The sequence below is a fragment of the Labeo rohita genome, chromosome 7, assembly GCF_022985175.1.
Source record: "Labeo rohita strain BAU-BD-2019 chromosome 7, IGBB_LRoh.1.0, whole genome shotgun sequence".
NCBI classification, from domain to species: Eukaryota; Metazoa; Chordata; class Actinopteri; order Cypriniformes; family Cyprinidae; genus Labeo; species Labeo rohita.
The window spans coordinates 30,333,729-30,390,684 of record NC_066875.1 but is presented as its reverse complement, the minus strand read 5'-3'; the positions used below and the strand labels follow the sequence as shown (position 1 = coordinate 30,390,684).

Genomic DNA, 56,956 nt, shown 5'->3' with positions numbered 1-56,956 from the left:
CACTGCCAACACACATTAATGTTCAAACAACATGTAAAAGTGAAGTTTGGATCCGATGACCCCTTTAAAGGGACTTTGATTCTGGTTCAGTTTGGCCAACACCAAACCCTATTTGTTCCTCAGTTTTTTGCACTCTTCACCTTGATTTGTTATAACTTTTGGCAGTCTATAGTACTCCAAATGTTTTTCCTGGTCCGACCCATTAGTACAGCCCAAAACATGACAATAAGTGACCATTTTCAGCAGCAATAATCAGCACAATTTGCTACTTTCGTTCGGTCAGAGACTATAGAAATGCAGCCTTTATAACGACTTTATTCAATGATTTCTTCTTTTACGTTAGTCCGCCGCCATTCACGAGGACACTACGATTTTATTTTATTTTTTTTTAACAATGTGCTTACTACGTTTCTATGCCTTGACTGTGGTTGTCCCCTTGCTGTCTGCTAAGAGTCAGAAAGCTCTAGCATTTGATCAAAATATCTAAATTTGTGTTTCGAAAATGAACGAAAGTTTTACGGATTTGGAACGACACGAAGGTGAGTAAGTAATGACAGAATTGTCATTTTTGGTTAAACTGTTTCTGCAAGAAGTATACACTCTGATGCATAAATAGATTGATTCAACAGTGATACAGAAAGAGGGAGAGTCTGCAGAAAAGTACATTATAGCACAAAACTAAAAAGTAATTTAGCTGTGTTATAACTGTGGGAAGTGTTTTTTTTTTTTTCAAAAAAAGTTGTATCAGAGTTATTGGTGGTTATTTATTTAATCTTTGCAAGTGACACACAACAAGACAGGAAATTATTTTGTTACACATTTGTCTGGAAATGACTTGTACAAATGTCCAAATATGCATTTCTGTTTATTTCCATTTCATATTTGTGCTTTCAGAGTTAGGCTTTAACAAGGTCCTTAACTTCAAAGGTTTATTTCAGATATATTGTCATTTATGACCTCTTCTGCACTCAAAATCCAAGGCTATTAAAACTGTAACAAACACAAAAGCCTGCAGCAGTGTTACATGGAAAGCAAAAATGGCATACATTTATTGCAAAACCAGTTTCTTTAGTTGTAAACAACTACAACATTTTAGTTCACAGTTCACTCCAGTTTCTCTTTCCAAACTTCATGATTATAGCCTATAAACTGTGAATTGTGTGCAAAATTAAAAAAATATATATATTTAGGTTAAGACAGACAAGCTGGACAGGGCTAAATTTTAAATCTATGTAAAGCAGGAGTGAGGAAAATGAATTAGTCTTTGAATTCTTCATAGTAACATGTTGCTAATGAAACTAATGGCTGTTAATGTTTCATGTCTATATGCTGCCTTCTCTCAAATAGGCCTCAGGTTCATATCAGTAATTCAACCATTCAAACACACACAAGTGCACGTCTCGGCCCATCTTTTAGACTTAGTGCTCTGCAAGCAGAATAAACTCTATATCTCTGGCATGTTGTAATACTTAAGGGTGCCGCTGACTAAAATTGATACTCTCATAAAGCTTTAGAGTTCACTCACTCCACTACAGGTCACAATATGTGTATGTGTTTGTTTGAGAGAAACAGGCTGTTCGCATTTTCTTTGTCACTTTGGTGGTAAAGACATGTAGAATCCCATCGACCTCTAATGTCATCTTGTCTACTAAATCATAGACGGAGATTAGATGGTCGTATCCGTAAAATCTCGTCTTGTGAACCCTTTCTGTAAGATTAAAAAACAGAAACAGAGAAATTACTAGCAATTCTAAATTAGTAGTATATAACAGTTAAAAGTCATATAATGCTGAAATATATTGTATCGAGATAATAGAAAGGAAAGTTGTCCAAACTTTGATCAGAAAGAAACATCCTGCACTCCACTTTCACATTTCACACTGACCAATTATCTAACCAAGCCATTTCGAAAACCACAGACACACAACAGACTTTAAGTAGTCTCAGTCTCAAACAACAAACACAAGAAATTTTCACTGCAATATAAAAGCTGCTGTCTGTTAACGATGAGTTGATAGATGAACTCGCTGCTCGACTGGACTGTTGTCGTGTCAGAAAGTGGTAATACTTTCAGTTTTACAGATGTCGCCATCTTAGATATTGCTTTGGTCTCTGTTGCTGTGGTTCCTCGTAAGGAATATGGGCTTGACTCTGGACATTTCGAGACTCACACCTGTAAGTAAATGTGGTTGTCAATCCCAAAAACTGACAGTGTGAACATGGCCTAACTGGACTGTAGCACTGCAATGATTCCTCGATTCTATGTGGCCACGTTCACACTGTCAGTTTTTGGAATTGAACCGCTGATAAAACTTTTAGATAAGACGCAGCTCATTTCTTCGTCACTGTAAGTTACCGAAACCACAAATGAAAGCACGCAGCACATGGTAGACACGTTTGTGCGGCAGAGCAGCTCTCTCACACTGAATGACGTGACCCATAAATAACCATACTGTGTGTGAACGTAACCATATTAAGGACTCAGATACGGTATTGACAACCGTATTCTGCTACTATGTGAAAGTGGCCTTTGAGTATTCGATTTTAAGTCCTCAACAGCATTTTGCCCCTGTTGAGTAATTGGCAAAATAAAGGGTGCATTCCACATATTAAACGCATTTAAACACATTTAAGAATTCACAGACGCTATGATTCAATTAAATAAATATATGCGATGCAGGTTCAGTGTAGGCTTTTTAATTATTTACATGCGTGTAGGATTAAAATATTTAAGAAATTACAGTCGCTGTAGCTTTTCTATTATAAAAAGAAATGGACAGTTGAATTAAATGTTTGTTGAGTCAACATTAAACAAGGATTAGATCCCACAGTAAAGTGTAAAAACAATCGTCAGGCTATTGACGCCCTCTGCGAGCATTTGTTATAATGCGTAACGTACATTAAAGGGTTACTCAATGCCAAAATTAAATTATATTTTGAAACGAATCACTTACATTTTTATTTTGGGGTGGAGTAACACTTTAACTCTACTGTTTAGAATACATTATGTATTTGAATTTTTTTTTCAAGTTTGAGTTTTGTTCAATAAAACCATGTGATTACTTGTTTTTGATACTTTATTTGCACTAACTATTATTGCCTCATTGGTATTATATAAGTCATTTTAAAGGCTATTGTTCACTGTTTTTTCATAATCATTAGTGACAGCCCTACTGGATATCTATTAGTAGAAATGTGCATCTCACTTTGTTTACTGGGTTATATATCTGAAATAATCTGTACCTCCGATCACACTGATTACAAAATCTAGTTTTTTCTGTACATTCATTATATTACAGCATTGTGGTATTTTTGGTATTGTGGTATTATTGATTTGAATATCAATATCATACTTTACATTTACAAGGACTTACGGTTGGTCACATATGAGTCAAACAGTCTAATGTGCTCCAATTTAAATATGCTCCAATATAATTTCGGACATGAGAGAAGAAAAATCATTTTAACAGTAAAAATAGAAAAGACACAGAATAGTCATGTCTGGTAATCAGTAATGGGTTGTAGGTAAATATTTTTCCAGCTCAGTTATATAACTGACTAAGAGAGCATCTGAACTGCTTTACAGTATCATGAGCTATTCACACACTGTAACCACCCATTTTTATTGACTTGCTGTAATAAAATAGCTGACCGTTGGCCAAGCAGGCTGACACTTCATAAGCAAATACACACAATACCCGTCAGTGCAAAGTCTGTAGACAGTAAGGTATCCATTTTCATATCAAATTACAGAGAAGAGGCCTTTGTTACACGCCTACTACTTGCAACTCTGAACAGTAGCACATTCATTTGTGCTTTTAACTGGGTTAAGACTCACCTGTTTGTAATCTTTGTGAAGTTTGGTGTACTGAAACATGTTGGACAGAACAGTGGAAGCGGCCCTGGCGGCTTTCAGCTTCCCAGGACTAAGACAGAATAAGAAGGGAGAAACATGAGAAGCAATGCTGGGACATTGTGCTCTTGATTAAACAGCTAAATTATGCAACAGCACGTAGTCTATATTACAACAGTAGTGCTATGAGAGATGGTAGGTTAGGTGCAATATAAATAGATCATTTGTAGTGCTTGAAAATTTCAAAGAAACCTTGCTGATTACTTATCATATCAGCTGGGTCACAGGTGAACTCCAAAGAAAGTATACTTTCTCACTTCAGGTTTAAAGTAACAAGGCTGTAAGCACCATAAACATTGGGGGACAACCATAAAAGAACCAATATTCAGAATATTGCACAACAAATATAGCCAGTTCTTACAATAGCACCTCCATTCCTAAATATTTGATTAGAAAGTTTACACTTTACTCAAAGTCTTTATGTGTAAAGCATTATAAAAGTATTTTTTATGCTGTAATTATGCCTTGTAATGCACCTGGATTACATGGTCTCATGAATAATTGTAACCACAGTTATAATACATGATAATTGAACACACTTTTAGAAACTACAATGCTTTAAAAAATGACAAACAACCAATATTATAATGCATTTTTTGGTCACAATTACTTATGTATAGATATAATGCATTATAACATATAATAACTTCATAATGCAGGATACATAAGGGTCTTAAAAAAGCATTACCTTAAAGTTTCAATGGTTATTTATCATTAAGCCTCATTCTTTGCATTCATACATAGTTTTGTTGCACCTTGTATTATATCACACATTACACCTGGATGATTATCAGATGAAAAACATTACACAAAGGTTACATAACAGTAACCTGATAAGATAAGAGAATAACCTAAATAAACCCAAATGTAGCATCCCCTTTTTTGGCCTGATTTGGCCAAATGTAGCATCTTTGACTCACAAATTAAAACTTTATTTTATTTTATTTTATTTAAATCTCCTTGTGCATATGTAATCAATTACTATCAGAGGTAACAATTCAAGCCAATCAGCTTTTAAGTACTTTTTGTTCTTTGTAGTTTTTTTTCCAGGACTCTTTGAGGAATAGAAAGTTCCTAGGAACATCATTTATTAATCTGTAACATTTAATATCTGTAACATTCTAAATGTATTTACTGTCATGTTTGATCAATTCAATACTACCTTGCTGATCAAACCTATTCATTTCTTCAAAAAAAAAAAAAAAAAAAAAAAGTGGTAGTAGTAGTGGTGGATCTCTTGGTTCTGGGAAGAAAAGGAAAAAAACCTTTGTAATCTTTAAGAGTCATTTCCTGGTCATGGTTTAATGAGAGCCACCATTTAAATGATTATATCATTATAAAGCAGGGAATTTCCTATTTCAGTTGAGTGCCAAAAGCAGTCTTGAGAATTTGTAATGCTTTTGCTTTCATCTCTGAACTGAAGCACTGGTGATATCAAGGAATTAAGTAAAGCTTTAGTAAACAGCATCACAACCGTTTTACCTGTTGTCATGAGATGTCTTAATGCTGACCAGCTTGGGCAGGCCATCAAAGTAAGTGATGTCTCTTGCAGCTAGAGAGCTTCCTGTAACCAGGTTGTTGAGAACCCCACAGATGTTGACCACCACGTCACTAGAAGGTTCTTTCTGATGCCCATCACTGGGGAGTTTGTTCACCATAATATTCACCACTTTGGTAGCTACGGATAGAAAGCAATAACAAATTTAGCTGGAATTACACAAACCAAAAAGAAAAGGGAGTGATATATGTGTAGTGTGATGAAGGAGGCGCCCTGTGGCCCAGCGGGGTTGGATTATAGTGAAACAGAGAACTGAGGTCAGGGTGGGGATAAACAGGCGGCAGCGGATACTGGGAATGATACAAATATGAGTCTGATGGGAGCCGAAAAGAATGTGTGGGAGAAAAAACAATGTAAGAAATCATCCAGTGGAATACTACGAGGGGGAACGGTGCACAAAATATAGACCGAGTGTTTTTCACAGTTATCGCCTTGCGCAATAACTTCATGTAGGCTTTTAGGGATCTAGACATTTTCTTTGCCAGGATGTTGAAATCTTGGCTGGTGTGTTTTACACATTAAGATGTAATTAAAGACAGAGAGCTGAAAGTCTTTCGCTAACCCATATCAGCTTTGTTTTTGCAGTGTCGGGAGAGGTTCCTCAGCAGACCCGTGAGAGAACGGAGCTCGGCATCCGTGGGGCTTCGCAACAGGTCAAGAATCACCGGCAACATCCGCTCCTGCTCCAGTGCCACACGGCTCAACACAGAGGCCCACTAAGAGAGAACAAAAGAAAATTTGAGTGAAGGAAAACAAGAGAGACAGAGAGCAATTAGTTATACAGTCACAGCCAGATAAAACATAAAGACACATGCACTCTTAAAAATAAATGTTCCGGACAGGGGATTTCACAGAGAAGCCACCGAATAACCTTTATTTTAAGAGTGTAGGAAAACAGTGGGAAATGGAATGCAAAAATTCGATGGGAGAAACACGCAGACTGAATAAGTTAGAGACTTTAAAGGCATAGTTCACCGAAGAATGATTAATTATCATTCATTAATTACTCACCCTCATAAGACTCCCCGTAAGACCTTCGTTCATCTTTGGAACACAAATTAAGATATTTATGATGAAATCCAAGAGCTTTCTGACCCTGCATAGACAGCAATGCAACTGACACGTTCAAGGCCCAGAAAGGTAGTAAGGACATAGATAAAGTCCATGTGACATCAGTAATTTGTCATTTGATAAAGCTACGAGAATACTTTTTGTGCGCAAAGAAAACAAAAATAACAACTTTATTTAAAAGGGTCATATAATGCGATTTCATGTTTTCCTTTGTCTTTGAAATGTTACAAGCTTTTCGTGCATATATAAGATCTGTAAAATTGCGAAGATTAAAGTCTCAAACCAAAAGAGATATTCTTTATAAAAGTTAAGACTCAGCCACGCCTTCCTAAAACGGCTCATTCAAACACACCCCCACATGTGTACGTCACGGCGTGGGAAGATTAGCTTAACATCGCCCAAATGTATACGCAAAGAAAGGAGGTGTAACTTTTATTCTCGCTGTCTGTAGCATTGTTGACACCGTGTGTTTTGTTGTGAAAGCAAAAGTTTGGTTTATTTGGTTTTCCAAAGGAGTACACAACTAGAAATCAGTGGTTAAGTTATATTTACAACACTTTTCCAGAACAGTACAATGCAAATATTCGAAATATTCCTGAACCTGAGAGTAGCCAACAATGCCGCCTGTGCACACTATAATATGTGACAATTCCAACTTTGCAAGGACAGTCTGGCACTTCTGACTCACAGTCTGTAAGTACGTTTTCATATTTAAAGAATTTGCTACTGGCTATTCAAACACAAGTTTTAGCAGTGTACAGTAGTGCTTGTTTGTCATTTTTACGATCACAAATGCAGACATGGTGTTATGTTTACACAACAACGCAATGCGTAAGAAGACAGTATGAGTCATTATAATCAATAATTATGTCCTCACTGGATGCAACAAATGCCACATTTATAATGGGTTTTATTGTTTTTGTCTCGTCTTCAGTCTTCCCAGCATGTTCACAAGAGTACCACAAAGCATGCAGGGTCAGAAAGCTCTCGGATTTCATTAAATCATCTTAATTTTTATGTTCCAAAGATGAACAAAGGTTTTGCGGGTTTGGAACGACATGAGGGCGAGTAATAATGACAGAATTGTCATTTTCGGGTGAACTGTCCTTTAAGAACACAGTGAACCTTACAATCAGTGCCAAACATAATAAATAATTCAACTACTACTAGGATTACATCACATATAATTACATCTCACAAGTTAGATTAAATATGAGTAATGGAGGGAATACAGCTCTGAAAAGTTCAATGTCAGATCTGGTATCTCACCCTGCTATCACCCGCTGTGATGTTCTGCATGGCTCCCGCCGCTGCCTCACGTGTAGCTGTGGTCGTTTCGGAGCTCTGCAGGACACGGTTGTACAGAGCCACTATCTTAGGGTGCCACAGCCACTCCGCTCCTTTAGGAACTCGTGCCACTTCAGAGAACGTGGTAAGGTCTTGATTCCTCTAATGGGACACATTATAAACTCATTAATGACGGATTGCAGATATGAGGTATAATACCTCAGTCTATTGCACTGGAGAGATAACTACACTACTGTTCAAAGATTTGAGGTCAGTACTTTTTTTTTTAAGAAATTGATAGTTTTATCCAGCAAAGATGCAAAGATTATCTCAAATAAATGCTGATATATATATATATATATATATATATATATATTGTTTTTAATGTATTTATCAATGAAATTCTGAAAAATTGTTTCACAATTGTTTTCAACATTTATAATAATAGGAAATATTAGAATGATGCTGAAAATTCATCTTTGCCAACATAGAAATAAAAAATCCCAAAAAATATATGAATAGAAATCAGTTATTTTAAATAATAATGTTTTACAGTATTACTGTTCTTACTATATTTTTTTTATCAAATAAATGCAACCTTGAGCATCAGTGCATCAGTGACTTCTTTCATATCAGATTAGGTTTGGGAAAATCAAATTTCCCATGTAAGATTTCCAGTAAGGTTAATAATATTGCTAATGCATTCAATTTGTAGAAGATTGTGGATGAATGACTGACATCTTTTGCTTTCTTGCTCTGTGGTGTGAAGCAGCCGATGGGGTCATTGTGCCGCCTGTCCTGTGCTCGACTGGGTCCTTCCAAACGCATCTGAACTGAAGCAGGGATCTCAGAGTACAGTTGGTACGACAGATTGCGCAGGACACATACACAGTTTTCTAAACCCTAGAGGCACAGAATAACAAGGGATTTCAAATTATTGTTTTTTTAATGATGTTGTAGATTACAGCAACTGATGCTCTTGATTTAATATAGCACTGTTTTTATCTGAGAACTAGATCTAGAATGGTTTTCAAGTGGCTACATAGAAAAAAGATACACTTGCTGAAGGCTGGCATGTTAGCAAGCCCAACATATGAGTGCTGATTGTCAGGTCTGACCTTGTCCTCTCCTTTTCCCTCCTGTAGGGAGTTTTCGATGTATCCCACCAAGGAGTCTACCAGCCCTCGAGTTTCCCGCATCTGCTGCCTGGTTCTTTCATTCACTGAGCTCAGGTTCCTTTCAATGTATAAAAAAGGGTGTTGTTATCTTGTTTTTTTTTCATCCACTTGCGCTGAAATATTTATAGCAGGTTAATCTTTATTGTGTCTATATATCTTTCCAGTGGGAAATCTGACACGTCTGACACCACATACAGTGGCAAACAGTCATAAACTTTCATATTTGAGCTTGTTAACCATTAAAAGCTTGTGGGTGATTGTGTGTACAATGTATATGTGCATCAGTGTCAGAAATGAACTCATTTCAGGTTCTTCTTTACCAAATATCCACCTTATTTGTGCTGTAAGACCGGGCGTAGCCATTTGTAAATTTTATGGGTCTAGCTTCTGTTCTCATCCGCGTTTTATGAGCACAATTTTTTGTAGCGCAAACAGTTTTACGGTTTACCGCACATGGTTATTCTTCTCATCATTTTTATATAGCGGCTAATGAACCAGAAGTCTCACCCATAGGCTTACTTCCACACTGAAGAATAAGGTGGATACAAGAACTTGACATAATGCCCAATATCAGGCCTAGGCCTATAATATGATATTACAAAATATACAACTTGTAATTTCATGTAATGTTATTTTTTATTCTTAAAAACATGCATTCATTATGGGTACAATTCATTGAAATATCTGGGGCTTTTTACTTCTGTTGACATTTTTGCCCCATGCTCTAGTTCATTTTTGACCATGCTGTGCATGCATGTGCATGCAGTTATTAGATCTTAAATGCATAAATACAAGAATGTATATGTGAGATCTGTACCTAAGGCAGCCTGTGGTGTTGTAGAAAATATCAGCCTCAGATGCGCTCTGTTGAATAACACCAGCATCTCCTCCTCCAGACAGAGGGAGCAGCACTCTCTCCGTTAGCTCAGACAAACTCTCTCTGGCCAGCCTCTCCTTCAGACTGTCTTTAGAAGACAGATTCCACAAAATGCCTACAGACACAAAGAGAGAGATTTGTCAAAGACACTTATAATTTATTTTAGTCCTCTTTAGTTTAGCTCTTTGCTTACTTACATATGTTACATCACAAAAAATGACTTTAATAAAATTTCACCACCTAAACCATGTGATTTGTTCAAAAAAAATCATGCAGATTTCTGCTATTCAGACTAAATAGAAAAAATTAATGGATTTATGGATTTTATATGAGCAGATATTTCTTTAAAGGTATAATATTGTAAAAAAAATTTGATACTCTATATTATTAATAAAATAAAAACTGTCACATTCAAAATTTAAAACGTTTATTCATTTCATCATTAAAAATAACTGAACTTAAATATACTGACATTGCAGGGATGAATATCACAACTGGCCAGTGATGGTATAGTAATAAAATGCATAACTGAGAACTATTACACATATTTTAATAGCAATTTAGTAGAAATACAGTTGAGGTCAAAAGTTTACATACATCTTGCGGAATCTGCAAAATGTTAATTATTTTACCAAAATAGGAGGGATCATACAAAAATGTATGTTAATTTTTTATTTAGTACTGACCAGAATAAGATATTTCACATAACATATTTATATATATTCACTTAAAGGGGTCATCGGATGCCCATTTTCCACAAGCTGATATGATTCTTCAGGGTCTTAATGAGAAGTTTACATACTTTGGTTAAAATTTCTCAGTGGTAGTGTAAAAAAAACACCCTTTTTACCTTGTCAAAATCAGCCCTGTTCATAGCAAGCCATTCTATTGCATGGTCCTTTAAATGCTAATGAGCTCTGCTCGCCCCGCCTGTCTCTTGCTAACTAGCACAAAACTTGCTAACTAGCACATTATTAAGAAAGGCGATTTGCAAAGATCCATAAAAAAACCATTATACTCACTTCTGCTGTAGGTGAAGCTGTATCACTAATGATTCGAGCAAACATAGAAGCATTTATGTAGATCGGGGATCAGCGCATTTCCTTCCAAAATGAAAGTGGCTCAGATGTCGGGAGTAATTAACGACTGCTATGTTCATTATTAGGGTTAGGGTTAGGGTTCCAACAACAAAACACCTCAAATCGCTCAGTTGGAGACATTCTTGTCTTCCCCGTACTGGAGTAATGGCGGTTGGACTGTCACAGCTCACTCAGAGCGGTCTAAGGTAAGACAGTCATGTTAATCAACTATAGTGGGAGCGGCCTTTGTCGGTGTGACGTTACACTGACAACAAGCTGAGAATGGCTTAATTTGAAAAAAGGGGATATTTCTTATAAAGATTACAAAAATAACACTGGGTGGATTTTAACATAAGAGGGTGGTTGTGTACACACACTGCCAACACACATATATGTTCATACAACATGTAAAAGTGAGTTTTGCATCCGATGACCCCTTTAATACTGTGTTGTTACCTAAATGATCCACAGCTGTTTTTTTAAGTGATAGTTGTTCATGAGTGCCTGGTTTGTCTTTTGTTTTTTTTTTTGAACATTTTTGTGTATTTTAACCCTTTCCAACAATGACTGTATGATTTTGAGATGCATCTTTTCACAATGAGGACAACTGAGGGACTCATATGCAGCTATTACAGAAGGTTCAAATGCTCACTGAAGGAAAAACTAAGAGCCAGGGGCGTAAACTTTTGAACGGAATGAGGATGTGTACATTTTTCTTATTTTGCCTAATTATCATAGATTTTGAATTTTAAGATCAGGGTAAATTGAACTTATTTTGTCATCTGGGAAACATGTAAGTATCTTCTGCAGCTTCTGAAGGGCAGAACTAAAAAAAAATGCTATTTAGGCAAAATAAGAAAAATGTATATACTTTAGTGAACAGTGGTTAAGATGGTAAAACCCCTTTCCATACGACATATGGAAAGTTATATTCTGATGCTATCAGGCTCTGTGGACAACAAAAGATAACCACACTACCTCTTGTAGAGTAAGAGGTACTTAATGAGTGCTGTATGTGATACAACAATGTATGAAACATTACCTATCAAGGTATATACTGTATATATGAATGTATCAGTCAACGCTCAGCATTGCCCATTGATGTTTGAGCTTCATATTTGCAGCACAATGTGTAGGTTAATGTGGAGTTGGATTGGAAGTGAATCATGCATAGGAAAAAATTTAAAGACATTGTTCTAAACATACCATGGCCACCTCTGACGTCATCAGCCAGTCAAAACGCTGGATCTGAAAGGTTCCAACTTGCAATTCCCACCTTCTCAAGGAAGGGTTAAAAGGTTTTTTTTAAGACAAAGAAGTGTGCCAAGTTTCGTGTTAAGTTTCGTTGTGCTAAGTGCTAAGCACCGTCTACTAAGTGGCATGGTCTACTGCTAAATCCAGAGCTAAGTTGCTCTGCTGGAAAAATGAGGAAGTTCTGCAAGAAGCGAGCTTGGGGAGTTTGGAAACTGCCAGGATCTTCTGCAACGACTTCAGAACATCAGTGTCAGTGATCCTCCCTCCTGCATGTTCCAGGTAGACCAGATCTTTTGAACAGACTTCAGAACTTTCACCTTCAAGGCTCCGGTCTGTGTGTTCCAGACCAAAGGACCTTCTCGATGCTCAGGAGTTCATCATTTGCCAGTGCTTCGGACCGGAAGACTGAAAACGGATCTAACTCCTCTCTTCCCAATGCAACGTGGCCCAGGTCAAAATTGGAAGACGTCGCCGCCCAGATGTGGAACGTAAATATATCACTCTTTCCAAACCTCTTTCCAGAGACCATTGACATTAGTGTATTGTCAGTTAATGATTATCTAATTTGCATTAGATTCTATATAACTGATATCAGTTAGTAACAATAATCTTCTGATTTATTTGTTGAAGATAGAATAAGGTTTACCTTGTTACTTCCAGGGAACTTCAGTTTATCTTTCCATAAGATAACATTCATAGTAACATCCAACTCAGTCACTTGCATTTATCAATCTTTGCACTTTAGTCATTCACTTTGTAAATAAAATCCCTTTTATTACACTTGTGTCTTCCTTGTGTTGATAATACTGTGAAAAGGCTCTACAAGTTAACAATATCTTTTTTTTGTATTGTTGTATGTTGGAACTGCTCTCTTGATTGCCTAAGACTCTAAGGGAGACAATAAAACAGAAACTTCAACTTAAATATCTCACAAATCCTTCAGATTGGTCAGACTACAACTTCCTAGAATTTAAATGCAATTCTTATATATGCAACAATCTTCCATGCATTTAAACATTTTGTACTAGTTGTGTATTAGTCCCTCAGTTGGCCTCAGATCTCAAAATCATAGTCATTGTTGGAAAGGGATCAAATACACAAAAAATGCTGAAAAAACAGAATTTGTTGGACCTGAAGGATTTTTCTGAAGAACAGTGGGCAGCTGTTCAGAACAAACTGTCCAACTGTTCAAGACAAACAGGGGACGGATGAACAACTATCACAAAACAAAACACAGCTGTGGATCATTCAGGTAACAACACAGTGTTAAGAATTAAGAGTATGTAAACTTTTGAACAGGGTCATTTTCTCTTGTGAAAATATATGTAAATATCTTTTATGTGAAATATCTTATTCAGGTCAGTACTAAATACAAAATAACATGCATTTTGTATGATCCCTCTTATTTTGGTAAAATAATTAAGATTTTGCAAGGTGTATGTAAACCTTTTACCTCAACTGTATCTATGTTAATCTAGAATAATATGTTAATGTGTGATTAATATGTCTAAGTTCTCAAATGTTGTTTAGTATGGGGATGTTTACTACACTACTACACGGCATGCTAAGCTGCTAGTGTCTTGTGAGGTATAAAAGCCAACGCAGATAAAAGTACAAGTCATAAAATGTCACTAAGAGACCTGGCAACCCTGAGTCCAGCAGGAAAGAATGTCAAGGATTGTTTACTAAGTGAGTGTGGGCGTGTGAGGGGGTGGGTGTGATAGCAGAGCTCACAAAGCACAAAGGCCTCTGGGAGTCTACTTCCCACTGCATCTGAGACTTGGAGGGAATCCAGAAAACAGCCAGACCACTTTTTTTCTGCTCTCTCTTTGGTTCTCCAAATGCGCTCACTGCTCTACTTAACTCTCCACCTGTCTGTGCTGACAATTCTGCTCCAAGTTGGCTGATGCAGGTGGACTTTTGTACTAAATCAATACTAATGTACTACTAATTATACTTGACTTCCAGCTAATAGGAGTGTCACTTTGTATTTCCAAAATAAAGTTAACAGTCCAAAAATTGTCCTCGCACTGAAAACTCACATAAACATACCTGTGATATTTTTGCGTAGCTCATCATCTGGTTCTCTTAAAGCACCAATTAGTTTGCTAATGCCGCCGGCTTCGATAAGTGCTGCCTTGTTGTCCATATTCTCATAAATAAGGTTGCGTGTAGCACCTGTGGCATAGCGCTGAACCTCTTGGTTCTCACTGCTGAACAGCTGTACTAATGCTGAGATGCCCTTCAAACTGCGGACCTGCGCAACAAGAAAAACATCCATTTTAGTTTAGCGAGGAATAATAACTCTGAATCCCATTTTTGTGCTTCATGTCTTGAACACTTTTTCAGCTCAACATGGCAACCTGCTGAGACATCTGTCTTTGTTTTGCAATGATGTGCTCTCAGGCGGAATGTTCTGCCCCCTGAGGTCCAGGATAAAGATTAAGGACAGGGTGAAGGTATTCTCTGCCTCTGGCTTGAGTATAACACTTAACAATAGCGAAGGAAAAGCAGCTTAGCCTTGAGCTTTACCATAGTCCATTAATTATCCAAATATATATTTTGGCTAAAAAAATATAGTTGTCAGCAAACATGATTTACCTTTTGTTATAGAGTTGTCGACATAATTTCTTCCCTTGAAGATGGCTTATTTTTATAGACTTTAAAATGAATTTTGGTCATGCATCTAATGGTTATGAATTTTGGTCAGTCTTTGCATCAATCTTTGCATCTCATGCATCAGTCTTTGGTTGCTACTGCCTGTTCCTTCAGTGTTTCGCGTCATGAGCTTTGAGATTTTAAGACGTGTAAGAGTGTGAAGTTCACAGGAGTTCAACTTTAAAACACGTCACTAGACCCAGCATTCTGTTCCTGTCGGATGCACTTCATCTAGCTGTTTTTGTGGGGAAGAACACATCCTGTGTGTACGCCCTCTAATCCTGTCCAAACAGAGCTCTGTTGCTGTCCTGCACTGAAAGTCTCTGTATACAATGTAAGCAAATTGCTGTCTGCCCAGGATGGACCCCAAGGTAATGGAAAAAATGACACCGTAACCAATCACAAAATTAAAAAATATGATCTTGTTTTGTTGTTGATTTCAACTGAAAGGTGAAATGTTTTGAAGTTAAAAAAAATCTAATATTAGCGATTATTTGGAATTATTATTCTGTTCTCATTTCCTTAGTTCTTGAATAGTACAGTATGTGTTATTTCTACAGTGTCCTTTGCTTCAACTGTATATTGCTGTATATATAATTATATATTTTTACCATAGTCTTGGCTTCATTGCTGTGGTAACACTGATGCTGTATGTAGGCTGCTCCCAACATCTGCATGGCAACATCAGTGGAAGAGAGGTAACTGACTGCTGTAGTCATGTCCAAGTTATGGATTCTGTTCATTCACACACACACAAAAGAAAAGTGTTAAAAAATATAATACAAAAATATACTACACTACACATAGATTTCAATATTAATACTTTTATCCAGCAATGATGTATTAAATTGACCGACAGTGTCTTTACTGTCAGTTTTTCTTTTGGACTGTTGCATATTTCTACTTCAAATGAACTCAGTTCTTTTGAACTTTCTATTCATCAAGGAATTCTGAAAAAAAATGTTTGACAGGTTCCACAAAAAATGTTAAGCTGTTTCAAAACCTTGATAATAATCAGCATGTCGGAAGGATTTCTAAAGGATCGTGTAATACTGAAGACTGGAGTAATGGCTGCTGAAGTTTCAGCTTTGCCATCAAAGAAATTAACTACATTTTAAAATGTACTACAACAGAAACTAAGGAAGCCCGTTTCCACCACTGAATAAAAAATAAAAATATATAATTGTGTATATATTCTAACTTTTGTTCTCACAATTACGAGTTTACATTTTGCAATTCAGATTTTTTTTTTTGAATTGCGTAATACAATCTTGCAGTTTTGAATTGTGAGATATAAACTCGCAATTGCAAGAAATAAAGTCCAATTCTGAGAGGAAAAAGGCTGATATGTTCTCAGAATTGTGAGTTTCAATTCTGATGTAATAACTCACAATCACGTGTTATAAAGTCAGAACTGCAAGGTTTTTTATTGTGAGAAAAAAAATAAGATTTAATCACAATAACGAGATTTAAACTTATGAGAAAAACAGTCAAAATTGTGAGATATAAACTCGCAATTCTGAGAAAAGTAGTCAGAATTGTGTTTATATCTCGAAATTCTGCCTTTCTCAGTTTATATCATGCAGTTCTGAGAATTCAGTCAGAATTGCAAGTTTGTATCCCGCAATTCTAAGAAAACAGTCATAATTGTGAGATAAAAGTCGCAGTTACCTTTTTTTCTATTCAGTGGCGGAAATGGCCTTAAAACAGTCATTTTAAAATGTAATAATATTTTACAAAATTACTGTGTGCTTTTTAAAATCACTTAAAAGCAGCCTTGTTGAGCAAAACAGATTTATTTCAAAAACATACTAAAGTCTTGAAGGTAGTGTATGCGTTTAAGATTTGCTAATAATTAATGATGTATCATCAAGCATTTAAAGCAAATGTTCTCATCAAGCACACTGTCTCAATGCTTCTGTGTTGTATACCTATATGTGACCATGGACCGCAAAACCAGTCATAAGTAGCACAGGTTTATTTGTAGCAATAGCCAACAATACTGTATGGTCAAAATGATCAATTTTTCTTTTATTCCAAAAATCATTAGGATAAAGATCACGTTCCATGAAGATATTTTGTACATTTCCTACTGTAATTATAATAAAACTTAAATTTTGATTAGTAATATGCTTTGCTAGAAACAACTTGCATAACTTTAAAAGTGCTTTTCTCAATATTTAGATTTTTTTGCACCCTCAGATTCCAAATAGTTGTATCATGGCCAAATATCCTAATCCTGTCCTATCCTAACAAACCATACATCAATGGAAAGCTTATTGATTCCAGTCTGAAACCAGTCTTAAGTCGCTGGGGTATATTTGTTGCAATAGCCAAAAACACATTGTGTGGGTCAAAATTACTGATTTTACTTTTATGCCAAAAATCATTAGGAAATTAAGTAAAAATCATGTTCCATGAAGATATTTTGTAAATTTCCAACTGTAAATATATAAAAACTTAATTTTTGATTAGTAATATGCATTGTTAAGAACTTAATTTAGACAACTTTAAAGGTGATTTTCTCAATATTTAGATTTTTTTGCACCCTCAGATTCCATATATTCAAATAGTTGTATGTCAGCCAAATATTGTCTTATCCTAACAAACCATACATCAATGAAAAGCTTATTTATTCAGCTTTCAGATGTTGTATTAATCTCAGTTTTGAAAAATTGACCCTTATGACTGTTTTTGTGGTCCATGTAGACATGACATGAGAACATGACTAAATAGTGTCAACTGACATCTTTTCAAATGATTGTGCCAAAGAACTGATCAGTTACAACATAATTTCACGTTACCCGCCAAGTCCGTCTGCGGCTCCATCAGCCAATCCGTCATAAACGTCCGCACCACGGCCGACACTCTTCATACTATGCACAGACCCCGCTCTCTTCATGGTGCCCTGGTAATGCCCAGCACCCATCATGTTGGTTCCCCCAGTGGACATCTGCTGCCACTGCACTGAGCTGCTGCTCAGCCTTTGCTGCTGTTGCTGCTGCTGCTGCTGCACCTGACGATTATTTATGCGGCTGATGGTTCGGTGGGAAGGACCTTTAAATGCATATTGATTAACCAACTCTGCCTCCCTCCATCCTGTGTTGAAACCCTCTCGTGCCAGGGTCCCACTGAGGGTGCGCTGTCTTTGCAACGCGTTGGGTGAAGAGCTGTGGCCATAGGACGCCATCCAGTTCCCCACAGGAGATGGTTGCCGTTGTAACGAGAGCCCGGCCATTGCAGCCGCGTCCTGCTCAGTCCGACTCAGTGTCATTGATTCAGATGTTTGCATCTGGTTGTAAGAGCCACTCACATGTGCATCATCATGGTACATGTATGGGCGGCCCACTACAGCGGGCATAGGCACGCCATGGCTGATTCTGTGGCGAGTGCCCATTTCTACTGCAGAGCGAGAGGAAAAATCTCCCGCGTACTGAGGAAGTCGAGGCGCCTGTGTAAAAGGGAGACATATGAATATCAAAATTATATAAAAGCAACTTTTTGTGCCTGATATGACTGATTAAGTACTGTACATGCTAACTGCTCTTGCAGGCTCACTGCTATCACACAAAAGGGGTAACGTGGAATCCAGTCAACCATTTGGCTCATGAGGTCTTGTGTTAGGAATGCTTCAGATGCACATTGGGCTCTGAGCTCAATTCCGCAGCTTGCTAGTACTGCATTTCACTTTCTAAACACGGCTCCCACAGGAGAACGCAAAATACCGCATCATTGTGTTTGCAGGGTGCAGCCACACAGAGCGTCATTGTCAAGGGATTGTGGACTTTGCAATCAATCCAACAAATAACTATTCATGGATGGCTATTCTGACTTGATTTTAACAGTGCTATCAGTGCAAAATAATATGATTTTTTTTTTTTTTTTAAAGGAATAGTTCACCCAAAAATGAAAATTCTGTCATTAAATACTCACCCTCATGTCGTTCCAAACCAGTAAGACCTTCGTTTATCTTCGGAATACAAATTAAGATATTTTTGATGAAATTCGAGAGCTTTCTGACCCTCCATAGACTACTTGAACAGTACTAACATGTTCAAGGCCCAGAAAGGTAGTAAGGACATGTTTTCTTTGCGCACAAAAAGTATTCTCGTAGTTTCGTAAAATTATGGTTAAACCACTGATGTCACATGGAATATTTTAACAATGTCCTTATTGCATTTCTGTGCCTTGACCTTGGTAGTACCCTCACTGTCTATGCAGGGTCAGAAAGCTCTTGGACTTCTTTAAAAATATCTTGATGAACGAGGTTTTACGGTTTTACCGACATGAGGGTGAATAATTAATGACAGAATTTTCATTTTTGGGTGAACTATCCTTTTAACTCAGTAGATAACATTAAAGGGGTCATCGGATGCTAAGTTCACTTTTACATGCTGTTTGAACATTAATGTGTGTTGGCAGTGTATGTACAAATCTACCCTGTAATGATAAAAATCCATGCAGTGGTTTTTAATTAATCTTTAAAAATAATATCCCCTTTTTCAAACCGAGCCGTTCTCAGATACCTGTCGGTGTGGCATCACACCCACAGAGGCCGCTCCCACGATAGTTGATTGACATGAGCGTCTTACCTCAGATCAGCTGTAACAGTCCAGCCTTCATTTTTTGATGCCAGAGCAGGGATGTAAGTTAGACAAGAATTGAGCGATTGAGGTGTTGTGTTGCTGGATGTAATAATGAACATAGTGGTCATCATTTACTCCCGACATCTGAGCTGCTGAAGATGCAGTGGATTACGTTTGTTTGTGAAGGGAATGCGCCTCCCGATCTACATAAATGCGTCTATGTTTGCGCAAATCATTCGTGATCCAGCTTCACTTATAGCAGAAGTGAGTATAAGGGTTTTTTATGAATCTTTGCAATCACCTTTCCTAATAACGTGCTAGTTAGCAAGTTTAGTGTTGTACAAGTTGTAGTGAATGTGATCATACTTACCGCCATTGTTCTATTGCCATTGTAGATAACAGACTTGGAACTGAACCCAGGAGTTTTGGTTTGGTATCTTACAGTGGACGAGTGGCCATCAAATTCTGGAAAAGAAGACAATTAATTAAAATGTTAAAAAAACAATCTGTTTATGAGCATTCGTGTGTCTAATTTCTTTGAATATTGTGTATATTCTTTGCCTTTTACCAAAAAATTAAAATTTTGTCACGGTTTGACTTTCAAAAATTAGTTAATGAGTTAATGAAAGTCTCAACTGTTTTAGTCCATACAATGAAAATTGGTGGTGTTCAAAACAACATTGGAATTCGGAGTAGACATCACAGTTACATCTCCTGCAGTTGTGTGCATGATGTGGTGGCAGAAAAACACTGATAACAAGTGGAGTGAAACGGGAAAAATCCACAGAATAAGAGATCAAATGTATTGTTGTGCCTTTGGATGTCAGAATCAGAATGCAAATCATTTTTATAGAATACTGTTGTTAAAAACACCATTTGAAGCTAAACGCAGACATATAAATGGACAGACTAATGGATGAAACCTGCTAAGATTACTTTTTTTAAAACATAAATTTGATTTAAACAAAAGGTCTACATAATATTCACATATGCAGTTCATAGGGAACATATTATATTAGCCCTACAGTTATAGCATGAAATGCTATTTAAACCTATAACATTAACCTATTTCATCTCACAATTCAAAATTTTTCCCTCGTATTTGGGACTATAGAACTTGATTTAACTCAACAATAGCGAGTTTGTCCATTCTGAGGGGAAAAAAGTCAGAAGTGTGGGATATAAACTCAAAAGAGAGAATTATGATTTGATTTTTCTTATCAGAATTGTGAGACAGATGTCAGAATTTTGAAATATAAACTCAAATTGATCTTTTTTATTCTTTTATTCCATGGTTTCCATAGACTGCCAGTTGAAAACTGTCATTTTCTGCCACCAGACAGGCTCCACCCACAAAAAAAACAAAAACATAATCACTGTGTGCGAACACCGAACTGGTCTATAAACTAAGACATTTGTTCCACAGAAAAGAGAAGTGATTTACGTACGAGCGAGTACATGACCAATTTTACATTTAACTTTTGCTATTTCACTATTTATTTAACTGATTACTTTCAGAGACACAAGAACAATCCTGGAAAACATCTCTCCCAGGTGGCTTTCATTTTGATGGGATTTCTTCCAAAGTATTACATTGGTCAGCAGTGACATAAGACCCAGTGTGTCACCTGATCTTTGTTTGGCATACAGCTCTCTGACTTTGTGCTTCAGTGAGTTTTAGAAGATCGGGATCAGTGCTTGGCTTCTCAACCCATTCTGCTGCAAACAGTGCTGATTAGTTGTTCACATCTATTAGATATTTGAAAATACATGAGGTTTAAGTCTCCAAAACATGCTCAAAGGAAGTTATTTCACGGGTGAGAGGGGAAGTCTGCTATAACAATCACACGGTAACAGAATGAATAAAAAGGAAAACAGGATGACATCATTGGGTGGCCCTTTGTCTTATTTTCAATGTTTTTGGAGGTACTTCACTGCTCTATTCTCCTCTATTCATTACTATTTTACTCTTTTTCTTTTGCCTTTTCTTTCCTCTGTATACTGACTTTTGTAGACGAACACAAAAGCAACTTGAGTGGTTGTTCCCTATATGAAAGAAAACCTCAAGAAACAGAAATCACCTACATTCAACAAAACAATGTGAGTCAGCTATAAATCCCAGTACCACTTGATGTAAGTAAAAGCAACAAGCCCTCGATGGGTTGAGAAAAGTGGAATAGGTTTAGTCTTTGCAATTAATGAAAGATCAGGTCAACCATATATTGCTCCTCCCAAAGGAGAGTTTTTTTTCAGCTAGAGCTCCGTAGAAATGTGACAGGGGACATTGCTCAACAGATGAAAAGTGCAGATTGACTTTTGGCACATCTTTAAAATGTTTATCTGAAAAAAATAAAAGAAAAATACTGAAGTCATTGGGCTTAAGAGCGTTAACCGCTCTTAATGTGTTTATTCATTTCTGCAACCTAATTAAAACATTACGAACGACTAATTATAAGCACTCACTATCATTTTGACAATAATAATGTTGTAAACAGAATGATAATGCAATCAGCATTTCCATAATATTTCAAAATGTTTAAAAAATCTTCATTAGTTTCATTATTACACCCTCCTCCACAAACTCTTATCATAAAACATAACTAATTCCTGTTTCCACCGGAGTTTCTAAGCTGTCTGTAAGAAGTCTGACAGGAAGCCCAAAGGTCCAAATTAAAGTCATGGCAAGAAACTATAATTTTTAAAAATCAGCATTTCCTTGAACTGGCAAGATTTCAGAACTTTGAAGCGCATTGTATTGAGATGGTTCGCTGGTAGCCAGCAAATACAGAAGTTTATTAAAAGCTAAATTCCTTTAGATTGGGGTGGAAGAGTGTTTAGGGGAAGATTACTTTTAAAATTGAAACATCTGTTTTGTTTTAGAGAGCTTTGGCGTGATATGCTTCTTTGCTCATCTCCTCCTGTTTTTTAGTGAGTTCAGAGTACATGCCAGCACCAAAATTAATTACTTAAATAACGTAATATACCTGGTATAGACAGGCTGTATTGATAGATATATAATGATGGTGCTAATTTTTAAATGTTTTCTACAAATCAACTGCAAAATATAAAAAAAATAAATAAATAAGTAAATAAAAAAAACAATTATAGAAGCATGGCAAATATGTGCTATGACCACATGTGTCGTGACTGGTCAATCTAACAAAATTCCATTACAAACCCATGTACAATAACAACATTCTAAAGTTGTTGCTGCTGGTATTGATATAGAAGTGCGAGCTTCTTATTCCACATGCTCAGTAAATCACCATAATGAGTCTGAGGATGATTAAAACCCATGCAATCCCTACATTCCCTGAGAACTTGGTTACAAAATCTGAGAAAGAGAGCATAAATCGTGATGACAATTAAATAGCGAGTACTGTGCACCATATTTTTAGGATAATTGCAAAGCAGCAGCTGGCTGTTACATGCGAATGAATGCACCTTCAAAGCAAGACAGCTGCTTTATTCAGGGTTATTCTTTTCTAAAATGATTTAACATCACACATCCTCCCATTCAAGTCTCCCACAATCTAAAATAGAACTGGCCTACTGATAAAACGCTCTGACTCAAATGGCAGGAAACTCTTCGGCAAAGGACACGGAGGTGTGACCAAGAATGCGGCACAGACTCGGCTCATGTGTAAGCTGACTACAAAATGGAAAAAAAAAAGTGTTGGATGCAAAATTACTACTAAACTATGACTAAAAAATATATTCTTATCCATCTGTATATTTTCTATTGAAAGTTGTAGTTGAAAAAAAAAAATCACTCAACACTCTTAAAAATAAAGCTTCCAAGAAGGTTTTCACAGTGGTGCCACAGAAGACCCATTTTGGTTTCCTAAAAAAACCTTTCAGTAAACAGTGTCATAATCTGAAGTACCTTTTTCCACAATAAAGAAGCTTTTATGCAGTGGAAGGGTTCCATAGATGTTAAACGTTCTTCAAGAAGCAATGGACACAAAAAGAACCTTTATTTTTAAGAGTGAAGGGCAGCAGCTGGGTCATTTCATCTTCTTTTTAAAAGGTCATGTCCAAACTCGTTATCTAACATAGGCCAGATGCAGCTCTCCAAGTCACTTATTGTGATTAGGGTCAACAATAGAGTCAAAGGTTAAACGCCTAACATTCCTCTGGCTAACAGGCATCCCAAAAGCTATAGCTTTTGCCAAATTTTAAGTGCTACTGGGAACGTTGTTCCTATTCATATTAATCAGACTTTGATTTTGCAATTACTTAGGGAAATGTTTAGAAAGAAATGGACTTTGCTAACTTTCATGAGATCTGTACACATCTAGATTTATGATACTACACTACTAGCCTAACTTAAGTTCCTTAGAATCCCATTTCTGTTAATTTGTGATTTTTAATATAATGTTTGACTTCAGTGCTTCTGTCAAGCATTAGTAAAGTTATATTTCAGCCACATTCTTGACGAGAGAAAGCTGTACTCATACGGGGCAGTGGAGGTGGGGTGTTGGGGAGGTGGAGAGTGAGCTTTGCCCTAATTTCTACCTGCCTTTCTAAGCCAAAGAAGAACGTGATACCTTTCCCACGGGTTATCTACGCTCCTCCTTCTCCACAAACATCCACACACACACTGCTCACAATGGCTTGCATCTCTAAATCACATGTGCTGAGTGATCCATTTTACACATTTGCATTTGAAAGCATCTATATATCTTGTCAAGATCTCATTATAGAACAATGGGCCGGTTTTCCATTCATACAAGCTTATGTAACGTTTACAAGTTAACTTCATTCTTCATGAGGGCCAACATGGTTGTCTGGTTTTCAGGAAAGTGTCAGGATATCAGTTGTTCCAAAACGCAATGTCCTGTTTTAGGGGGTTCCCACTTCCCAGCAGCAGAAACCAACCAAATGTAAAACCAAATGAATGAAATGACCACTTGAACACACACAAAAAGTCAGTGTTTTTGTCTCTTATTAACAAAGCAACATAACAAGCATGCTGGAAAACCAGTGTGTGCACCTGCAGGAAATGCAGTGACTGTGACCAAGAATTAAAGACCAAACAGATATTTGCATTCTGATGCAAAACAAATCCTATCAGTGTCACCAGAGTCGAAGCAGAGCTATTGTGTTCACAAGTTCAGCTATTGTAGGAATGATCTGCTTATACTTATATTTCTATCAGATTGATTGCTTACTTAAACGTAATATATAATAGAATTAGTCATATTATAGTATTTTTGTGCGTATTTACAAAACTACAGGTTCGATAAGCTTGGCGTTGCTAATACAACAAATTAGTAAGAATATTCGATTTATTTCTATAATAATAAGCATGGATAAAAGCATGATAAAAATATGAATATATATATATATATATATATATATATATATATATATATATATATATATATATATATATATATATATATATATAGATATATATGAAGAGTTCAGATGCAAAACCAGCTAAATCCATCTGACGTCTTTCCTTAAAAAATGCATTTTTTTCAGTCTCAGATGTATAGGTTTCTATTTAAGTACTGGTACTTCTGATTGGGCTAAGGCTGGTATTTTAGCGAGTTTGAAGAAAAAGTGTTTGATGAACGTATAATATGTGTCAAGAGCATTCACTCAGTATCAATATAACCAGCTTTTAGCTGGTTTTGCATCTGAACTCTTCATATATATATAGAGAGAGAGAGAGAGAGAGAGAGTCAATAAAAATATATTTTTAAAAATAAGAATTATTTTGCTTTTATAAACAACAAAAAACTGTATTTACAACCATCTTAGAGGACAAAAAATATCCCTTACAATTACAAATTTGTATATTCTAATGTACTATAGTACCTAAATCTGTGTAAAATATACATTGTAATTTACTTAAAGTTGAAAAAAAGTTTACTTTAAACTTACTTGCACATTTTAGAAAGGCCAGAGTATTAAAGACCACAGGTCTCCGGTTAGCGGATCATCAACAGGTTCTACTCACCTGTGGAGGCGTTGAGTCGGGATGAGGATAAGGATTTCTCCGCCATGCGCTGCTGGACCTGCTGCTGGACGCGTCTGGCTTTAGCAAGCTGATCCCTCCTGGGATGGTCATCGGTCGGGATCGCATATGTGGTGACCGAAGTGCTGGGCTGTAATGCGGAAAAGAACAGGCCCTCAGTGGCCACAACAGCACTCATCATGAAGTCCGAAAACTCGCTCCAATAATTAGTCTACACACTCCAAACTTTTTTTTCTCCGCTTCTGAAAAGATTATCCGAAATCCGTATTCCGTTGGAAAACTATGTTTTTTCTTCCGCGAATGTTCTTCCAAAAGTATTCCAATATCAACTGAAAGTAATTTGCACGGAGCGCAGGTCAAATGAACAGGGCTTAGTACACTTGATCTGTCCAGCTCTACGTAGGCAGCTGCGAGCTACTGTAGTCAATAGAGACAGAGATTGTGTAGTCGGGGCGGGGCCTTCTCATTCACTATGCTCTCAGCACTGAGATATGCATTTATCAGCCCCAGTTTAGAGTTTCAGAGGTTATACGAGCTCAGCCGTGCAGATTGGGTCTGCCCGCTGTAAAGAACTAGGCCAGGCAGTCCTGCGGAGTTTTGCTTCAACCCTAATCAAACACACCTGAACAAGCAAATCGAGGTCTAAAGGGTTACTAGGAAGCTACAGGTAGGTCAGTTTTTATTAGGGTTGAAGCTGAACTCTGCAGGGCTGGACAGGATTTCGCCACCCCTGAACTAGGGTATCTACTTTAGTCACCCCCTCACCTAAAAGTATCACGGTATTACCATATTTTCAACATCATACCATTAGCATATCATGCTTTCCTCTCAGAAAACTTCAGTTACAGTCCTATATGAATATGCTAAATGGTATATATCAAAGTTTAATGGTATTACCATGTTTTCTGACATGATATCATGGGATTATTATGCTTTTCTCTGCTTAAATTTTAATTACAATGGTATTTGAAAATGCTGGACAAACAGGACAAAGCTATGTATCAAAGTATCATGGTATTACCATGTTTCTGACAAGGTACAATGGGCATTTTATGCTTTCTCTGAGGAAAATTCTATTACGATGACATTTCAATGGTATAATATCAAAGTTTCATGGTGTTACCATGTTTTTGACATGGTACCATGGGATTATTATGTTTTTTTTCTGAGTAAATTTCAATTACAATGGCATTTGAAAATGCTGGACAAACAGGGCCATGCTACGTATCAAAGTATCATGGTATTACCATGTTTCTGACATGGTACATCATGCTTTTCTCTGAGTAAACTTTAACTATGGTAGTTTAATGGTGTATACTGAAGTTTCATGGTATTACAGTGTTTTTTTTTTGTCCTAAGGGCATATTTTGCTTCTCTCAGTGTAAACTTTAATTACAATGTATTTGAATATGCTAAACATTCAGGACCATGGTATGTATCAAAGTATAATGGTTTTACCATCTGATAAAACTGTGGTACTACCATGGTAGTTTTTTGCAATGGTATGTTGAATTTCAAGACCAAGGTCTTTCAAAGCACCATGGTATTACCATAGTATACAGTACATATTTTTTGTAAGGAATTTAAATAAACAAATACATATATATTTTGAAATAAATATCTGATAAACATGACAAAAATAATTACTCACCACTAATAAAGAAGACTTTGGTTTCATTGTTTGGTATGTTCTTTGTATTTTCCTTTGTTTTTCTAGAACAAGGCCTCACGATATCCCTTTATAAGCTCCTTTCGCTTGTCTCTCTTTCTTCTCTTGTCTTTAACTATTCTGTTTAAAGAGGAGTAACCTAAAATGTGTGTTACCCACCCAAATACTGACATTGCATCATCTCTCCTCCCAGGAACTTTAGTTAATCCTAAAAGAAGATAGGAAGAAAAATGCAGGGTTCCAAAAATCCCACTTTGAGTAGAGAGGATATGCAAACTGTTTAGTCAACAGGCTGAATGAGATTTGAGGGGGTTTTCAGTTGAGTTGGTTTAAATGTGATTATTTTCTGTCTATATTTAAACGATTAGAAGATCACTGACTCATACAGTAATGAATGTATTATTTTAGCTGATTGCTTTATCCACTTACTGCTGGAAATGAGTCTTTTGTCTGAAACAAAGGGAGGCCCATTGTTTAGAAGACACACCCAATGCAGCAGTCCAGCAACTCACCAGGATGGTCACTATATCCCACAAAACTGAAACTTACAAATGGTTTCGTGGCTTTACACCTTGGTATCTATCTTTAGAGGTAATTTAAAAAAACGACACAAATGAGAATGATAAATACAACTAAATACCAAAAATTAAAGTAAAAATGAAACAAAAAAGTTCAGGGGTTTTTTTTAGCAATGGGATTTGTGACTGACAGAAGAAGAATGTGCTGATGCACAAAACATGATTCATGATGAAAATAGATTCTGAATGTAAATCCCATTCTCTGAAAAGTGTATGACAAATATCAGTGGCATTTGATGACAACAACTTTCTAAAAACAACTTATAAAAAGCTTCTTGGGAGAACCCAAAATAGTTTTTATATTGTATCACTACGAAAACACTTCTTCTGGAACTATTTCAACGAGTGAACTTTAAGATCTCTTTTTTACAACAGACAAAGGAATAATGTAGACAAAAAGAACAAAATGAAGAGATGTTATTTGTAAAATACATTTAATTCCTAAATGTTTGGGCAACAAAACCAGACCAAAATGTATAATTGGTGCATCAGAGTAAAGAACTGGGTACTGGATGAGTATGAGATCCTTTCAGCACTACAATTATATTTGATAGCGTTCAAATTTTTCAGATGTGTTGTAACTAAACAGTTAACTTCATAAACAACTGTTTCTCCTTCATAATATTTAATAGTTAGAAGATCATGCTCGACTTGTCAGGACCCCCGAAATTCTTACATGCTTCAAATGAAATTGCATTTTTTGGACAAGTACCAGAAAAAAAGATATCACAATTAAAGGCATACATTGTCTTTACATAGTAATTAGTATACTATATAGCTGTACATATTACAAGACACTTTTTAAGCATATCAGCATAGGCAATATGTGTTAACAAGACAGGGTTGCATAATGCATTTAGTAAATCACAAATCTGATGGCGTTTATGCATCAGGGATGAGTGGATGTTTCGCATTAGTGCGGTCTAGAAGACGTGCTCGACAGACATGTACAGAGGCATAGTAAGGGTGTAGTCACCAGTTTTCAAAGTGAATAGTACTTGAGCGCCACCTAGTGAAGGAGACAAAGTATTACAGCAACTACATCTGTGATAGAGGTGGCAGTGAAGAGTCAAGAGCTTGTCAATCCTCTAACCAACCAAGCCTGTCCTTCTGAGCTCACTGTCAACAGATATCACACATGTACATACACACAATCACGCAAACTCCTTGGATTTTTCGGTCGAGTGATATCAACACATCACAGCATAGACGATTCCATTAGGAATCAATCTGGATTTGCTATCTAAGTGATTAAGGGATAGGGTGTTTCATTTATAAGGCTAGTAGGTATGGATGAATCCTCTCTATGGCTTGGATCACTGTGAAGAGGGCCAGAACTGGGGCAGTGAATCTAAATGTGGTCCAACTCCTTGTTTGCCAGCCATGCAGAAAAAGACATCACATTAAGAGAGCATAAAGAGATTGTAGATTGTAGTGGGCATCAGAATCTCTAGGTTTACAGCTTTCCACAGCAAGAATGCTGATCTAGGATCAGCTCTCTCATCATGTGATCTCACATGTAAGAAACACAGTGATCATAGATCAGTGCCCTTTCTGCCATTAAAAGAATTATTCCAGGTTCAATACAATTCATTCACAAGTTAAACTCCACTTATAACATTTGTGGCATAATGTTGTCACAAAAACTAATTTCGACTCTTGAAAAATGCAAAAAGCAATGCTACTGTGAGGCACTTAAAACAGAAGTGAATGATAAAGAACAAATGTGTCTTTTTATCCACCTTTTTCTTCCCGTAAGAGCGGATGCGGACATTTGTACATTTTATGGGCCCGGTTTCCGGTCTCATCTGCATCCAGCTATTTTTAGCTGTACAAACCACCTCGTTTTACTCCTTGATATTGCCATTCTGTGTTTCTTACCATATTATTTTAATGTATTATCATAATTGTGCACCTTGTTATTATTCTCGTTATTTCCCTATTGTGGATAATGAACCGGAAGTCTCACCATAGGCTTACTTCCGCATTAGCATGTTTTTTGAGCTTTGAAGTGGTTCTGATCATTTCATAGTTTAGATTTAAGTTGTTATGGCAACTATATTGTAACGTTGTAAAAAGGTTGAAGAAACCCTGTCACACTAAAATCACGTTAGTATTTTAAAATGTACGAATCGGCCTCATTCAACACCATTGTAAGTACCTGATTGTACTGTTGCTGTTTTTGAAGAAGGGGAAAATATTTTTGTGGTAATCAACATTATGTTACAAGTGTTGTTGACTGACATTAACTTGTTGGCCCACAGAACCCGGTATATATTACGTTTTGCACCGATTGAGCTTGAATGTCACACAGTGTATTAAGTAACGCAGTGCTCGTCAACTTCAAAAAGTTTAGGCCGAAAATATACTTTCCTTGTCCCGAGTTCAGCTCCAGGTCGCTGACAGTCCGGTCCTGTGTGGCGTAATTTAAGAATTTAAGAACAGTCCGGTAGGTGTAGACGTTAATAAACACAATCTAATAGGTAGGACGTAATTTATTGTTAGTTTCCGGCCGCTGCTGTATCCCTTCTAGCTTAACCCCGTCTATGGAGTGTATTTTGAATGGCTTGCAAGTTTAACTGTGCGCTGGACGGAGCGGAACACAGAAAATGAAGTATACCTGGGTCTTTAACATTCTTAGTCCTTGCACTCTCGCTTTCAATAAGCACTGTGTTCTGACTTTCTCTCTCACCTAGCTAACACTGTTTATTTAGTGGTTTCTCAGGAAGAAACGTGAACATACAAACAGCAGTCTCAGAGAGGAAGATGGACAGGAGTGTTCAATACGAGATTCATGCTTAAGAGCCATATAGGGCTGCAAATATATACAGTTTATACATGTACATACGTAAAGAATGATATTAACCAATAGCAATAGCAGTACTTAACAGTTAACACAAAAAACTACAAGCAAATAAATGTATCCATTCTTCATGTGATCATGGACTGTGTAAGTCTACTGCTATAGCTACAGATCGCAACTAGTCTTTGCCAACTACAGCATAAACAATAGCAGACTAGTTGTTGGTGGTTCCACTGCAACGTTTGAACAAAAAAAATGCACAGAAATTGTTCTGAGACTTCAGGAACTGAACAGGTTGACTACATTAGGAAACAATGGTAGATACAAAACAAAATAGGAGATGGTAGATATAAAACAAAATATTTTTTTTTTTTGGCTGATGTTTTAAAGGTAATATCTTGCCCCTCTGTTTCAGTAAACAGGGCTGTTCCTGATGCCGCAGCAAAGCACCATGCTGAAGATCATCTCGAAGATCTACAAAGAGAGAGTACAATAAGGGTAAAACATGATGCAAGCAACATCAAAGCTAGTAGAATATAACTTAAAGGAATAGTTCACCCAAAACTGAAAGTGGTTCAACCATAATTGTCTGAAATATAGAGTGTTTTCACGACAAGTCATGACAGTTGATCATATTGGTGGCACAGAATGTAAACAATGCCACTGAACCAAACAAAACTCACATATTTTGGCTGATTATTGCTGCTGAAAATGGTCAGTTATTGTCATGTTTTGGGCTGTACTAACCGGCCGGACCAGGAAACACATTTGGAGTACTATAGACCGCCAAAAGTTACAACAAATCAAAGAGAAGAGTGCAAAAAACTGAGGTACAAAAGGCGTTTGTGGTTGGCCAAACTGAACCAGGATTTTCAGGGCAAGAATCTTGACCACATTTGTGTTTGTTCTTATAATTTTCGGTCAGGTAGGTAAAATATTAGGCTAATATCTTAATTAATACTGCTCTGTGTGTATCTTTACCACCTGTTAACTTTAGTTTGTCAAAATATCTTTCCTGTTTACTATGTTGGTCTCTATATGATTTAGCAGCTTTCACATGTTTTTTCTGTGGTTTAGGCAGCATAAATTAGCAGAACAACGTATTCAGCAGTACATTAACTGTGCAATTAATGCTGTTGTTTACATTTGAGTATCGTCAGTATGGATGCGCATCTGGGTAACCGACCAAATCGTGACGTAAGTGCAAACCCTCCATTACTAGGCAGAGAGTGACTCAGGGCAAAAGAATTGTTAAATAAAGTCTATTTTGTTTTCTTTGCAATATATCTTATAAATATCTTAATTTGCGCTCTGAAGATGAATGAAGGTCTTACAGGTTTGGAACGACATGAGGGTGAGTAATTAATGACAAAATTTAGATTTTTGGGAGAACTACTGCTTTAATACACAGGCCTCTATACAAACACACTAACATCCTTGGACTTACCATGATAACAGCAACAACCAAGGCAGCGATGCCAATCAAATAGATCTTCTCAGAGAAAAGCTCTTTGATCTTGGTGTGACAGTTCTGAAAAATGAAGTAACAGGTTATTGTCATGCAATGTGGGATGATCTGGATGAGAATTCTTCAATATGATGGTTTACTGAGGAAAGATTCATTACGTCAGAAGTTTTTTTAGGACAGGTGTCTGACATCCACATCGTAGCAACTGAAAGCACGCCTCCTTTGCCACAGCAGTTAAGCTGAAACCAAGAGATGATTAGAAATATGTCTTTACAACATCTGGATTATTATTTAGTTTGTGTTTGTGTGGGCTTAATTTATTCTGGGCTCCTCAGAATGCCAGGACTACTTACAGTCTCATGGAAGACCTTCAAGACAGCAGCGGAAGTCTGCCTTTGCTCAGTGTCTGTAAGTGTAATGCTTTTGTCATACACAGAGTCATAGAAAGTGATCAGCTCTTTGGAGATCTGGAAAAAAAAACGGTATTATTACAAATATCCAACCAGATGTGTGTGTGTCAGCTTGACAGTGTGTTTGCATATGTGTCAGAGAAACTGACCTTGTCTTTGTGCATGAATCCCCAGATTCCAGCCGCAACCTCACAGGCAAACAGAATGACCAAGCAGGCAAAGAACTGTGGGAGAGAAAGAAAAGGAATGTTTACTGCATATAGACAGGAGTCCGTCACTGAATTCATAATGTTTAAATTCTTTAGAGATAGACGTTTCTGTTACATACAAATATTAACCCAAATTTAACGCATCAGTTTACAATTGATGCATACAAGGGGCACACATATAGTAATTAGTCTTTTATGCAATAAAACTGAAGTCCCTTATGTAAAACTCTTACATTTTACACTACTTAATAATAAGGGTCTTATTAATGAAAGTTACCAATGTCAGTAACAATGACATCAATCTTCTTAAAAACTCATTTTGGAGTGTCACATGATCTTTCAAAAATCATTCTAATATGTAGATTTGGTGTTTTAAAAAACATTTCTTATTATTTAAATACTTAAAATGATTGTGTTGCTTAATATTTGTGGAAACTCAAATTTTTTTAAAAGTCTTGCCGACCTCAAATCTTCGATCTGTAGTGTAAAAAGTCAATTGTTAAATGTGGCTCTGGACCACAAAACCAGCCATGAAGATCAGTTTGAATAAATACACTTTCCATTGATGAATGACTTGTTAGGACAGGACAATATTTGTCTGAGATACAACTATTTGAATATCTGGAATCTGAGGGTGCAAAAAAATTTGCACCCTATACTGAGAAAATCACCTTTAAAGTTGTCCAAATGAAGTTCTTAGCAATGCATATTCCTAATCAAAAATTAAGTTTTGATATATTTATGGTAGGAAAATATCTTCATGGAACATGATCTTTACTTCATATCCTAATGATTTTTGTCATAAAAGAAAAATTGATAATTTTGACCCATACAATGTATTTTTGGCTATTGCTACAAATGTTCCTGTGCTACTTATGACTGGGTCACAAATATTGACATAAAATAAAGTCATGGAACCATAACAAATTCAGTGAATACATTTAACTAAAATAATTTGATGAAATCAACTAAAAAAGGCATGCAACTGTTTCCTTCCTTTTTTACAGTGGGGTTTTACGGTCAGCACATTAAAAGCACATACTTCCGGTTATTGTTTGGCATCATGTGATTTGAAGAATTTGCTGAGAGGTCAGGATTTGTTACTCACTGTTCCGAGAAGACACTGGGATTCCTGAATGGCTCCATAGCAACCAAGGAATCCAACAAACATCATCACAGCACCAACAGCAATCAAGATGTAGACGCCTACAAGATGAAAAGCATGATGTGTGTTATCATAAAGGAGAATCCAAGATCCCTAAACAAAATTAGGATCAAGCAGTGACACGGAACAACCAAACTATATTCGACCAAGCATTCAGTCTAAATGCTTTTTTTTATATACTAAGGGTGCAGTATTGCATCGTGACCAGCAGGAGTCAGCATGTGCTCATTTTGACAGGGTGGTAAGTTTACTTTAAGCAGAAGGAAAACTACAGAACATTTGGAAGTCATACTAAGGGGCCCAAATTAACTTTTTTTTTCCATTCCCTCATTCACATAAAAAAGCCTCAAGCTAACAGCAAATCAGGATTCTTATGTAACATGACGTGCACTGGTGAAAGGGGGAAAAAAACTGAATAATAAAAAAAAAAGCTGTGGAGTTAAAGACTCTCTTTTTTTAGAGAAATAAAGAAAACGAAAGAAAAAGAAAACTCCCTCTTTCCCAGTGTTTACATCGCTTAGTAACCCAGGCTGTAACCATGGCAACCCCAGTAGGCCTTAGGGTGCAGCAGCAGCAGTGTTTGCATGGATGTTCAAATGGCAGCGAACAGAGAAATAGAACAGAAGTCTCTCACTCTTAGGAAATAATCAGTCACACACCTCTGAAATCGATGTGACTCAGCATGCACAATGAGTGAACATGAATTATCCTGCAACTGTATCTTTTGCTGTGGTAATACCTGATGATTACTTCCCCAAAATCAACAAGTTTCAGATAAACAATTTTTAACACATATCCTTTATTTTTGTGTTAGAATGTCTAAACATCAGTCATGAATTATACTACTCATCAACTAGCCTACATTTCAACAAACTCTATTTGTGACAGGAAAAACTAAAAATGTGCTTTACGTGATAACATCTAAATCAACTGTTTTTTTATTATTATTTTTATTATTTAATATTACTGAATCAAAGGTGATCAAATCTGCATGGAATCAAAATTTTTGTTACTGCACACTATTAGTCTTGTGGTGAACAATTAAGAGATAAGAGATGAAAATTCTGTCATTAAATATTCACCCTCATGTTGTTCCAAACTCGTAAGACCTTTGTTCCTTTTCAGAACACAAATTAAAATATTTTTGATGAAATTCGAGAGCTTTCTGACCCTGCATAATCAGCCTGGACCATTCTAATCAGTCATCAAAATACTGAAGTAAAGTTGGTTACAAATTTCAAATTTCAAAATTTCAAATACATAAATAAATAGTGAATTGTTTTGTCTGGTTTAATAAATTCACTGATTGAATGAATTCAACAAACACATGTTCTTACCACTACACAACCTGTTGAGATTCTCTACCCAAAATCAAACCATCTACAAGTTTAACAGTACATTACCACTACATTGTTAATGCTCATGATATTGTACATATTGTACATTCAAAAAGTTTGGGATCAGTAAGATTTTTTAATGTTTTTAAAGACGCTGCATTCATTTGATTAAAAATACAGAAAAAGTAATATTGTGAAATATTATTTCCCTTTAAAATAGTGGTTTTCTATTTTAATATACTTTAAAATAGAATTTATTCATGTGATGCAAAGCTGAAATTTCACCAACATTACTCCAGTCATCAGTGTCACATGGTTCTTCAGAAATCATTGTAACATGCTGCTTTGTTAGCAATGTTGGAATTTTTGGAACCTGTGATAGTTTTTTCAGGATTCTTTGATGAATAAAATGTTAAAAGAACAGCATTTATTTAAAACAAAATCTTCTGTAACAATATACACTAACGTTTAAAGTTTGGTGTCAGTAAATGTTTTCTTTCTTTGCTTGAAAGAAATTAATACTTTTATTCAGCAAGGATGTGTTCAATTGATAAAAAGTGATAGTAAAGACTTACTATGCTGAATAAATGCTGTTCTTTTTAACTATTTATTTATCAAAGAATCCTGAAAAAAAGTATCACAGGTTCCAAAAAAAAGTCCAAAATTAATAAATCGGCATGTTAGAATGATTTTTGAAGGATCACCTGACACTGAAGACTGGAGTAATGGCTGATGAATATTTAACTTTGCATCACCAGAATAAACTATATTTTAAAGTATACTAAAATAGAAAACTGTTATTTTAAATTCCCAAAATATTTCATAACATTTTCTGTATTTTTGATCAAATAAATAGAACTTTGATGAGCATAAGGGATCGCAAACTTTTGAACAGCAGTGTATATTGTAGCCACACCACATACAAACAACTGTTCAGCGTCACTGCTTTAAAATCACATTAATTCCTTCATCTGGAAGTGTAATGCAAACCCTTCTTTCTTTGTTTCTCTATCTTTTAGTTGATCTTGTCCTTCCAGGCCCCTGCCTTATGCTCCAGCCTGCACAGAGACACGCCCAGGGCGCTTCTACTGCTGCTGGTAGCACAAACTAAGTCTTCAGAGCATAATCCAATTTTGTTTTTAAAACATCTAAATGTCCTGCTGACATTTAGCGACTCTGCCCATTCCCTTGCAAGAGAATGTTTTAAAAAATCAATGCACTGTGGGGCGGTGCGGGAGGGGACTGACCGAGTCCTGGTTCCATTTACTTAATTGCGGTGGGTAAGGGGCTAAAGGAACTGCCACCAGGCCATTTCTCAGTGTGACAGGCCTGAATGGAGTGCTGCGATGTGACTAGCATACTGAACAGCTGCATAATACAAACCAACTCTCCCCCTGTCGCACTTTCACTTTTTCTTTAAACAAACCCCCTTCTTTTTGCTTCTACTATCGACTAGATGTAATAAGTTTAAGACAAGTTTCATGTAGTCTAAAAATAACTGATGAGAATAAGTAGACGAATGTAAGGATATTTCAATGGCCAGGTGCTTCCTGTAGGGAATGAGCAACTTATGACACAATACACTGAAGAGACCCCCGTCTCTCTCATCTGCACTGGCCCCCTGGATCGAGGCATAGTCTGAGTGCATGCGAGTCTCGGAAAAATTGTTTGAATTCATGTGTGAGTGCAAAGAAAGTTGCCAAATGCAGCTGCTATTTTCGATAATTCGAAGAGCAGACATCTGGCTCTTGGCCAGTGAAGGACGGAGTGAGAGAGAGAAAGACAGGGAGCTGGGCGTGTCACATGAGGAAATGAGCAATGGAAAAAAAGACATTAGCAAAAAAATGAACAAAAAACAAAACAGGAAAATGATGAAGAAGAATGGGAAAAAGAGGACCGAACAAAAAAGCATGAGAAGAATGAGACAGAGGTGGTAGGAAAAGGAAGTGAAGGAGTGGATGGGGTAAAAGTGCGGATACCGTTAAGCAGATTTTGCAACTTGGTCACATGGATTCATCACATTCACTATTAGAAAGCTGCTTGGTTTGAAAGTGACTTCTGTGTGAGCTGTGCTTCAATCATCACAACACTACTGACAATAGACGCAGAAAAATTTCGCTGAAATCCTCGCCGTAAAGAATTTCGGGTGAGAGTGCAAAATTTCTCTGCTCACGCAGATTGAGCCATCAGAAAGCTCCTTGGTTTGAAATTGATTTCTGTGTAAATTATGCACCACACATTCGCACACTACTGACAAGTGAAATTTTGCTTAAATTTCGCTAATGTGACCACACCTAAAGGCTGAAAAAGGAATAGGAAAGTCAGTGCACACGCTGCAAACTTTAAGCACAAACAGATGATGCCAGAGTTCAGAGTTGAACCGCAATGGAAGTAATGGTGAGAGGAAAGGCTGCAGAGAGAGAGAGAGAGGGAGGGAGAAGGAGGGAGAGAGGCATGTTCTCAGACAACAGGCGGAGCTGTAGATGGAGGAGGGGTGCTGAGATGTGTGAGCAGATTTTTCCTCTCATTTTTTTTTCTCTAGAGACTGCTTTCTGTAACTTATGTCCTTTGAACACACAGCAACATCGCTGCTTTTGTAGGTCCAAACATGTACACTTGATTTGCTCTATTGTGTCTACACAATAAAGCAACGTGGTAACCTGCAATAAGGAGTCGTTTCTACTTGCCCGAACCATTAAATTTAGTTTCGTTGGTGTGACCGAATATGTATTATTTTATTAAAAATGCTTAAAATTCTATCATGAATTGTGATTTATTTTTCATTTATTTTTTTAGCTTGTTACGTGCTGGGTAGTTTTTCTGCACTCTAAAAAAATGCTGTTTTTTTTTTAAACCCAAATTTCGGGTTCAGCTTACTGGGTCATTTTATTGGGTTATTTTTTAATATTTTTACCCAGGTGATGGGTACACTCTAAAAATGCTGGGTTATTTTTTTTTTTTATCCAAATGCTGGGTTCAGCCCGTCGGGTTATTATATTGGGTTGTTTTTAATATTTTACCCAGGTGATGGGTACACTCTAAAAAATGCTGGGTTATTTTTTTAAAACCCAAATGCTGGGTTCAGCCTGTTGGGCCATTTTTTTGAGTTGTTTTTAATATTTTTACCCAAGTGCTGGGTTATTTTTTAACCCAAATGCTTGGTTCAATTTGTTGGTTCATTTTATTGGCTTATTTTTAATATTTTTTTACCCAGGTGCTGGGTAGTTTTTCCTGTATACGAAGTTGCTGAGTCATTTTTAACGCTGGGTTATTTTTTTCTACCCAACCGCTGGGTTAATAGCTGACTTAAATAAAATAACCCAGTGTGTTTGGTAAAAACATTTAACCCAACCAGCTGGGTCAAAATAACCCAGCATGTGTTCTGTCCAATATTTACCCAGTGCTGGGTTGCCAAATAACCCAAGTTGGGTTGTTTTTAACCCAGCGTTTTTCTGCACTCAAAAAAAAAAATTTTCTTTACACAAATGCTGGGTTCAGCTTGTCGGGTCATTTTATTGGGTTATTTTTTTAAATATTTTTACCCAGGTGATGGGTAGTTTTTCTGAACTCAAAAAACGCTGGGTTATATATTTTTTTTTGACCCAAATGCTGGGTTCAGCTTGTTGGGTCTTTTTATTGGGTTATTTTTTTAATATTTTTTACCCAGATCCTGGGTAGTTTTTCTGTTACTCAACTGCTGGGTAATTTATACTGTCAATGCAAATGATGAACCCCCTCACATACCTACCCAGCGCTGGGTCAGTGTAACTCAATGTTGGGTAGTCTGTGCCAAACCAGTGTCATTTTGTGTACTGTTTTGAGAGAAAACTGACTGACGGGAAACTTCCTGAATAAAATGAAGGTTTGTATTACATTGTATCCCTTTCAAATATCACTGTACAAATAGAAAACAGTCTGTAGTCTCACATTAATCTCTTTTTTTGTTTAACTGTACGTTGCAGCTAAGCAGCATACACCAAATCTACACTTCCGCCAAACAAATGTGTGGTCAGGGCTGAAACACGACGCGACTTTGCTGTTATATGTAACAAAGTTACTGTGTGCTCAACTGACTACAACAGGAGCGCTATTGATCTAGTGTGCCATTGTTGCAGCTGTGATCGTGCTATGCGTTTGATGGGTTGAAACGTAGGCTAAATGTCTGACAGACAAGAAGACACGAGGTAAAGCTGTTTTTGATGTAACTTTTCAAACATGAATGTAAGATAAGTCATGAATATAAGTCACTTAATAAAGTCATTTATTAGTAATAAGTAATTTATGTCAACCAAAAAAAACAAAACAAAAAAATATTTACCTAGCACTGGGTTGCTAAATAACCCAGAAATCACTGTTTTCAACCCAGCAATTTTTAGAGTGTACATTTCAACAAGAGCTATTTTTGTTTAAGGAAAAAATACATTATTTAATATTACTGAATCAATCTATACACATCAGGCTACACTAATAAATGTCATTTTAAAGGTCAGGTTAAGTGGAAACTGCTTAAGGAAACAACTGCATGTTAGCACTTGGTGTAGGCCTGTGGCTAGTGTTATTCGGGAAGTACATTTGTTTATTCTCCAAGCATAATGACTTCCTTTTCCTGTTTTCCTCATTAATCTTTCCATATTTTTCTAATGATGCTGCCAGATCCTTTTTCTCAGTCTCAATCATGACTATTCACTCCGTCTCACAAAGATGTGATATCATCAGGTCCTTTGTGTTTCCACTTTCACATCTCTGATTCTATCCCAGATTGACACGCTCTTCCCAAATCTTTTGAGTGTATTTAATGGTATGAAATCTAGAAACTACAACAGTAACTACAACAGTGCAAGGAGAGGGTTAGAAAAGGCTGCATTAATACTCTCCTTTTACTAAAGAAAATACAAACTTTGTTTTAACATGTCAGGAAGCAACAGGTCAAACTGGATTTTTAAGATGTGCCCAAATTTGAAGAAACATGACCAATCGAAGGCAGAAAACATTGAGAAACACAATAGTTCATGTCACAACACTTCAAGGTCACTTCCTAAGAAGGAAATGTAATGTTTGCTCAGTTAAGGCACTCAGTTTGACCTTAAAAATACAGCAAAACAAGCCATTCTTATGGAAAAGCAAAACATTAGAACAATAAATACTAACTTGAAATACATTTTTAGTCTGTAGGCCTAAAAAAAACTGGAGATTACACAAATGTCTGTAGCTGTCTGTTAAGCAAGAGCATACCATAGAAAATTGCATTAGTTTTGCATTCCAAGGAAGGCTATAAAACAGAGTGCTTTTGAAAAAATAAAATATTATATGTTTCTGCCATTTATTCCAAATTGATATAATAACTAATATATACACAGTATAGCATAATTAACAGTAGAATTAAATGAGAGAAAAAACACTACATTACTATTAGTAGCAGGATTGCTTAATATATGTCACAATAGGGTCTTACAGTTTTTTTTTCCACCAACTCATCACACAGTGCTTCCACCTGACAACCAACAAAACTCTCTTAAAATTAAATTGTCCACTTGAAAAGGCTTTCAGAGGAGAAGAGCATAAATCCACATCAGTTCTGTGGTACAAATAACTCAAAGACAATAAGCTGCAATGCTAATGCTGAGTGCTGATGGATTTTCAAAGTGATTGTGATCATAGGAACAGGAAGCCATTTGTGCTAATTGAACATAAATGAATTCTACGTATTGACTGAAGGAAAAAAAAACAAAAAACAACAACAACATTTTAGCTAAGTGTCTCATGAGGCCTGCTAACTCTGGTATGCTATCAGATGAAATAACATTCAATAATGTTACTACTTTCAGTATCATGTTGGTCAGAAATGTTTGTAAATCATGTAGGAGTACCTGAATTTTATTTTTAGATCGACAGCCCCCATTCGTGATCTCCATGGGATGTTTATTATTATTAGTGCCTGTTTATTATTAGATTGTCACTGAGTTAGTTCACCAAGTGTCTGAAATTGGTCCAAAAATACATGATCTCTATAGCCACAATTGGCTTGTAGCTCACTGGGTGGATTTGGCTGCTTTATAAGGTGTCAATAAGACATTCATTCATGTTTTCTTTATTAAAAGGAAAATGTGACGATTTCTCTGGTGAATGAATCACAAAAACAGCCTTTCCAGAAAAAATTGCTCAACTATACCGTACATGAAATTGCTAAATACACTAACCAACATTTTTGTGGGGTTATTGTAGACTCGGAAGTAAACGCCCACTGCTATGAATAGCTAACAGTTGTGCATGTTTGACAGCCTACATAGTTCACAGATGGACGATGCTGTAACTTAGGTTAAAAACGCATAGATACTCAGTACATATCAAATGATCTGTAATAACAGACAAAGCAATAGTGACCATATAATAAAAACAGTTACACTTGGTGCGACATTACTATCGGATCCAATATAATTGCACAGTATCGTCTTTTAGTTTCAATCTTTTTAAGATTTCTGATTTCTGTGTAAACCTGTGTTAATTACACAACATGTGCGAATTGGTGGGTGGGGCTAAACAGACAGTGATGTAAACAGGTGTTGATCTTCTTCTGTGGAGGCGGGGTTTAACTGTTATGTCATAGAGTGGCACAATCCACAACCTGTCGTTTTGGCAGACTGGCTTCGATATTAGTTGTTTTTAGACCAACAAGCTGAAACTTACAGGATGTTTTTATAGTACAAAGACCTCTTATATGTCAAAATATATGTCAGTATATGTCAGTTCATGACCCCTTTAAATAAAAAATACATACGCTATCTTTCAAAAGTGTGGGACTGTAAGATTTTTAAATATTTTTGAAAGAAGTCTCGAGGCTACACAAACAGTAAAATCAGTAATATTGTGAAATAATACTACAATTAAAACAAATAACTGTTTATTATTTTTGTGTATTTAAAAGATGTAATTTACTGTATTCCTGTGATCACTGTAAAAAACAATTGGTAGAGTCAACTTAAAATAATTTGTTTCCCTGCAGCCTTAAAATTTTAAGTTCAGTCAACTCAAATAAGTTCAGTCGACTTAAAATTTTTAGTTGTACTACTTGACAACCATAGACTGTAAAAAAAGATGGATGACGTGCCTCCAGTTCCTTCCACTATAGAAAAGTCAAGCCAAAGCATCTCAGTATGGCCGCTGTCATCTTTCGTTTGGAGCCAGAGTCTGCGCAGTAGTGTCGTGAGGTGGAGGCGTGGTATCAAAGTCCCACCCACCAAACTCCCACAGACTCAATCGCAAGATCACAATTATGACACCACACCTTAAATACCTCAAATTTTTATAGCCTCAAATAACTACCTAAAAGCAAAACTTTTAGAAAAACGAACATCAGCATGATAACTACCTCAAGTGTCGGAAATCATCTTTGGGAAAAATTTATTTGAATTGTAATTTGATTACGTCCCAACAGATTATGTGGAGAGGGCGGGGTTTATGACCTATACTGCAGCCAGCCACCTGGAGGCGATCGAGATGCTTTGGCTTCACTCTTCACAACTCGTATGGCACGCTTGGTGACAACTTGGATATTTGAATTGACTGAACTAAAAATTTGGTTTGTTAATCTTTAAAGGTGGGTTTGTTTGTTACCCAGCTGCCTTACAAATTTAAGTTGAATCAACAAGTCAATTCGTACAACTTAAAGGCACAATATGTACGTTTTCGCCGCTAGAGGTTGCATTTTCAAAACAATAACGGAGGCGAAGCTCGATGACGCAATGACGATGCATGGAACATTGGGAGATGTCGTTTTCACAAATCATGCTCACGGATGAGGTAATGTATTACTTTTTTATTAACTTACCTGTACATTTAATAACAGTATTTTATGTCATCGTAATGAATTATCTGCGAAGAACATGAAATTTGATTCAATATTAGTGATTAGTGACGGGATAATGATGCACATTTTTACGTGTGTAAAACAGTCATTCTAAAAGTAAATTTGAATGAACCCACTGTATTTGCAAGTATGGCTAAATGTTTTTGTGCAGAATACTGTATTTAATTACATTACCATAGGTTTGCTCACCAGACTTGATTAAAAACTAGGGATGCACCGAATTTTCGGCAGCCGAAAATGGCAAAATGGCATGCATTCCGCTCGTGTACCGGTACTCATGCTCCCCGGAAAAACAGAGTCTCCTCAAATAACGTGCCTATAGGAAGTTTCTATGTAGTATACTTGTTCCTGTTGCCACAGTATTCATAAGCAGAAACCAAGGATAGCGCGGATACTGCATCATTGATAGGCGACAATGACCAGGGACGAGTCATTATTTAAAACTGGATCTTCTCTGGATTTACAAATCCTTGAGAACTTTTGAGATAACGTAAGTACACAACTGCATGAAATATATAACACTGTGCAAGTGGTTTTTGGACATTTTATTACAAAAATCGTAAATATTGTGCCTTTAATATTTCAAGGTGGCTAAACTTTTTTGAGTTGACTGAACTTAAAATTTTAAGGCAGCAGGGTGACAAATTATTTTAAGTTGACTCAACAAATTGTTTTTTATACAGTGATGGCAAAGCTATTTTCCAGCAGCCATTACTCAGTCTTCAGTGTCACATGATCCTTCAGAAATCATTTTAATATGCTGATTTGGTGCTCAAGAACATTTCTTTCATGTTAAAACTGTAATATATATATATATATAAAACACACACACACACACACACACACACACACACACACACACTTTTGAATACTGTATGGCTTCACTTGTATATTGTTTGAGTTATCAATGTGAAACAGGCCTGGGACAGCAGAAAATCCTTATTGTTGAGCTGTTGTATTGGCTCTTTGGGTCCAACTAATCAGTAGTTGGACCCAAAGAGCCAATACAGCTAGAAGAAACACTAATGGCATTAATGTCATATTTGTTTGAATCCTGAATCCAGTCTTTTCCAAACTGTAGTGTTTAAGTACAGCAGCAGTCACTCATCTAATTTTGTTGCTATGGATACATCCCTCCCCTGCCATTACGGAATAATTGAGTCACCCGGGCCAGCTCCATTCCCCCTCACACTCAGCAGCAGGCACTTTCAGGGAAAGTCTAATATGACCACACACCACCACGAGGCGTACACAGTGACTGATGGGAATTGCTCAAGATTAGATAGGGAAGAGAAAGGAAAGAGTCTAAATTGTTAGTACAACAAAAACATAATGAGTCTCTGGATATTTTTAGTCACCGAGTTGTTTCAAGAAGATCACGTATTCATGAGTAGTAAATATCACAACACTCAATTAATGACTGACTATTTAATATTTATGAGAGCTTATTCTTTTATCGCATACTACATTGTAGCTATAAGTCGAAGTGAAGACTATTAAAGCAAGCACAATTCTATTCAGAGCAAAAATCTTCCCCACCTGGGGCTGTCCACCGCTCTTTCTCTGATGGACTTGAGCTCTAGTTGTGTTCTCTCACATTACACTCCATAAAGAGCAAAGCAGGGTGTGTAGAGCTGCTGGCTGCAGGCCATTTCCTCACATTAAGATGTTGAGAGCTGTGATGTTTAATCTGCAGCTCCTTACATGGCATCTTGGCACTTTGCAGACAGACAATAGATCACAGTATACTTGTGGTGTTTCAACCTGAGTTCTAAATCACATTCTGTCAATCATCACTTGCACTGCGTCATTCCCGTAAATCTCTATTTCGCTGTTTTGCCAAGTGCATGGCATATCATGGTACATCAACTCTTGAATTTGCTGATTCTCTGGCTTTGCTTTCAGATCTGCTACCTTACTGGAATAAGCAGCTGTATTTTTTTCTGACAGCATTCTTTATTAGGTTGCCATGTGTTAGGATGCCACAAATCTGAGTTTTACGTTTCGCCCTCATGCCCCCACTGAACCACTGCCGCTCCCATAGTGCCTGAGCCCTCAGCTGTTCCCAGACATCACACAGGCCACCCGCTGGGCTTTTATAATAGGGGCTGTGTCCCACCGAAACGCTGGACTTCGGTGGTCAAAAGGTTAAGGCCCTGATATACTAATGGCAAAGTTCTTTTTTGTTTTTCCCTTAGGGGTAAAAAGAAGTTTGAAATATCTGAGCAGCAGTACACTTTTACTCCTAAAACAAACTCCAAACAAACTTAGTTCTGGCCTGGATTTTGTTCGAAATGATGTCACATGACTTCAAAAAAACAAAAAACAAAACAAAACCCTGACATGAAAAAAAAGCCTTAAAAACATTTATTTAAGAGTGTTTAATTTATTGTTTTGTTGTCTCTAAATTCTTCACATACTCAGTATTTATTTGCATATTATCTGTATAATTTGCAGCTGACATTGTAAATTAAAAACTATTATTTTTCATTATTATTTTAATATTTTTATAAATTAATACATCTTAGTGTTCATGAAAATACATACACTACTATTTAAAAAGTGTAATTTTAATGTCATTTACAATGTAATTCTAATATGCTGATTTGGTGCAAGAAATATTTTTTATTGTAAATGTTGAAAACAGCTCTGCTTCATGTTTTTGTGAAAATCTGGATACTTTAATTGGGATTGCTTGATGAATAGAAAGTTTAAAAGAACCGGTTAAAATAAAAATCTTATGTAACATTATTAATGTTCACAACATGCTTATATAATTATTTTGTGGGATAAAATATATATTTGAAATTATATTAAGATTTTTAGAGGTTGAACTCCTGAAACAAACTCCAAACAAACTTAGTTTTGGCCTGGATTTTGTTCGAAATGACGTCACATGAGTTCTTCATAAAAAAACAACAAAAAAACATGACATTAAAAAAAAAACATGACATTAAGCCATGAAAGCTTAAATTTTATTAAAGAGCTTTGTTATGTTGTTTCAAAATTCCCCACATACATATTTATTTGCAAATTATCTGTATAATTTGCAGCTAATATTGTAAATGAAAAACAATCTTTAATTATTATAATATTTTTTTTATAAATGAATACATAGTGTTCATGAAAAATGCATACACTACCATTCAAAAAGTGTAGGTTTTAATGCTTTTAAAAATTCACCAAGCTGCATTTATTAGATCAAAAATACAGTAAAACAAATTAATATTTTAATTTTATTTACTAATATATTGATTTGATGGTCAAGAAGCATTTCTTATTATTATAAATGTTGAAAACACTTCTGCTTTATATTTCGTGAAAATCTTGATACTTTTCTGAGATTGTTTGATGAATAGAAATTTCAAAAGAACAGGTTAAAATAAAAATCCTATGTAACATTATTAAAGTTCACCACATGCTCATATAATTATTTTGTGAGATAAAATATATATTTGAAACTATATCAGATTTTTTGAGGTTGAAATGTATTGCTGTTCTTGATTAGGGGCTGAAGCTTTCAAGCTAACTCCCATGGACTTATACATAAATCAGTAATAAAACTGACACAAAGGTGGATATGGGGTGGTGAAGGGATGCCTGAAGAATTGTCAGTAGTGTGAGTTAAGCAGTCATTCATACATGCTTATTTTGCATCGTGACTGGCAGGATTAAACGAACATGCTCCTCCCACACCTTTGTTGAAAACTCTTATAAACTACAATTACCTTGTGATTAATAGCTGTTCAAAATGAGTTTCAAATTATATGAAACACAAATATTTTGCTTCAAGCAACCCAGTGAGGGGTGTTAGCAGTACTGCGTAAGCTGTATTCCCCCTTATACACCCAAGATGTACACGCACATAAACACACACAGTTAGTCACATCTGTATCCAGCCCTAAATGTTCAGGAAATACTTAACATGACTCACAGGGAATTTCACATTTTCCAAACCCTAAGCAGGGCCACACGTATTAAAGTCTTCCCTTTAGCACACAGAGCTGCAAAAATATGCCCAACTGAGCAAAACAGATAATATTTTGCATTCCAGAACAAAGAAAGCGCATGTTAAGTGCGTTCATGTGTTTGATGGGGGTAGGGGATTGGGAAAAGGGGTACAGAGAAGGAGAACATACAGTACAAACCCTGTGTAATTGTGGCTCTTAAATGAGATCTTCCTGTTTCCATTAGTTATACGCTCATTAACAAACATGTCGAAAATACTAGGTTTCACTTTTGGATGAGTGTGAGCCACGTGTTTTCCATAAAGCAGGCAAAGTGATCTAGCTGAAAATACTCTGGCAAGTATCTTAAAGACCAATGAAAAGGGAAAGAGAACAGTGTTTTTAGAAAAGCGACAGGGAGGTTTTTTTTACAGCCTGAGAAAGCAGACACCTGTACTTAAACATATTACAGTTTCCATGTATCACAAAATAAAATACACAACTAAACTAAAAATGAAATGACAAAGAGTTCTTCTTTTTTTTTTTTTAAAGATGCATATTGCAAGAAAACATAAAAATGGTGAAAGACTATACTATGGTAAGTCTATTTTTATGTGACAAACAATATTTATAATATCAATTTAAAAATATTAGAATTTATTTTTATTGAAAGTTGCATTAAAAAAAATACATGACCATTGCTTTCCAGCTATAAAAATGTTAAAAATATGGATAAACTATTCCTTTAAATAGTTTTTGTTGACACTTCAGGTATAGATAAGAGATTTCTCTATTGAAATCCATGCATCAGTAAATATTAGGTCTTATAATAGCTTTGACATGAACTGAAGAATTGTTTACCCACTTGTTAACCTCAGTACCTTCACAGGCACAAGGCCTTCCTGAATAAACAAACTGCTTTTAGCACAGTCGCCATCAGAAACAGCCCACTTGTGCGTATGTAAGAGTCCTTGACACTAACCTCTGACCTCACAAATGTTCAGGTGAACCATCCTATCAATTTTCCATGGAACTCAACTGACCTGTAGATTTGTGTTAGGAAAATCACTTGCCATTAATCACTGCAAAAAAACAGAACCATCTGTACTGCTGTGGAAACTTTAAAACTTCTATGTATATGCAAAACCATCAGCTAGTACTTAAGTTAGCATATCTTCGGTTATGTGTTTCAACTGACTTCCCTTGTGGGTGAAATTGCAAAATTCTTTTTGGTGTGTTACTGCTGAGTTCACCGCTCATCACCAACATGGTTAACCAGTAAATGTACTTTAACGCACATTTTGTATAAAATGTAATAAAATGGATCTTTGTGCCATTTAAAAACAAAGGTAGTAAAAAAGTGCAATAGGTATCACTGGGCAAGAGCAGCATCTGTTTTTAACACTGCTGTGTTTATTTCTTAATGGCTGTGTGCCTGTTCACGCACCGAAAACACTGGAACTAGTGATGCCAAAAACTGAAACTAAAAATATAGTTTTGCCATTAAAATTTAGATACTAGGTGATAAATTAAACAGGCATAGTAAAGTTCTTCGGCAAAGAGCTGCCTCTCAAAATTTCAGCCAAACGAATTTTACATATTGCTGTTCTAGCATCATTTACAGTCTAAGTAAAGTGTGTCCAGACATTCACACAACTGACTTGTTTACCTGTTGTACCTTATCCACATTGTGGTCCTGACATGGTCAAAACGCACCACTACAGAAGTACTAACTAAACTGTTCCAGTCATAACTGCTTCATTTTTTTTGGATGCCAAATTATTGGTGAATTGCTAATTAGAACTGCTTATAAAACATGTTTGCCACCCAAAGGAACAACTGCAAACACTCAGATAATCCTGTGTAAAGAAATGTATTTAAATTATTAAGACAAGACTTTGTTAAAGTCAAGCCACTTTATGTGACCACATAATGTGGTAGGATTTCAGAGTGAGGAATGAGAGATGGAAGATATAGACTCAATGAGAAAAGAGGGTAACAACAGGAAATGAAGAAACTGATCTCTTACTGATGTAGAAGGTGCTGGGTGCTTCTGTGCCCTCGTACTTCAGTTCCAGAAGACTGCTGGTCTTATTGTCATGACGAAGCCAGAGAGAAACCCCCAAGATTACACAACCAGTCAGCTATTTAAAAAAACAACACAGAGAGAGGAAGAAAACTTTAACACAAAAACTTTAACACCTTTGGTCACACTGTTATTAATGGCACAAACAAAACCAGCAAGACTTTTTAAAAAGTTCATACACATTGTTTTTTCCTAATCTTTAAGCTTTCATGTTTAGACACAACGTTTGGAAGTGGTGCGTGAATGCATTTTGTCAGTCTCCTTGGGTCTATCTCTTGGAGTCTGCTTATTTTCCATTCAACAAAGAGAAAGAGAGACACATTCTGTGAGGCAGGGGGGAGGGAGAGATCTCGTTACAGACCCCATCCAGAGGCCCACAGTGCCGAGGGTTAAGAATATCAAAACATCACTGTACGCCACAGCGGTATGGTTGAGCCCGCTTTTCTCTTCACATGGCTCACAGTGATGAGCATTCAGTTGAGAGAGGCTCGTAAACACATGGCATATTCACGAGAGAGGGTGCTCACAGACTCTTGCGGCTAGGGGGAGGGAGAGATAGAAAAAGGGGGAAAAGGAAAGAGGGCGTAGGCAGCTGAGAAGACCATTTAAAGTAGCGCTACAATGTGTGGTATTGTATGCGCGAGCGTATAAAAAGCGGGAAAGTTCGGGGTGGGGGTGGGGCGGCTGCGTGACAAGCAGCAGAGGTTTATTTGGCTTTGTTTATACGGCTTTATTTACAGTGGAATTACTGTCAAATCAGACAAGAGCTGGGCCCTGTGAGAGCAGCTGGATCTAGTCAGCTATGCGTAAGCTCTGTGGAGGAATGCAGTGCGCAGATAAAGTGCACTAAAGAATAGAACGCCAAGAACCTGGTGGTTGCCGTTAGAAGCAAAAGAGCTTCGGCTACACCGCACAGGGGAGAGTCCCGGGAATGTGAGACAGAGCAAAGACCATTAGCAGGAACGCTGGGATGGGCAGAACGCTCAGCTCTGGCTGTGAAAACAATGGACTTGTACTTCCTTCCTCTCTATTCTCTCGTTCTGTTACCCCAAGAATCCAACACTCGCTCCAGTTCTACAGTACATCGGCAAACAGCTGCATCGCCACAGCTATTCACCCCAGGTCAAACCAAAAGGCATTTGTTGGTGCAGTTCTGACACACCACACCCCCCATAAAGGATCACGAGGGAAGCACTGAGCACTTTCTCCTCTTTATAAACGGCTTTTCCCATGGTTATTGGTCTTTCACACCTGTTGATTTAAAAAGAAACCACAGCCCCTCTACAAAACCAAGACAGAGGATTTTAAGCATTTACTTTGTTATCGGTAACTGAAAATAAAACTATTCAAATTGTTTTCATCAATTGAAAGAAAGCTGAAAAAATATAAATGGATGAAAAAGTGAAACTAAAAAAATATAAATGTTGCTTTGCCAACTAACTTAAAAAAAGTACTAAAATTACTAAAAATAAAATAAAATAAAACAAAATAGAAATAAACAGAAAGACATATAGAAATAAAAATGATTAAAAAAAACACATAATTTAAACTAAAATTAAAATAAAAATTAAAATCTTATTCAAAATATGAATAAATACTTTAACAGTATACAATTAATTATGGAAGCCTGTTTCAGTAAGGTAATCATGACTTTTTCCACTCAGAATTGCAAGTTTATATCTCACAATTGTGATATTTTTCCTCAGAATTGCGAGTTTGTATCTCACAGTTCTGACTTTATAACACAGATATAAACTCGCAATTGTGAGAACTTATCAGTCTTTTTTCCCCCTCAAAATTGGACTCCATAACTTACAATTGTGAGTTCATATATTGCGATTCTGAGAAAAAGTCAGAATTGCAAGATATAAACTCACAATTATGAGAAATAAAGTCAGAATTGCAAGATACAAACTCGCATTTGCAAGACAAAAATCAGAATTGTGAGTTTTTATCTCACAATTTTGACTTTATTTCTGGCCAGAATTATGACTTTATATCTAACAATTCAGACTTTAGAACTCGCAATTGTGAGTTTATATCACACAGTTCTGAGAAAAAAGTCAGAATTCTGAGATAAAATGCCACAATAACATTATTACATTTTTTATTCAGCGGCGGAAATGGGCTTCCATAATTAATAGTATAATAACCCCATAAAAATATAATTTCATGCAATACAAAGAATACACTTAGATATTTTAACTTGCCTAATCTTGTGTGCTAGCATGCTGGATATTGTGTGAGGCTGTTTATCAACCAACAATTTCTGAATAAAGAACTTTCTCTCCAGCTAAACACAGAGGAGAAAACCCTTTTCCACTGAGGGTAAAAGTGTGAGAGAAAGAGTTCCTTCCATTTCTCTTTTTGTCTTTCTCACTCTCTCCAAAGGCCAGATAGGCCCATTCCAGAGCTCAGGCAGCCTGCTGCTTAGTAACTGAGTAAACAGAGGGCCAGCCAAAGGGAGAGGTTTTGAAATGATGGTTCTTGGAGAAGCTCTGTCACTTTAAGCAAGCCGCTCTCGGTGGATTCCACATTACATTCACTCATAATGAGTTCAGGAATATCTGAGTAAACAGAGATTCCCCTAAACACCAGAGTTTCCAGTTGACCAGAGGTATCAGGGGGAGTTATAAACCAGAGTAAGCCATAATTCTTGTGGGGCGATCTGGAGGCATTCTCCGTTCTCAGTTTCCATACTTTAACTGAATTTATGAAGGAAAAAGCAGGAAATGCCATTTATTTTGTAGAGCCAAACACAAGGATAAATTTAATAATAATCTATTTGTCATACAGGATATTTGGCCATATTACAAGCTATTACACGCCATAATATAGCAATCCATGCTATGATGCTTTTAAATACAAGCAGAGTGTGCTCAGAAAAACTTCTACTAATTGAATTACAACTTTTTATATGATTTAATTGTGGTTTCGAAAACATCAAAACATTTTCACACAGAAAAAAGCATGGACAGTGACTACTCAATCATTGCAAAATTGACAATGACAAAATGCTTGGTGTTTAAAGGCTACAGGTTAAATTTGTTGTATGAATAGAAAAAATGAGTTTAGTTCAAATTGCTAATACTAAGTTGGCATGAAACTATAACTGCAAGCTTTTATGTTTTATTTTCTATTGTGACTTTTATCTAAGTGAAACTGCTTTTCGAATGAGAAAAGAAAAAAAACGTAGCGTGGGATTTGATTTTATCTTTTGGAAAATTAAAGGATTCAGTGTTTTCCCTAGGATTCCAGGTCTGTACCAATGACACAGTACGGTACTTTTTTCGGTACATTACTCTCTGTGTAATAACAAAAACATTTATTTCAGTGAAAAAAATAGGGCCCTACAATCTTTTTCTCTCTTTTTTTCAGAAATTCTTGTGTTTTAACTTTTCTGATAATCAAATACAGGCATTAAATATTTATTTATTTTTAATGAAATAAAAATGAAACCTTTTTATTTGTTGCCAAACAAACAGAGTTTTTCTGTTATTATTATCATTTCTGCATTTAATTGTTTAATTACATTTGCCAGAAATAGGAATATTTAAACACCTACATTATACTGTACAAAAGTAATACAAGACTAATACATTTCTGTTACATGTTAAATGGTACTTTTATTTTGACAGGTTGCCGGTTAGTTTTTGTGTGTATACACTACGGTATGATGCTAAATTTCTCAAATAAAACTGTAAAATTTATATGAAGTGACTCTCACAGCAGTTCTGGAGATTAAGTTCCCCCCTAATATAATGGTAGGGGAAACACTGGGATTGTCTGATAACTACTTAAATTTTTTCATATGAGTGACAGGGACTGTTTAATGTTAATTCCACAGCCCTCACACCGATGTACACTGGGATGTTGTGAGAAGACAGGCACATTAATGTTTTTAATTAAAAATTAACAGGGCACATGATTTTTTTAAATAAATAAAAATGATGTGCACAGATGCATTTTTTATAATAAACACTGCAACATTCCATTAAATATATCAATTTTGATTTTATGGTGACTTTAAGACTTTAAGGTAAACATTTTTTCTGTTTTATATAATTCAGCTATTTGACTGTGAATGGCAAACTCACACAGAACATATACATGTCATATTATAACACAATATCTAACAATATCATTTTGGCATCGCAACAGAAACTACAGATTGTGATTGACAACACAACTAGCAAGTGACTGACTCAAGACAATCCCAAAAAAGCAAAGGGAAGTAGTCAGTGTGCAGATAAACATTTACATTTATGCTTCAGGAAGACATTTATCCAAAGTTTACATATGATTTACATATAAGAACTTGCTGAGAATCAAACCAATGACTTTGGTATTGCTCTAGTGTTTGAGATACCCATTGAGACGATCATCATCACCACAAATGTGTACAAGCACCAGCTAAAGACCTACTATGTTTATGGGGTTTTACTGGTTTTAACTTGATTACATAAAACTTAAGTGTACCAGCTGTAGCACGTGTTTTCAGGGAACACAAGAACAAAGGTTTTTTTAAACTAATTACATAAACGTCTCCCCTCTAGTTCTCATGCTCTAAATATTTGCAGTCTGAACAACAGTGTATTTTTTATTTTTATTTAGTTTTACTGCATTTCTGCAGACCAGAACATCAATATTTTGAGAATTATCTTCCTGATATGGAAGGAAGTGTGACCCTGAGGGAAGGAACAATAGAGGATAGTCACAAGGTTTGTGCACATATACAAATATAATCATTTTGAATTATAATAATAGCCTAAGTAAGTGTAATAACTAGGCAATTATTATAAAATAACAAACACTTCCTCAAATGCATGAGGCTGATTGGTGCAATTTGAATGTGCTGTATTACCAGCAACAGCAAGTCCATGTAAACTATCAATTTACTAGGAATAATTACTATATACAACCAAAAAGACCATTGTAATAAATCATACACTGTTAGTTTTAGTAACCACTTTGCTTTTAAGCCATACAGTAGTCCCAAAAAACATACATACATAAATCTATGTAACTATGGTCTATAAAAAACAAGTGTTCCTCTGATCAGCTTGATCTTGACCAGTGGTAATTTACTCTATTTTTAGCTATAAACTATTTTTCACCAGTATACAGTAAGTGGCAAAAGTAAAACTAGTAAAGGCCAACGCCATGGATAGAGTATACAAAAATATTTTGCACCACGTTGCTTAATATTTCCTGCAACATGATGAAATTATCATCCACCCTCCCACACAAACTTCTGCTTATCTCTCACGTACAGTTATCAGCCTGTGTAAGGGTCTTAAAATTAAAGCCCCCTTTTCATACCTCTCCCTTCTGTTGCCAACAGTCTGGTGTGGCTTCTATTTTTGACCCATGACCCAGTGTGAGGTGGTTGTAGAATGCTTGGCATGTCAAAGCATGAGTCTCTAAAGAAGAAGGCCCAGACCTTCTGTCAAACCCCCGCACCCATTCCCCATTAACCACAATGTACTGTCAAACTCATCCTATGCACTTGGCAGTGGACTCTAAAATCTAACATCTCCTTTACAGGTATTTTTTCCACTGCCATCTCCATGGGTCAGTTCTCAAAGCAACATTGCTCAATGTAGGAAGCCATCATGCTGTTTTGCCATGTTCATTCACACACGAGGGGTCGCACCACCTGTTGGGCCTGTAGAGAGACCAGCATGGGTGTTAAACCCATTAGTCCGCGGGAAAATATGCCTCTGCTTTATGGTGAAGTTGGTTTCTCGTTTCACCACAAGGTGCTTATTGGGTTAAAGATTTCATTTTCAGTTCTGTTTATTCTAACACACGCTGTTGATATGTCGTCCACTGCTTTAAATGCTCAAGCTCTTTAAAGTCGGATGGATTCTGACTGACTGCCAATGTTTTTATCATTCATCAGCTGGAAGAAATAGTTCTGCAAGTGATTCAAATGAAATCGATCCTCTGTGCTGTTATTGTTATAGCTTTGGTTTTGATTATTATGAGCGTGAGCTGCACTTATGTTTTCTGCTGCTTGAAATGCTCAAGCTCTTTAATATCGTGTGGATTTTAATTGGCTTCCAATGTTTTTAGCATTCATCAGCTTGAAAACAATGAAAGTGATTCCAGTGATATTGTTCCACCATTCCACTGTTATAGCTGTGGAGTGGACTTTGCTGTTCTCACAGAATTAGAATGATAATTAACACTTTACAGACATAGTTCGTGCTTAGTGTGAATGGGCCTACACATTGCAGCTACATCGTTCATGATGGAACTTTCTGGAAAGAAAAACAAGTTTAGTTTTAGCACTACTAACGTTGCTATAAATGCAGTTATGCGATGCTCTTATTTCTTTAGTTTAGAAATCACCAACCAGGAGACTAATTTGTAAAATGAAAATCGAGCAGATTAATCAACCAGACTTTGAGAGGACACTAAATGCTTTACTAACACTATAAGTAAGTGCTGTATAAAAGATACACTTGACTGATTTCTATCGAGACAGTAAGACTTTCTAAAAGGAAATGCGTCAAAACACCGACTCTTAAGTTAAAGAGGGACGGGTCAACATGACTAGTTATGACTATTACACACTGACATGATGAACTAAACTCTCAACAGGGTCTGACTGGGTGGAATATTTTATTGCTATTCACATTTCCAGGTTCTTTTCCAAACTACAGCGAGTGGGAGGGACCAGACAACGCCAATTTTATTACTGGCGCTATTTTATTACTTCATTGTGTCGCCAAGTGTGAAATGCGAGAGTTAAAAGTATAGTTAAAACGTAGTTTTGTGAAATTAAGACGTTGTAAGGAAAAGAAAATAGTAAGTTTGACGGGTATAATAAAAACCAGACTAGTCTTTGTGGAGCTTTAATAGACAGGAGCTGTGATGAAATCTTGTTGCTGGACTCCTCGCCCCTTGTCCGTTATTTTCGCTGTGAGCATTTTACTGTGCGTCGTTCTGTATAATAAGCATGTATCTTCTACATAAAACATTTGTATTTAAAACAATTTCATTTGGCCGTGAATCAGTCATAGCAGAAGATACAAGGGTCATCTGCCCTTTTCCGCAATCAAAATGAGCTGCGCGGTTTAACGTTAAATTCCTGTTCATAACGGCCGAAAACATGAAAGATAAACAATCCTCTTAATACAGAAAACCAATGGCGGTTTCTCAGGCCAAACACAGGACCACCGCTAAAAAAGAGTGACCACTTACCCAAAAGATGAAATTGAAGAAGAAGAGCATGTATTTGATGCATTTCGTGCAGCCTTCCACGCCCATGGTGTCGGTTTCTGGAAGATGATTTTAAAGCCGGTTAACGGAGAAGTGTCTCGATGAAGCAGCCGTTATGCAGTGCTCGCGCAGACTGAACTCCAATCTCCGTGTGTGTTGTTGCTGCTTGGATGCAGACAGTCTACGTAAAAAAAAGGGCAACACCCAGTTTCCTCCCCCTAAGAAAGTCCGCCTCAACACGACCGAATAACAGCATAGAGACCGTACAAAAATAATCATTAAGTAGACTAGTGCGAAGATTACATACTCGTTCAGAAACAGATTAGCTGCCTAGTTTACACATACGTTATCTTAAATCCTCAGAATTCAAGGTTCATTGTTCATTACTATTGAACACTTTGAGCCGTCTCATTATTTACACTACAGTTCAAAAGAAGTGCTCTCTTAAAACCTTTTAAATCGTATTGTTGCAGGTGGGACTGAAAATATAAACAATGGGAAGGGTATAAATTACACTTAGCATAGTAGCCATGTTTGCAGGATACTCGCCTTTTATTCCTGCAAAATTAGTGTAAGTCTCCACCCTGTGGCTGAGAAGAAAACAGAGCTTCGGAGATAGAAACTGAGAAAGTACAGCTGGGTGCATGGATAACCAGAGCTGGGTAATAACCGATTACAGGTAATCTGGATTACGTAATCATATTCCAAAAATGAAAATTTTTAAAATACTGGTAATCAGA

The 56,956-nt window shown here is 36.4% G+C and overlaps 2 protein-coding genes across 3 annotated transcripts; both read right to left on the bottom strand.

Annotated features, from left to right (window-relative positions):
* Positions 1-846: 846 nt before the first annotated feature.
* On the bottom strand, positions 847-27,393 carry pkp3b (plakophilin 3b). 2 transcript variants are annotated; one of them, XM_051115034.1, is made up of 14 exons: positions 27,102-27,393; positions 25,433-25,580; positions 19,832-19,926; positions 17,680-18,326; positions 15,487-15,610; positions 14,270-14,474; positions 9,825-9,999; positions 8,948-9,065; positions 8,568-8,732; positions 7,812-7,991; positions 6,034-6,187; positions 5,396-5,591; positions 3,839-3,926; positions 847-1,708 (listed from the first exon to the last, which is right to left on the bottom strand). In XM_051115034.1, exons 1-14 carry the CDS (start codon positions 27,126-27,128, stop codon positions 1,667-1,669), a joined length of 2,364 nt encoding a protein of 787 aa, XP_050970991.1. In that variant the 5' UTR covers positions 27,129-27,393; the 3' UTR covers positions 847-1,666. The 2 variants fall into 2 exon arrangements, with proteins under 2 accessions (XP_050970991.1, XP_050970989.1); XM_051115032.1 differs by lacking the exon at positions 27,102-27,393 and having other exon boundaries at positions 25,433-25,870.
* Positions 27,394-29,884: 2,491 nt separating this feature from the next.
* cd81a (CD81 molecule a) lies at positions 29,885-56,384 on the bottom strand. The gene is made up of 8 exons (XM_051114542.1): positions 56,199-56,384; positions 48,930-49,044; positions 33,696-33,793; positions 32,528-32,602; positions 32,322-32,435; positions 32,127-32,207; positions 31,948-32,031; positions 29,885-30,974 (listed from the first exon to the last, which is right to left on the bottom strand). Exons 1-8 carry the CDS (start codon positions 56,262-56,264, stop codon positions 30,912-30,914), a joined length of 696 nt encoding a protein of 231 aa, XP_050970499.1. The 5' UTR covers positions 56,265-56,384; the 3' UTR covers positions 29,885-30,911.
* Between the last annotated feature and the right edge of the window lie 572 nt (positions 56,385-56,956).

What these genes read in the sequence shown, in the direction of transcription:
- pkp3b (XM_051115032.1), bottom strand. Translation starts at nt 25,631, where the DNA reads ATGATGAGTGCTGTTGTGGCCACTGAGGGCCTGTTCTTTTCCGCATTA. An exon ending in GCAATGAAGCCAAGACTATG is followed by an intron (nt 14,475 to 15,486) that starts GTAAAAATATAT and finishes CTTGTTGCGCAG; the next exon opens with GTCCGCAGTTTGAAGGGCAT. An exon ending in AGGGAAAAGGAGAGGACAAG is followed by an intron (nt 8,733 to 8,947) that starts GTCAGACCTGAC and finishes CTGTGCCTCTAG; the next exon opens with GGTTTAGAAAACTGTGTATG.
- cd81a (XM_051114542.1), bottom strand. Translation starts at nt 56,264, where the DNA reads ATGGGCGTGGAAGGCTGCACGAAATGCATCAAATACATGCTCTTCTTC. An exon ending in GATTCATGCACAAAGACAAG is followed by an intron (nt 32,436 to 32,527) that starts GTCAGTTTCTCT and finishes TTTTTTTTCCAG; the next exon opens with ATCTCCAAAGAGCTGATCAC. An exon ending in TGGTTGTTGCTGTTATCATG is followed by an intron (nt 30,975 to 31,947) that starts GTAAGTCCAAGG and finishes CTCTCTTTGTAG; the next exon opens with ATCTTCGAGATGATCTTCAG.